This window comes from Daphnia pulicaria, chromosome 3 (genome assembly GCF_021234035.1).
Source record: "Daphnia pulicaria isolate SC F1-1A chromosome 3, SC_F0-13Bv2, whole genome shotgun sequence".
In the NCBI taxonomy this organism is placed as follows: Eukaryota; Metazoa; Arthropoda; class Branchiopoda; order Diplostraca; family Daphniidae; genus Daphnia; species Daphnia pulicaria.
The window spans coordinates 7,902,138-7,972,126 of NC_060915.1; the positions used below are offsets into that span (position 1 = coordinate 7,902,138).

The following is a 69,989-nucleotide window of genomic DNA, read 5'->3' on the forward strand; positions in this document are numbered from 1 at the left end:
AACGGATTTTTATCTCGCCGGGAGAATTCTATGGAAAGAAAGAAAACAAAAAAAGAGTAGCTTTATTTTAGCTGATTGGGAAAAGGCGTGAAGAAATAACGTGCGACTGAAAACCTTGGATAATATACGACCAAGGTTCCACAGTCCGTGGCGTATACACTATACATATACTGCTGGGCATTTGGGGGAGGGTTAACGGTTAGACATCATTGTCCATGATGAGGTCATATCGTAGAATAATTTTTTGGAAAAGAGGAAGAAAAAAAAGACAGAAAAAGCCTTTCTCTTATACATTTACTGGGGGGTAGGAGGAGGAATTGTAGGAATTTCAGTTTTTATTTTATTTTATTTTTTCTCTTTTTCCTGTGTATATACATGTCGACGTATTTTTTCAGGGAGATGAAAATATTAAAAAAATTTACATTTGACAGAAAGAAATAAGAAGATCGGAATGCTGCTGACGCGCGCCGCCGCCGCGATATGTTTTAGACACATCTCTCTCTCGTCGTTTTTCGGTCCCTTTTGGACGAAAAAATTCGAAATTTTGAAAGAAATGTTAGTTGATGATCTATAATAGAAGAAGTAGGATAATGCTACTTTGGGGGAACACTGCGCAGGTGGACACCGGCCCGGATTGTGCCGTCCAAAATGTGCATTAACAATGTCGTCGTCGCGCCGCCACCGACTGCTGCTGCCGGTGCTGCAATGCTGCTGCATCAGCAGTCAGCGCATTGTCCAAATACTTGGCTTGATATTTGATTTATACTGTCAAAGAAAGACGACGCACTATATTATTACCATGTGACGATTATTTAGCATACATTTGCCCGAATAAGGGCAGACAGCTCCTTGTATTTATAGGACAGTCGGGTTGGAAAAAAGATGGTCATTATCACCCGACAAGAAATGAAAAAACTCGACACGAAATGTGTCCACCGGATCAAAAAGAGAACAACGCAAAAGGTAAAAAAGATGAATTCATTCATTCCTTCTTGTGTGTGTCCTTTTCCATCCTTCGGCCTATACAATTTACGCGTGAGCGTGCATTGTGTGTCCTACGCACCTTCGGAATAGATGAAGAGATACAGCCTCTCTGTCTGCTGTGAACTTCTTATTTTTCTTTTTCCCCCTTTTGGGGGCCGGGCGACTGGACGAGGATGGAAGATGGCAGAAACAGATCGCTCCTCCGGATAAATAAGACATCACCATAGGGTCTAGTCTCTCCAGTGCTACTTTAACACAGGAGAGATGAGGGAGACTATTTATAAATAAGAGGTGGATTTACCTTGGTATATATAGTAGTGCGCTAAAGCGATGTTGCAAGCACAGGGGCCGGATTGTATGGAAAGAAGAAGAAAAGAAAGAAAGAAAAGAAAAGAAAGGAAGAAAAACCTGAGTTGTTCACTTCTTATTTTTTGGGGGGAGGTTGTTGGTGGTGCTGCTGCTGTTGCAGGAGAAGTGCGATAATCACCGTGTTTGGATGTTTCAACAACCGTCCGGCCCCTTTAATAACACCCATGTCGTTGGACAGCAGCATCGGGGGCCCTGTGCTGCTGGCCGTGGTTATTGTCGTGTTGACGGGGCGATGTGGGCCCCACCATCCAGTCAGTCAAAAGTCGATGGGTGCCAATTTATCATTCATTTGGCTGCCAGCGCGCGGACGGGCGGACGGACGGACGGAGGACAACAAAGTTGGAAAGAAGAAAAGGCAATGAATAAAAGAAAAGGCGAGAAAGGAGACTGGACGCATCAGTGGCATCAGCAGCAACAGCAGTCAGAAAGAACACAAAAGAGAAAAGCCCTTGTGTCCCTTTTTTCTGTATTCAACATTTTCAATAGAAGAAGAACGTCGGGGGGAAGAAAAAAATAATGTTTTTTTTTATTTTTTATTTCAAAAGAATCAAAAATATAAATATACACAAGGTGTGTGTTGGTTTTGGCTGCCAAGAGACTGAGATGTTGAGGACCAGGATCTAACAGTCCAGCAGGGTCCCTCGGCAACTGGAGGATTGATAACATCTTTACTCAACAGCAACGCCGCCGCCTCTCTGCTCCCGCTTCTTCTTCTTCTTTTTCTTTTTCTTTTTTTAAATAGACGATATTATATTCAAATGTTTTCTTAGATTCTTTTTCGTAGGGGGGACTAAATAAAGAAAAGAACATGGGACAAGAGGAAGGAAATGATGGTGAATGATTTCGAAACACGCAACGGTCGCAACACGTTGACGGCCGAGAGCCAACACCTTCGACGTCACACGAAATTCAAGAAATTAGTCGTCAAAGGACGAAAACCAAATCAAAAATAAAAGAATCATTTTAAAAGAAAAGAACATGTTAATGCCTGAAATCAAACGATATCACAACAAATAAATGAGTTAAGTAGAAGAGACTGGGCCATCGTCAGCTCAGTGTCAACTTCTCTAATAAAGGCGGCGTAGATAGGGAATAGAAAATTCCTAGTTCTATATGGATCTACTGGACTGCTGCAGGGCTGTATATCTACTAGATTACCTCTGCGCTGCTGGATCCATCAGTGGCCATCACCACTATCCACACCGATGGACCATTTGACCAAACGGTCTTCAAATAAGTGACCAGGAGCTGGACCAGCTCGACAAATGACCACCATGGGAGACATGGCGACTAGCGCATGGGGGATTCTTGCACTTTTGGCACACAATATACAGCTAGGGGGAGGGCTCTATGGGCTAACCTCAGTGTCCACATAAGCACTCGTATGTATGGCTACTGGTTTAAAAAGGAAAAAAGGTAAAAAAAAAAATAAAGATGAAGCCAAGAGATTATTGATTTAAAAGGAAACTGAGAAGATGATGATATTCGTTTTTCTTTGGCTTCCCAGTAGCAGCTAAAATATATATTGGGCCAGCAGGAGGCTCTGATCTCACGCTGCTTTCGCGCCGACACAACAACGTCCCGCAGCTCTATGGCCCGTCATCAACCCGGGGTATATTAGTCTATTCGAGAGAAAACAGAAAAAAAAGGAATAAAATAATAAAAAGAACAAGGTAACAACCCACACAAAAGAAAAAAAGGGATAAAAACAAAATATATTTATACAAATTTCCAGAAAGAAAGAAAATACTGGTGAGCTGCCCATCTGAAAGAGAGAGAGAAAACCTGCTCCCGAACTGCCTTTTTTTTTTTTGGCTTCGTTTGATGGATTGATACATGACTTGTTACTTACAATTCTTGTTTCTTTTTTTTTCTTTTTTTATTTCTTTCTTGTGTGGGGCATTTCAATGGTTGCGCATACGAGACGCTATAGAGAAAAAAGGGACGGACTTTTTTGTTTTTGTTGGGTTTTTGTCTCCACGAAAAAAAGAAGAAAAAACTGAAATAAAAAATTCCTAAGACTCTATAAAGCTGAGGGGGACTTTTTCTGTGTCTGTGCAGACAGAGCTGGTCGTCCTTTTTTTTATTTTATTTTTTTTATTCTTTCGGACGAGCGATTGAATCGTCAGCATCGCGAGATTGACGGATGGCGTAATAATTCCGCTTTCGGGTAGGAGGAGTTAAATGCTCTTTTTCCATTTTTCTTCTTCTTTTTTTCTTTCGAAAGACATTTTACGGGTTTTTATTTTTATTTGGGATGTCCCTCTGAATTGAGTTGCTCCGCTCTCGACTCTTTTTTTTGTGTGTGTGTGTGTGCACCTTCATTACGATTGCCACTCCACTCTAGCGGCTAACTAGTTACGCCCATAAATAGGTGTGTTACTCATTAGCCGTTACCGCCTTGTTCTCTCTTTGTTTTCACACCTCTCGGCGTAAAACTCCTTTTTGTAATTGCTAATGTATTCCACGGGAATAAAATGACGGCAGCAGCGCCACCGCTACTTCGATTCCCAATTTTTCGATCCCCAGTAGAATTTTTAAAATGCGAATTAAAAGAAAGAAGAGAAGAGGAACGCGCTTTTATACATCAAGATTCATAGTACGTTCAAATATTAGAATGATAATTTTTGTTTTTTGTCTACTCCTTTCGGCCATCCAATAACTCTGCCAGCCAGCGTCCTGTCATAACGAATGAATAACACCACTTTTCTGGAATACATCAACACTCGTGAGGAAAACCGATGAGAGTCATCCTCTTCTCTTTCCAGTTTTTCTTTTTGTTTTTTTTTTCTTTACTTTGTCTAAAAGACACTGCGCACATGGGAGAAGCTCGTGCCTGACCCGAACCAGAGATGAGAGACTCTGACAGGTTAAGTTAATACGCAAATGTTCCCTTAACACCGGTCCCGAGCTCTTCCTGCCTTGTGTGTGTGTGTGTGTGTGTGAACGCCTTGGCGTATGGCACGGAACCAAAAGAAAAAAAGAACAAAAATATTCGAGACCAAACCTTTCCGAAAAAGAGTTATGTTTCTTTAAATATAAATATATGTATATGCACAGGCCCACGAGCTAGCCAACCAAAAGCGAGCCTCCTCCTATAGATACCCACGCAGGTAAGGATCCAGGCGATTTATATGACGTGTTGAATTTATACGGCGTGTAGGTAGAGCCGAGCGTTATGCGTATTTGTTTTTTCTTCTTCTTCCCTTTAAGCTCAAATCAATTCCTCTCAACAAATATCTTGGCTATATACCCAACATTTCGTGTGGTTGTGTGTGTGTTTTGTGTTTATACACACAAACATCAATCAAAGACATCAAAATAATGCCCTAAACAAAAACAAAAACAAAAAATTGATTGCCGTTTTCCTTAAGGACTTAAAGAAGAAAAACAAAGTGATGGGTCGAAGAAATCCCAATAAGATACAAGACAGTTATAACGTCAGAATCATGTCATCGACATTTCGTTTGGGGATGAATAATGAATGATCGAAGGGGTTAAGGAAAGAAAAAAAAGGGAAAAATCTGGAAAAAAGTCTGAAAAAGGGGAAGAAGAAGAAGAAAATAAAACAGAAAAAAATCAAGGAGGCTGTAGGATATCATAACACACAGAAAATATAAACCGCAGCTCGAAATAAACTATGTAAACCAGTCTTGTTTCATTTCGGAGAAAATGTTGTGGGCGGAATATCATCTCCATTTCAAATATGGTTACAACACACAAAACAGAAAGAAAGAAAAAAGAACCACCAACATTTCGGTCGAAAAAAAAAGAAATAAGAAAGTGTGTGGTGGTGGTGGTAGTAGTATAGTAGTCGTCATATAGTCCGTATCTCTCCAGAGAGAGAGAGAGTGGGAGGAGCTTAATCAGGCAAAGGGGGAGGGGGCGCCACACACACAAGGGGCCCTATTCAACCAGCAGCAGCAGCAGCACCATCCATCCATCCAACCAGTCCAAGTAAAGAGAGAGAGCCCTTTGGGTTGGGGAGGGTTTATTTATCCGCGTAGTAGAGCCGGTGAGGCCGTCAGTACTGCCAAAGTGGAGGACCACCTCACACCACACGAACGCAGTCGTCCATCCGCCAGCACCAGTTGATTCAGCGAACTATTTTTCATCCATCACCCAAAAACACCATTTAGCTAAAAACATTTTATTTCAACAATCAACGTCGTGTTTGCCGCATCGCAGTTTCTTCACATTTTGTTGGCAAATTTCCCAATTTTTTGGGGGGTTTTGTTGGGTTTGCGCTTGCGCCGAGTGACGGGAGTGAACGACCAGCTCACCAACCGGGAGAGTTGTTTGTTTTGTTTTGTGGGGCAGCACGAAGAAAGAAAAAAGAAAAAAAACAAGAAAAGAATTTTCCTTTTTGTAAATTCTTCTCGTTGTAACTTCCGCGCCGTCAATGCGGAAGAACCAGAACATCACGGCCAAGTTTTGAAAGAAGAAGAAGAAAACAAATTCAAAACGGGACGAGTTTTTTGACGAGACTTTCACCCACGCAGGGACACAGACGAATCGTCCTCAATTTTTCCATCACTCGACTTATCGTTTTGACTGGACACTTATCATTTGCAAGAAAAGAGAAACTTCATAGTTTCTTCTTTCTTTTCAAATTCAACCGGAAAATCAAATCATCAACCCGACCGCAAGTTCAATGGGAATTCTTCAAGGCGATTCACCTACACCGGGGCCTGCTATGTACTGGGTAAGTTCTAGACTTTAATTCATTGTCATTCCAACAGCGAACACGATCATGTGTCTTAGTTTTTTTTTTTTTGGGGGGGGGGTTTATTGTCGTCACCATAATCGAACGACTTTCCCATATTCGGTGGTCTCGGAAAAGAACCCCCAAACCGTAGAGTCCACACTATATCAAAGTCCTGACTATGTATCTAATAAGAGACAGCGGAAATCCCCGGGTATTTTTATTCCGAAATTTTGAATGATGATTCAATTAGATGTGGCGTGCGTTACACGACCGATAATTGACGAAGCGCGAGACAATAGTTTTTTTTATTATTTCCCCATCATATCATGTGTGTACACAATGAAACGGGACTTTTTACCATGCATGTAGGTAGAGTGTTAGTAGGGAGAAAAAAGAGGGGTTGTATTAGGGTTTGGTGGGTTTGGTACGGTACTGGTCTAATAATATTTCCAACCCTATTTTTGTATACACTTGTGTGGAGAGGGACTACCGTAGTCCATGCAGTCAGTGTTAGGGGAGTTGGTTGGTTAGGGGGGGGAGTGAAAATAAAAGATGATAATAATAGAGTAGACCGGTGTTGATGATGATGATGGAGGAGGTGGGGTAAGGGTTGCCACTGCCAACAACTCCCACTCCTACCACCAGCCAGTTCTCTTACTGCTGCTGCTGGCTCTCTACGGCTCGTGTAAACCAGTAGGGACGGATGGAGTCCCAAGTCGAGAGAGAGTAAAAGAAGAGGGGGGTGAGATCGAGTCATCATTTGCAGTTAAGAGGAGGAAAAACTGTGCGCCATCATCGCGCCAGGATGACCAGGTGTGTTACACGTCCGCGCGCGCACTCGCCGATGTCTAACATTTCCCGTTTTTCACGTCCGTCCGTCACAATGAAAAACTTGTAGCGTCAAATAAGCGAAACTTCTCCCCTAATTTCTATCCCCCCCCCTTCACTATCCTCATCCTGCCCGTTATGTGTGGGACCTTGTGAAAATGATGATTGACGTCACATTGAGATATTTCGATTTTCGCGGTTCAGTTGGCCAATGGCGAACATATGAACTTTTATTCAAATAAACACACAAATAGTGAGGAGGCTGGTCAGGCGAAAAAAATGTCGGAATCGTTTCACGGCTAAACGGTGGCGGCGCATCTCTTTGTGGCTAGTCGGGAAAAGTGAACTTTGTGTGTTTAAAAAGGAAATTGCTGTAGTTTTGATCACCAATCTTGAATTGAAAAAAAAAAAACCTCGAAAGATATAGGGCCGAACAATAGTTGATGCTAAACAAAGACCCGTAAAAACAAGTATAGATGTGTGGGTATACATGCATGCGAAGACGGGAAACCAAATTGATTGACAAGCCGAGTACAGGAATTTAAAACAATACCATTTGCAGCTAAATAAGAAAGAAACGGTCAACGCCGCCGGATGCTCATCCGGATGAGCTCCAACTCGACTGTCGCCTTCTATATCTCCGCTCAAGTCTTCTTGTCCTTTTTTTTTTCATTTTCTTCGACCTCCCTCAATGTTTTTAATCCGATTTTTCGGATCCCCTTGTAAAAAAAAAAAAAAAAATGTCTTGACCATTTTTGTGTCTTTATTTGTATGAGAGTGGTGGTGCCATCCTCTTGTTGAAATCGACAAGAAAACGCGAAGGAGAGAGAAACAAGACAAAAAGACTATCCGCCTCTTGCCGTCTCGCACAATCGGTCGTGGCGCAAATCTCTTCCGGTTCGAAGGAAAAATCGTCGAACTTTTTTTTTATTATTTCAGTAAAACAAAAAATTTTCTCAGAAAATTTCACAAAAAAAACAAAAAATTCCCCCCACATCCAAAAAAGGAGCGCCCTTTTTCTTTCCACGGAATTCAAAAAAATATGGTTCGTCTTGATATTGCCAAACGGCCGATTCAATACGCCCCGCGATTGCGGACGACGCAAATGGCGTTCTTGTATCATCACGTTCCGAATCATAAAAACCGAATAGGTACGGGCTCAACAGGGGAATAACATTATTCAGAAATTCAGCTTACAAAAAAAAAAAAAAAATAGAAACGAATTCTTTCGAGTCAGGTATATATATAACTAGTGACGCTGCGTAACTTTCCGCGTGGATGAGCCAGCGCCATCCACCCGACTCCTTAACCGTCCACAAACGAGGCATTTCTGACACTCTGACAATAAATAAAATAAATAAATAAAAAACCATCCGAGTAATGAAAATGGTGGCACGGCCATTCCAAGAATTGACGGTGGGCTCTTCTTGATGCCAAACGATATGATGGCCAAATACCAAAAAAATACGCGGACGTCGTTTCACGCGCCCCTTGCAGTTCCCCCCCCCCCCCTTTTTTCTGTGTTGTTGTTGGTTGTCAGTCGAGGCTCTTAACTTTGTTGACTACCCAAAGACGATATTAGCCGCAACATATTTATAACTCTTCGAAGATTTTTGTTTTCTTCTTCTTCTTCTTCCCGACGCCCACTAAAATTCCCGGGTTCGTGTTCTCTCTAACCGACCCGAAAGTTATTTCTTTTTTTTTCCGAAAACACAAACTGCTTGAGCTATGAAACAAAACCAACAAGAATAAAAACAACTCTCTACTTCTTCTTCTTCTTCTTGTTTGACCGTTTGAAAACAAAGAAAAAAGGCGCAAGTCGTTGAATAATCTTGTTTGAAAAGTCTGTCACGGTTAACCGCTCGCTGGTGTTTCCCTTCTGATTATCATATTGACGCGGGGTATAGCACCAACAAGACAATTGGTTAGGTTATACAGTGAAACAGAGAGACTTTGACTCTCTTTAGACAGTGGCCGTTTATTGTTCTTCGCTCCTGTTGTGAAAAAAGCCACACACAAAAAAAAGATTTTATTTTATTTTTGGGTGAATAAAGAAAAATAGTAGCCGTAAAACATTTCTGAGATCAATCTGCGCTGCTGTTGGTGGCGATGTAGATTTAGAGACAAGAACAGTTCAGTTATATCCTTCTTCCTGCTAGTCAAGCCGTCGCCAGCTCAGCAGCAGCAGCAGCAGCAGCAGCTTCCAGTTGTGTGTGTATGTCTTGGGCGACGACGTGTTGTGCATAACACGCACGCAATCAAAGCGCAGCAGTGACCAGCCAGCCAGCAGCTCCCCGAGTCCATAGCAGAGAGTCTCTGGCTCTGCAGCGTTTTTATCTCGATGTATATCTCTATCTTCTCTGCGTTGTTGTTGTTGTTGTTGTGCGTGCATGCGTGTTTGTGTGAGAGACTTGTGGGCCGAGCGCGATGAGATCGGATTTCTTTCGCTTCCCTGGCTCGAGGATCTGTAGGATCTCGGGGGTTCAGCAGCTAGCAGCAGCAGCAGCTACTACTACCCCGGCGTGTACGGGTTATGGGAGTGATCGTGTTGACGACATTTCCCATCAAATTGGAACATCAGGAGAACAAAAACGAAAGAGAAACAAAACAAAACACAAAAAAAAAAATCATGTGAACAAGACGGGTGAGCGGAGAATTCGTGATTCGATTCCCCACTTGATTACGGTGAAAAAATGAACAGCAAAAACAAACAAAGAAAACAAACCGAAAAAACTGACGGAGTTGCTCCTGCTGGCCAGATTCCAAGAGAACATGTTTTGTTTTTTTCTTTAAAATAAAACAAAACAACAAAAAATCGAGTCCCGCCCCTTTAAAAGTGAATAATCCATGAAAAATCACAACAATAACTTGTTCGTTTTGTTATTTTCTTCGATTTTTATTTCGAGAGAAAAAACCCGGCAGCTTCGAACAACCGAGTGATGCATCGATCCCCACATATTTCTCTCTCCCTGGCGATGTGTAATCACATTGCATTGACATGGGGGACAAAAAAGGCTTATATGTATATATATACACATATATATGTGCTGATGGAGTAGATAGATCACACAAACAAGAATACGGGTGTATATAGGCAGAAAGAATAGAATAGAATAGAAAAAAAAAAAGAGAGATGAAGACTTTTTTGTTTTATTTTTAGTTTTTGTCCAAATGGGAAATCAAAAGAGAATCAGATGAGATTAGACTCTCCGGACTACTTGGCATATCGTGAAAAGGAGCTTGTGTGTGTGTGTGTGTATTTATACAATATACAACTGGAGATGTCTTTTTTCTCTTGCTTTTGACTTTTAGTGGCAGTTGGTATAAGGGGATGTGAAAGAGAGACGAGAGGAGACAGATCAAGTCGTCGGGGGAGGTGCTGGGCTTTCTTATAGCTCCTGGGACAGGGCGTAATCCGTGTGGTCGCTATATAGCCACACACTGCTGACACTGCTGCTGCATACCATAGGAGAGAGAGAGAGAGAGAGTCCATGCCCAAGATGTGTATAATCTGACGTGTTGAGAGACAGAGAAAGAGCTAAAAAAGTAGAAGAAGAAGAGGACTCTGTTGCTCCTGCTGCTGGGGCGCAACCACTTCTCGGGGTCTCTCCTTGACAATAAATAAGCCTCTTGTGACATCCTCCACCTTTTCTTTCTTCTTGATACAGTCTCTATTGTTATTACTCCTCTTCTCTGGCTGCTATAGCTACTACTACCACTGACGACTGTATTCTATACACTCAACAACCGGACTTAATGTTCTTCTTTGGGGGCTTTCATCGGGCCAGACTAAGAGAACAATAATAGCTGTCATTGCTTATGTCTATATACACTTGACCTGTCCACCTGACCTGTCCCTTTTTCTTTTCTTATTCCTCTCTCTCTCTCTCTTTCTATCTCTTTTTCGGTTGCATCTTGTGTGTGTGGAAAACTGCCCATAAAATCCGAACCAAAACTTCTTGACAAAATAACCCCCCCCCACCAAACAAAAGAAGCGTTTATAACTTCTTCTTCTTCTCGACAAGAGTTTGACGTTGGCTTTTATTTTTCTGCTTTCCGATTTCCATCTGACAAGAGTCTTACCAAACAACCAAAGTTGACGCGGCGTTAAACGGCCGTAAAAGGAGCTAGGGGACGAGATTATATAAGAGCGAGATGATGACCTTATAGGCCTAAGACCGTCATTCGTTTCATATCGATTAACCGATGAATCATTTGGCTGTCTCGTTTCGTTTAGCAACCATATCACAACGAGGAGACGGCCATGAGGGTACGCCCGTCGGCTGTGACGGGAGCCTCGCTGGGAGACGACTTGTCCGTCCACAACAACAACAACAACAACAACAACAACGAGTTGACCGACACTAAAATGATCCAGCATCATCAATCAACCCTTGGCAACACCATGCTGGAACCCAATTTCTACCACCACCACCACCTCCAACAGCAGCAGCAGCAGCCACGCCATCAGGCCGTCCAGCACTTGGTGAAAGAAGAGCGGGAAGAAGTGGCCAACGACGAGGACTCATCGGCCTCAATCTGCCCATCCAAGAGACTAGCGACAGTTCAAGAGCTTCCTCATGAAACCGGGTCTGCAACTGTTGAGCAACAGCCAAGTGGAGTAACGGCCAGCAACAACAACAACAGCACCAACAACAACAACAACACAACAGCAGCGGTCATTTGCGCCGGCTGCGGGTTCAAGATCGTCGATCGCTACTACCTGGTAGCCGTTGACAAAGCCTGGCACAGCGAGTGTCTCAGGTGCGACGAGTGCCGACGGCCACTCGACACGGCCTTGTCCTGTTTCGCCCGCCAGTCGCGCATCTACTGCCGCGAAGACTACAACAGGTAAACAACCCGAAACCATTTCCATTCTACTACTTATAGGCCTATAGAGATAGCGAGAGATAGTATCTCTTTTAATTTCCGAGCAACAACACATCTGAAATGTTTCTTATTGTTGCTGTTGTTCAGGTTGTTTGGCGGTCGCAAACAATGCGCCAAATGCTGCGAAACGCTCCAGCCGGACGAGCTGGTGATGCGCGGACGTGAGCATTTGTTCCACACTCGCTGCTTCAGCTGTCACGTCTGTCAGACTCACTTGATCAAAGGCTCCACTTTCGGAATGGTTGGCGCTCTCATCTTTTGCCAGCAGCATTACCAGCCAGGATCGTCGGCTCCGTCCGGATTCAACGGCCAGCCGTTCGCCGCAACGTCACAGCAGCCACCGGTTGAGACTTACATGGGCCATCATCAAGAGCCTTTCGGCAGTCCTCATCCGTTCGAGCATCACGCCCTCCACCAGCAACAGCATTACCACGGCCAAATGGTCCACTCGACGAGCCTGGTCGATGTTCCCATGATGGAATCCAACAAACTCTACCACCACCAAAGCTCTCCGGCTTCCGGCTCTCCGGCCTCATCGCTCAAGAACCAGCGGGTGCGCACCAAGCGGCGGATGCCGAGCATCAAGTCGTCGGCCGACATGCAGGTCAGCCTGATGAACGAGCGGGAGGACGATTCGTACATGAGCGTCGACGGCGGCGGGATGATGGACACGTCGTCGTCGTCGCCGTGTTCCTCCATGCTGATGGGCTCGATGGGAGGCGCCAACGGCGTCCACGGCAACCAGCAGCAACAGCAGGTCTCGTCCCAGCAGCAGCAGAAGACCAAGCGATTGCGGACGTCTTTCAAGCACCACCAATTGCGCATGCTCAAGTCCTACTTCGCCACCAATCACAACCCGGATGCCAAAGACTTGAAGCAGCTCTCGCAAAAGACCACCCTCTCCAAGCGCGTCCTCCAGGTAAGACAAAAAGAATTTCTCAGCCAAATACTTAATATTCTTATCTCGCTATTGTGTATTCGTTTTTTTTTTTTCTTCTTTCTTTTGGTGTAACAACAACAAAAATTCACAAGGGGGAAAAAGAAAATGGTCAGCAACTCAGCACTCATCACGCTGTTTTTTTTTTTTTTTTTTTTGGCGACAGTACGGACACGCAGACGAAAGTTTTGCAGCTCAGGTGATAGGGTCAAACGGGTTTTTATTTTTTTTATTTTTTTTCTTGCGTGATGTCGTCACATTCCTTCGAATCGACTTTTTTGTTCTCCAGAGTCATTCCTTCGAGCTTCTTTTTTTTTTTTTAATTTATTAATTCCTTCGTAGTTCTTTTCAACACCAGCAAAGGGGGGTGTGTATACAGATAGATATATAGGCCCATACGGGCACAGTAGAAGAGATGGTAGTAAAATACAAAAGCCCATAGTGTTCTGCGCTGCTGTGCTGGGTTAATAACAGCTCCTCTCCTGAGAGAGAGGATCACCATTTTGGCTTTAATATACTCCATATAGGCTGTGGGGGTAGCTCAGGGAGAAGAAAAGAAAAAAAACAACAAAAAGACGGTTAAATATACCAAGAAAATAAGAGAGAGAGAGAGAGAAATAGAGACAGGCACCATGGGGTTTTTGTTTGGTATAGCGAACGTCCGGGGGCGTCGGTTTCTCGTTAGCCCAAAAAAGAAACTCTCGCCGCTGACAGGCGCTGAAAGAAACACCCCATGAGGCCCCTCCTGTTTCACGAGCTGCCTAGTCTAACACATAAACATACGCAACCGCTTACACGTATATCTCCGCTGCTCTTCTATACAAGCTCACATCTAACCGATGAAAATTGAAAATTCTGTGTGTTCCGTCAGGTTTGGTTCCAGAACGCCCGCGCCAAATGGCGTCGTCTCGTGCAGAAAACGGAAGGCGGCGCCGGGGTCAACAGCAGCGGCGTCAGCGGAGGCAACGGCGGACACAACATGAGCAGCAGCAGCAGCAGCAGCGGTGGCAGCAACTGTAGCGGCAGCGGCAACGAAACCGGTTCGCCCGTTCCGTCCTCTTCCGCCTCGCCGTCTCACGTCCGTCAACTCAACGGCCAGCATCATCAACAGCCAGCGGCTTCGATGATGATGATGACCTCCTTCATGGAGCACCAGCAGCACCAGCACCAGCACCAGCAGCAACACCCCAAAATGCATCAACAACATCAACAACAGCACCACATGATGACAACGTCGAGCCGAATGAGCCTCTACGACGAGATCTCGCTCAGTGGCAGCTCAAGTGTCGCCTCGGTCGGTTTCCCTTCACCACTTTGAAATTTTGAATGAATGTCTCCTGTTTTTCTCTTTTTCCTTTAATAAAATGAAAAAAAAAGCCCGATCACCTTTTGACACGATCAAAAAATGACTACAACAACCCGAAAATATAAATATTGATATAATATTATTATTAAAAGAAAGAAAGAAGAAAATAAAGCAAGAAAACATGGCGCGTAGTAGAGTTTTATATATTATGTGTGTTGTCCTCAACTGAAAAATGTTTGTGTGTCTACTTCTTCGTCTTTGCTTTCCTCATTATTCCAGTTGTTTCCTGATTTCTTCCGTTTTGTGCATTGTATAACGTCCTTTTTTAACTAGATCGTATTCATTTATATTTGATATACTATGTTGTGTCTCTCATCAACGAAAAAGACAAAAAGATGATGTACATAGATTATTATTATTACAAAATACAACTTTTTTTTTGTCCCCTTAACATCATTTCAAGGAGAACAGGAAATTCGATTTCGCCTTATAGCTGGCTTTAACAGAAAGAAAGTGTTCCACGACTTTAGCCCTTTGAAGAGAACGAGTCAAACAAGATGGATGAGCAGGAAGCTCTTGTCTTTTCCCAGAGTCAAAGTGAGAACGGGACCAGGAAAGAGAAGCTATAGCTCGGCTCAAATTCAGAGAAATTCACAATGCTGAGCTGCTGATGCTGCTGCTGCTGGTCATCGAACGCGGAAAAAGACGATGGACTCTGCGCTAGTTTTTTCGAACAAAAAAGTCTCCGTGTAACGCCAGCGCACCGCATATGTGTGTAGGCCTATATAGGGTCCCTAGTTTGGTACACAACTTGTGATACTGTGTGCGGTCTCATCAGGGACTGACTTTTGAGGGTGAAATGCACATGCTGACCACATGTTTGACAAGTGTTTTGGCCGCAATATTATTCCGGATTCTTTTTTTGTTTCTTTCTCCCCGTTGCGGTCCCCTTGAGGAAGGAGGTCCTGATGATCTCGGCTGGCGGTCCTTATTCTAGTTTCTCCCAAAAGTCCAACTATTATAGTAACGCTTAAAAGAAAGAGGGAGAGAAGGCAGACAGAAAGAGACTCTTTGAAATCAGAGCTGAGACGCAGTTCATACGGAATGAGAGTCGGAAAAAGGCGCCATCTAGTCTGACTCGAAGCGAAACCAGAAACGGAAAAGAAGAAGAAGAAGAAGACGAAGAAAAAAGGGCAACGCGTGATGTACGATCACTTTGGGAATAACTCTCGCTCGATACTCACCCAAAAGGCGTTCTCGGTATATGTAAAGTCGTGAACCGTCAACGATGACCTCTTGGTTCCGTCGAAAAAGACGAGTCGAGAGAAAGAGAGTTCGAGAAGCAGAAAAAAAGGATTGGATAACACGAGTGAGAACAACTCTACGCGTGTATAGTATACACGCATTTATATACGCAGGCTAGAACTTTGTATGGGCCCAGTTGTCTTCGCTCCAGTCAACAACTCGACACAAAAAAAAGAAAAACAAAATCGGGAAATTTTCAAAAGAAAAAGCTGGAAAATAAAATCTAAAAAAAAAGGGAAACTTGTTATCGCGTCAACACAGTTTCTTTCAACTCTCAATTCTGTCTGGCTGATATCAAACGAGCGTCCCCGTATATATAAAAACCAAAGGCGAGAGAGGAGAGAGCCTTCGCCTTTTTTTCCCCTCTCAGACCTCTCTCAGTCGCGAGGCGGACCCGGCGGACGATAGGAGAATTGCGTTCAAGTGAAAAACGATGTCGTTTCCAGCTTTTGCGTTCGATACATTTAACTGACAAGAGAATAAGCTTTTCGGGACACGAACGAAAATGAACGGCGGGGCGACTGGGAGACGGCGGGAATATTACAACGTTGCCGCTGTCGTAACTTGACGTTCCGCTTTTCATCCAGCCAACTCGTCAAAGATTTCCGATGCTCTCGACGAGTAATGAGACAATTTCCATCCCTTCTTTTTCCTTCCTGGAACACAAAAATATGAGAAGCCTCTTTTTTTTTTTTTTTTTTTCATTTTTCGGTTTGCCTTTTTTGACACTGACGGATAGAGTCGCAGATTCGGGAGACGACACGGCGGTGGGAAAAGCGGAAGTATATTGTCTACAGTGAGCACGTATCTGCGCAGATCCTTTTTGGTCGTTTAACCCGCGGGAATGCGCGTGACGTGCCATCACTGAGTGAGAAATATCAAAACACTCGGGACGTGAGAAAGAGACGAGATCCTGTACACAGCACCCAGCACCCAGCAGCACAGAGTCCGGAAGGAGTTAGGAGAAAAACAAACTAAATTTGGGATGCAATGAGCTCCCACCCGGACATTCCGGGCGGACTAGAGTGAAGATGCGGCAGAGGAAAAAAAAAATAAAATAGACGGCGGGAAAGTATGAAAAATGAATGGGTTGCACTCGAAAGATGACAAAACGGCGTCGGGAAATAGCGGCGCGTGAGGAATGCGATTCCCTTTTTCTCCCCCTTTTTTTTTTTGTTTGTCACGTCCTCCAAAAAAGAGGTGATTTACAGAGGAAATGGCTCGTAACATATCACTTATAAATCATTGAGTCGTTTTCACGACAAGTCACCGAACGAACATCTTTCTCGTGTCTTCCTCACTTAAACAAGGAGTCGAGTAATAACAGTCGTGAGGGAACCAAAACCTAAACCACTTCCACATGTCATTTCCACTTCCGATTTCGACTGGATCTGCCGATCTAGAGATCCGCAGTGGTTGATGTTGGTCAGGAATATGACAAGATAAATTCAATCTGGCTGTTTATTAAAAAAAAAAAAAATTGGATTGCACCAAAATCGAGAGTGTGTGGTGTGGTCACGCCATCGACGAAAAGGTCGTCTAGGCTCGAATTCAAAGAAGAAGAAGAGCCAAAAAGGTCAGGCCCACATATGTGTCAAATAGGGAAACGTGTGTTCGAATGGAGAGGATAGAGCTCTGGCGGTTGGGACATGGGAGTTGACGTCAAAGTGAACGGGAGATCGCGGAGCCCGGGGTATAATGTGGATGAATACATGGGGGGTCGCGAGACCACACGGCAGCGAAATGGTTTAAAATTTATTAAAATAGGAAAAGAAGAAAAGAGAGTACAGCGGCAAACTGTCAATGATGTTCGCCGAATGACGCGAGACTTATTGGCATTATGCAAATGGCATAGTTCACTCCCAAGACATCTGTTACACTTTGGAGAGGTTGACACGCAAACAAAAGAGGAGCCCGAACGGATCATTAATTATGCGCAACGGAACAAGAAATAATAAAAATCTCTTTCAAATTTGTGGCGGGGACCGTTTTAAGCCTTTTGTCATTTGATTGTAGCCTATACATAGAAAAAGCGAACCTATATAATTATCTATTTATGATTTCCACTTCTTGATGATCGGCGCGTTCATCTGTTACACTGTGTATAATCCCTTGATTCTCTATTGGCTTCCAAGAGGGTCCTGGGGGTGTTATGAGGACCGTTTTTTCGGACAATTTGCGGGTTTCGTGCGAATTTTTACTCTGATGTTGTCCGTGGGCTTGATGAAATTTGTCGAGACAAAAAATTTGACATGAAAATAATCCCGATCTGTCTAGCAGATCTTGAGCGCTGGCGATCAAACCGCTTTTATCGTTTTTTGCGGTTTGGTTTTAGGGAAGGGGTTAATTTTCTTTTGAATTTGGCGGGTGGTGAGGGCGGGGAGGGCGAATTTTGAATATCGATATCTTAATAATCGTGGTTAATTAAAATATTTGTGTCGTCTGCTTTGAGGCTTTCGGTTTTCACAGTTTCGAAAAAGCAAAACGAGAGGAAAGAACGAGACGAAGTTTCAGTTTTCAATATTTTGTATCATAAAAAACTGAACAGATCACTGGTTTGATGGAAACGTGTAGTGCGTGGCTGCAAGAGAAATAGCAGAACAAATAAAATGTGGTCGTCGTGTGAACTTTTTCGGGTGTCGTGAGCCAGTGAGTCCCAGCCATGCTCTCCACTCCATGCTATTTCTCAATTGAATAAAACTAAGAATACCATTGGAATGATTTTGGGAGCTTACACAGAAGAGTTGAACCTGTTCCAAATATGTGAAATGTTGGTGCCCGACTACAGTGAATAGCATTTATCATGTATGCTTGTTATTGGTAGAGTTTGTTTGCTCTATGTAACCTTTACCTTTGTGTAGATTTCAGGTCCACTTTTGCCAGCCATTGTAACCACAAGATGTGCAAGTTTTGATACTGACCGTCATCACCAGCAATCAAAGCATCATCAATTGGGTAATGATTTTTGTTACTTTTATGACCTGATGTGTATTCCAATGGTGCCTGAAACTTGATAAAAGGGTATATTACAAATGGCAACTGATATAAAATTTTCATTTTCGAGGATGATGATTTGAAAGTTTTGGCACATGATCGCAGCAAACTCGTCTGCGTACCTCTCGTATCGCATTCCTCCCTGGAAACTCTTTTTTTACATTCTTCGGCTTGATCTTCCACTCTGTTAACATGTATAACTTTTAAAGAGGGGGCGAGCTATAGGGCGGAGATATACAACGGGGTATATATACAACATTCAAAATAATTGATGCATATTAGGCTAGAGCACTATATAGCATGCAGTCAGTGTCTCGCCAAAACAAAAAAAAAAAAAAAGAGAATAGAATTAGGACTTTTCTTTTTTTCCCAAAAAGTTGAAGGGGGAAGAAAAAGGGAGTCACGTGACCTGGACGGATGCATTTCCGAGTGAAGTTGCCACCCCCTGCTGTGCTCTTCTTCTTCTTCTTCTTTTACTTTTCTACAAGAAGAAAACTGCCGGTAACTCAACACCAGACTCCATTGACAACACAAATCACGATTCCGACGAGATTTATTTATACATCCAGTCTCTCTCTCTCTGGCTCATGATTGCTTCCATAATGCGCTTTCGCGTACCCGTTGCTCCTTTCCCCCAAAAAAGTTTTCACTCTCGTTTCTACCCTTTTAAATCTTTCTGGCCTATAATGGAAATTTCGCTTTGCGATGAATTATTAAAAGGAAGAAAGAAAAAACATTTACATTTTAGCCTACGTCTATTTTTTTTTGTGAAATGTCATTTGTCTTAAAAGGTTTTTCGTTCTGGGAGTTATGCAAAGTGTCATCTCCCTGACTGCTCTTGTTCTATCTCGAGTCTTGACCTTTTCATGAATCACTGATTTGAATACAAAAGGACGAAGGAGAAGAGAAGCAAGAAATCGATGAAATCATAAAAGGAGCGGTCCAGTGTCCTTCCTCTGTACACTGCGCAGTGCATGGAATAAATGTCTGGAGGATAGAAGAAGAAGGAGAAGAAAAAAAAAAAGAACAGAACATCGGTCAGTATACATGTACCGGTTTCACTTCTTTGTCGTCATGACTTTCTTTTTTCTTTTTCTTTTGGGAAATTTTGTCTTTCGGTTCGGCGAGCTTCCTTTTTTTTTTTTCGTCTGGCCAGAGTCCCGAATAATCTTGTCAAAAAATGAGAAGAAAAAGTGGAAGAAAAAAGTAAAGAGGACGGAGGGGGAAAAAAAAATGGGAAAACAACAAATCTAATACGACTAGATATCTCATTCGAAAGCGGAGAGTGAGTGAGTGGAGAGAAGATCCGGATCCATTAATCACCGATGGAACTAGCCGTGATTCCCTGGGAAACTTGACTCACCTATTCTTCTTCTTCTTCTTTTCCTTCCAGGTTTTTTTTTTTTTTTACCTTTTTTTTTTAATTTCTCTACTCTCTCGAAATCTATACAGATACCAGTATATATACCGTCTACACACGTATAATACAAATGTAAGGCTTCTCCGTGCTGGTGCCGTGCTCCATTGATTTCCTTGTAAATAAATAGAAGAAGAATTCTGTAAGCCGCATTCCACAGCAGCAGCAGCAGCTCTTTTCTTCTTCTTCTTCTTCTTCTTCTCCTCTTGTATGATTCTCAGAGAATCGGGGCCCAGGACTTGTATCTCGCATTTCTATTTGAAAAACGCGCATAACTTGCGCATAATAGCAGACGCGGAATCAAAGTGTTGCCGAGCTTGTGAAAAGAGACGCTGGTTGAATCGAGCAAATTATGCCGAATCATCAGACGAATCGTTGGCCGTCATCAGTTATATACATCAAAATCATCATCATAATAATTCAATTCATGGAGGTAAAAAAAAAAAGTAAAGTCCCTTTTTTATTCCAGCCAGGCCCATCCACTCCCCCCTTGGAGGAATATTTACTATTTTTCGATAAAAGCGGGGAGTTTGATATAGGGAAGAGAGTCTGAATGATGATATAGAGGGGGGTAAGTTGTGCTTTTGAATTGAGTCAAGTGAACATTTTATACGGGCTGTTATTAAAGAGATTGGGTGAGCGTTACCTGACTCCTCTATACACTGTATAATATGTTGTATATATCACAGACTCTAACACTGAGCTGTGGGGAAAAGAGTTATATATACTAGGAGATATAGACTGTGAGAGAAGGGGGTGAAAATGATACCCTTGGCATCTCTTTTTTTTCCCTCCCGTCTATTATATTCGCTCGCCCTTTTCTTTCCTGATTCTATTTGATCTTTCGCGTATCTACGATCGAGTTGTATATAGTAGTATAGTACCACAATTAGCCGATATGATTGTTGGAACCACGGCAGCTCTATACATGGTCTTTATGTATAATCCACCCTTTTATTTCTTTTGGCGTTGTTCTCGCTCTCCATTTCTTTCCCACCGTGATTGCATCGCCAAATTTGCCGTCACGGATCAGAAACCATTGGAAAGGAAATGACGGGGAACGCAGCAGAGTGTAGACGGTAGATATGTATTAAGAAATATGGAAATATATGACGGGCAGACTCTATGACCTCCAGACGAATCACGCCATTCATTCCGATTTGATGTTATTCGCTTGTCTACAAAAATATTTTCGGAATACGCCTCGATTTGTATTCAAAAGTCTCACCAACTTGTTTTGTTTTTTCCAGATTTCCAGAAAAATGGAATGCGCAATAGTGTCAGAAATGAATTTTTTTTGGCGTGTGTGTATGTGTGTGTCTATATGGTGTCTACTTCTAAAGTCTTATAAGGTGTCGAGAGTGTATCAAGCGTCTGGGTCGAGTGAGCAAGTGACACTTGATACTGCAGGCCGACGTGGTTTCGGTGTGAAGGACAGCTACAAGCCTCGTTCTATACACTCAACTCCGCCACCATCACCACCAGCATCCACCGAGTAAAATGTGTAAAAAAGTACACAGCATAATAATCCCTCGTTCTTCTTCACTTTTCTTTTTTTCTTCAGCCGCCTTCTCATTTTCACACAGGCAATGTTATTTTTATCCTCTTCTGGTGTTTTTCCGGGGGTGTAAGTTAACCAAAATTTTTCCCTTCAAAAAAGAGAGATGACGTTGAAAACGGGTGTGAGTGCGCACTGTATATTTATTATTATTCTTATGTTACACATATTTTTTTTCTTTTTTTTTTTAAAAAAGAGAATTTTTTTAAAACGCTCTATTCAACCGCCTACGGCACGGAAAAGTTCCAAACACACGCTGCTGCTGGACGGCATTTTTTAAGTTTTTATTTTTTTCATTCGGTTGCCGCACTTCTGCAGTTGACTCGAGCGGATGATATTGCACGGCTGTTGTTGATATGTGACGAACCAGAAACATCAGGGAGGGACGTGGCGGCAGCTTTGACCGCGGGACTCACGCTGGGACTCGACCGCTTAGCCCCCAGAAGGGGGCCGGCCCATGGCAGCAGTGTGCGCTCTCTCTCTCTCTCTTTCAATGTTGTCTCGACTTTCTGTCTCTCTTTTTTCTTTCCTTATTCTCTGCGTTCTACCGCTGTACAGTCGGCGGGCTGCTGCTGCTCCTTGTTCGAGCTGTCACGGACACGCACTCTGTACCCGCAAACCACCGCCTCCCTTGAACAACGTCGACAGTTTCTCTCTCTCCCGTTTTCTTCTTTCTTTTGATTGCCCTCCTATTTTTGAATGCCCACTCTGTTGGGTGTGCAGTGGGACCATCTATGACGCAATAACGCTTATTGTCGTCCCCCGTTCGATTTTTGATAGGGCCGCCCCATCTCTTTGATCGACTTTGGCGTCTGGGCTGCTCTAATGTATAGAGTTATTACGACAGTTTTTATTTTTGCGCTTTTATGTTCAATGTAATCTTTCTCATTAGTATACTATTTCGGGACGCGGAATAATATTGAATTACCTCATAAACACTCTGCGTCCGGCGAGGGACGTTTCATGTATATAAATAGTGTTTCGCGCTTCTGTTTGCATTTGCGCGTAAAAACGGTGGTCGGCCAATTATGATTAGTGGACGCGACGTCAATACGCGATACCATCACCCGACCGTAACGGCAACCATCTAAAGAGCGTTACATTTTGACGCAGCTTTATTTGCTTTTGGATCATCAAGGACTCGTCGCCGTTGCGTAATTCACCTGCTGCAATGTATAAATACAGTTGAGTGCAAATCTTTTTGATTTGCCTTCATCATATAAAAAGGAAAAGAAAAATAAGCCAGGGCCATTCATATGAAAAATAAATCAAAAGGGTACTCGACTAGAAGGGAAAAAAAGGGAAAGTTGAGGGTTGATCTGATCGTTTTATTTTTAAATTTACCTATACCGTATAAATAGTTTCATATATAAAAAAGAAACACAAAATTATTTCTTTCCCTTATAGGAGCGAACGGACTGGTTTTTCAACTTCCCGGGCGGTCTTCAAACTGTAGCCCATCGTCGTCCGAGACAAGCAATAACATCTTTAGGCCTGTACAGCAGCAGCATGCCAGGGCCTGTGCATGCTGGCCTACTGATACGCACCTAATAGTGTTGGGCTCTTTTAAAAAAAACCAACGAGCTGGGCACTCCTATTAGTTAATGATGCCGTTGATGAGGTTCCTCCTTTGCCTATCCTAACTATAGACTACACATATATATTCATTTGTGTTGTTTCTATGTGTATAAACACACACGCATCTACACAAGCCGACGGCGGTTTTGTTCTTCATTAGCCGCCGGACCCTTCTCTCATCTCCAAAACAATAAATAATCCTAAATTCGCTTGATGGGGGTTGGACCGAGGGGAAAACAAAGAAAGAAAACAAATCCATTAAGAAAGAATATTTGAATAAGTTGAGATTTCTGGCACAACATGAAAATGTCGTTTTTGATTCAAATGCACTTACGTAATAAAATAACGTTTCAATAGATTTAAAGTAGACACTGAAATGAGAGGAAGCGGCTCGCGTTCATACATAAAACTGGGTCGACCCTTCTTTTTGACAGGTTAATTGTTCTGTCGGACGCAAAGACATGTCCGATTTTTCTTCATTTGGATTTATTCCAGTTCTGTCCATCGTCCAGTTTGACTTTTTTTTTTCTTTTGAATAAAACGTGTGACGTCGTCCGTCATTTGTCGAGACAAGGCCTTTCGCCTGTCTTGAGACCATTTGTCCTCCAAGATGATCTCCTTCGATAAAAGACCGCCGAGAAATTTAAAAAAAAACCTATCGGGAAAAAAAATTGCGGGAGTATATTTTCGGTCATTGAGTCACTAACCGTTTTTGACATATTCCGCGCGGCGGCACGATCGGCACAAATTCCAGCCGTTCTGCGTCAATCGCAAATCGACTCTGACGTTTGTCTTGGAATTGCTCAAAAAGTAACGTTTGCCATCTGTACAATTGAAATGTCTAAAAGAAAATTAATCAAAAGAGAGCACAAGACAGACACAAAAGACGCATCAAATAGTTTGAGAATGACGTCAGCCGGACACTGTATCGAATTACAATTTGCATACGTCAATCGAATCGTCGAAGGGGCACTGTCAAAACGGAGCAATTCTATAATACGCTGCTGCTGGCCTTTATCGAATAGGTCACTTGGGTCTGAAAGACTAAAAGGACCGTAAGAAATCATTCTAGCTTCTAGCTCTCTTTAACGTGAATCGGAGGATTATATAAGTGAAACGGGCGGGTCGAGCGCTGACGAGAAGTTGACGTGCCGGCGTCGCGGGACCGTGTGAGGCACCGGACGGGAAAGCGAACCCGCTGCCTCTCTCCTGCCATGTGGACGACGCGGAAGCTTCAACTGTGACGTCACTGATGATGGGCGACCAATGAGCGGTAAGCTCCACCCTTCTTGCCCTAGACCCCGCCCTTTTGCTCGGCCATTTTACCTTACATCCAATGGCCTAGTCCGCCCTCTTTCTCCCTCTACTTCCTTCCTTCCTTCCTTCCTTCCTTCCTTCCTATTCCTTGGGAATGACTCGGAAGAATGGAGAGAAGGCAACAGCACGCTCTGGCGACATATTGGATGATGTACGCACGCGCGCACGCGTTCACGACCGCGGAAGAGCTACCAACTGTACAAACGAAACAACAAAAAAAGACAAGAAAAATACGGAACGAGTCGGATGATGGCGTCGCCGTCAAAGAGCTTGGGTTACACTCCTTGTGGACGGTCGTTGTGAGTTTGTTCCTCCCCCGCCAGCAGAGCTCTGCTGTATATAATATCAAAGTTCACCATCGAAATTTTACAAAAATTCACAGAAAATAAAGGGAACAACACTTTAGTATCAAGAAAAACAAAAACAAGATCGAATCGCTTATTCCCTTTCTGTACATTGGAGAGAGAGGAAAAAACTGATAGCCGGGCAGCAGCATCGTCGCTCTCTGCTGTTCATCGCCGCCTACTCGCGACCTTCCCTCGGCGCATTTCAACTTCGGCGCACAGGACAGAGAGCGGTCTCCTCCCCACCCACCCACCCACCATCCCGACTCTCTCTCTCATCCGCCCGCCTCGTTTCGAGAAAAACACGCACGCGGAGAAAAAAAAAAGTAAAAGGGAAAAAGGACAAGTGGTGAGCAACATCTTTGCTTTTTCGTGGGCTGGGCGTGTTGTGTGTGTGCGGTGGTGCTGGTGCTGTTGTCGAGACGCGATCCGGTAAACAACAATCGGGTCGGAGAGCAGGCGGAGAAGAAGGCGCGTTCCTGGACGACCCTCACAACGTTCTTCCTCCCCTCCTTCTCTCTCTCTCTTATGCAGCAGAGTCGGGCGTCGTAGGCGGAGTTTCGGTCAACCGACAGGAGCAGTGCAGTGGCACAACACGCAGTGAGCGGAGGGCAAAAAGGAAAAAAAAGGTGAAGGAGCAGAGAGATCCGAAGCGGGATCTTCATTCTTCGACAGCAGTCGGCTGATGTGGTATAGGCTTAATAGACGCGTCGCCAGCAGCAGCATCTTCGTTGGCTTCGGCTGGGCGTCGTGACTCACGCCAGCACACGCAAACGGGCCCCTTGTGTCTTCAGATCCTATCTCGTTTAGAGAGAGACGGGCAGGAAGAAGAAGAAGAAAAGTGAGTGCGCCAGATCGTCGTTGGGTGTGAATAGAAACACTCGAGATAGGAATCGCGGGATTCAAGGTGAGAGGCGCCGGGAGTCGTCCGTTTGATTATTGGGCGGTGAAAAAAGTGAGTGAGGGGGGAAATCGAGCGTGATTTATCGGCGGGCCGGCCACCATGCCGGTGATGTCAACTGAGACGGCCGGCGACGATCAACAGGCCACGGCAGTGACAATCAAACACGAATCCTCTTCGGGCAGCAGCATGCATCAGTTGCTCTCCAATTCAGTGGCGGCCGCCACGGCCTCGTCCGGCGGCGGCGGAATGGGCGGCGGAACCATGGGCGGCATCGTCGGCAGCGAGCATCACTCGCCGTCGCCGACGACTCTGTGCGGCGGCTGCGGATTCAAAATCACCGACCGCTACTATTTGGTGGCCGTCGAACGGGCCTGGCACAGCGAGTGCCTCAGGTGCGGAGAGTGCCGACGGCCGCTGGACACGGCCCTGTCCTGCTTCTCCCGCCAGTCACGAATCTACTGCCGTGACGATTACTACAGGTATATACATAAGCGTGTGTGCTGTGTCATATGTGTTATCCCAGCCTCCTCGTCTAAACCCTCCTTCTCCTCCCTCACGCCGCATGCTGAAATTAGACTTTCACTTTTTGCTCGTAACACGACATCATCACAGCAGTCTACAGCGTCTAAAATTCCCTCGGGACATGTTTATAGGACGTGTGTATCAGAGCAGCAGCAGCAGGAGCAGAATTGAACTTTAGACTCACGTCACCCAAGTTACAAAGTTCAATGGTTTCCTTTTCGTCGTGGAAATAACGAGCGAGCGCAGAAAAGTCATGGGACGAAATTTTCATTTGCCACTAATATACATACGTTAACCCAGATTTGAATCGTCAATTTGTTTAGACTATACATCTGTGTTAGCAGCAGCAGCGATCTGAATTCGTTAGCATTATTATTATTATTTTTTTTTTTTTTGGGGGGGGGGGGGTGATTGATTGATGGCTCTTAACGATGTGAGAGGATCAAATTATAGCCAAATAAAAGGATCGATTCAGGCCTATGCCGGGAACAGCGTAATCTTTTTAATGTCTAATTTAGACGGACGGATATATACTACTGGAACAACAACCGGCTGCTGCCCAGTGTAAAAAAAGGGGGAAGAAAACAAGAGTAACCACCCATGACCCACACCATAAACAATATTTTTGCTGTAATTCAGTTATCGTGGGTCATCAGTTCGTGTCGTTGGCTTATCATCCGTACAAGAAAAGAAGAAGCTCTCTCGCGGGAGGGGAATAAATCATTCGTAAAACCATCCGAGAGTATCGTGTTGGAGGTCACGTTCTCCATCATGCAGCTGATGTTAAAAATAAAATCAAATGCAATTCATAAACAAACTCACCAACAGCACAAAAAAATAATAAAATAAAACGGGGTGATATTCGATCCGTCCTTATTCCAAATTGACCTTGAAAAGAAATTATTTTTTCGTTCGTCGTGTGCATTTCGAAATTTGGGTCGGAATAGGGAAGGAGCCATGGCTGGTAAAAAAAGAGGCCTAGCCGCGTTATTGCGTCATACTAATAATAATATAGTAAGCTGCGTAGTGTTTAAAGGCATCGCCACCGATGAAGATTGTTACCAGGTTGTCTCTCCACGCCACATTTCCCATGTGGCTTTGTAGCTGATGTGGGAAATAGACCAAATGCTGGGCGGGTTGCGTGTTGCACTTTGCAGGGGATGCTCGCCCCTCACGGCCAGCAGCAGCAGTCTCTGTCCGCTGCTGTTTATTGTTTTTGTGTCCAATGGTCGAGCTGTCAGTTGCGTCAGAAAACGGGATAACAGTGCGGGATGTCGAGCGTAGGGAATTCGTAATGAGCGTGTCACCTTGTTGTCACCTGATTCTTTCCATATTTTTTTCTGGTCGTGGCCCGTCAGACGTCCAGTTCAGGTGTGTGGTGTTCCAGTAGCCGCCCCAATTCCCATTCTCCCACTCATGATTTATTCATATAGGGGGGACTGGGGGGAGGGGAAGAATTTGGCCCCGGCAGTCACGTTGATATTTGCACAGCTATCGCCAAAAAGACAACAAAGAAATTCCAACAATCCATCAAAAACTATCTGCATGGCTCATGACTTTCTTCTTAACTTCTTTTGTCTTTTTTCTATTCGTAACGGCAGATTGTTTGGCGTGAGACGTTGCAATCGCTGCTGTCTGCCGCTAGGATCCAACGAACTGGTCATGAGAGCCCGCGACGCCGTCTTCCACCTGGCCTGCTTCACTTGCGCTGCCTGCAACCAGGTTTAAACAATATGCAATATTGCGCAATCAAATTGTATTTCAACATTCTTTTTTTGGATTTCTGAATGGGCAGCCGCTGGCCAAAGGTGACATTTTCGGGATGCGGGACGGAATCGTCTACTGTCGACTTCACTACGAGATGCTCCAGAATCCGGCGACGCTGACGTCATCTCACCAATCGCATCAGCACGGCCTCCTCATGTCTCACCCGATGCAAGGCAACAACAACGGACTGATGGGCACTCCCGACGGCCCGTGCGATCTCTCGTCTTGCGGTCCACACCACGGGCTTTTGCCGCCGTCCGGCTTCCATCACCCGCATTTGATGCCGCCGGAATCGGTCAGCCCCAGCCAGCACATGATCAACATCCTCTCCTCATCGGGCGTTGATCCGGTCAACGATTCGTCCTATCCGTCCGGATTGCGTCCCAGCATCTTTGGCGGAAGCGTGGCCGCTGGCGGACAGGACTACCTCCACAATCCGTCGGCCAACGATTTCCAGCGCTGTCTGGGTGGAAGCGGATCGGCCGTTTCGAGTTTCTTCCCGTCGCTGTCGTCGAGCGGAGGACTGGGCAACGGCGGCTTGGGTGGCAATTCACCCGGCTCCGGCTCGTTGGGCCATCATCACAGTGTTCAGAAAGGACGGCCCCGGAAGCGAAAGATTCCTCCGGCGGCGGCAGCAGTTGCGGCAGCGGCGGCTCTCGTCCATTCCAGCAACAACAATAACAACAACAACAACAACAACAACGGCGGTGGTGGTGGTGGCGGCGGCGGGTCGACGGGCAATCATTCAGATTCGACCATCCTGGGCCAGCAACAACACCTGAACGCGGCCAACCTCAGGCAACTCACTGCCGGAATCGGTTAGTTTCAAATTTCAAATTTTATTCGCGGGCTTTTATTCCATGCGTTTCGTAAGCGACGGCCAACGGGCAACTGCCAATGTTTATCAAACGCGTACATGGGGACATGCGTGACAGCTCGGTGGAGGCAATCGTGAGGGGAGGAGGGCCTATGTCACGACGACATCCAACGCAGGTGGAATTCATTTCCATATTCCAACATGAGAGTTGGAAACTGGTTTGACGATGCCGAAACCAAAACGCAGGGTTCGTTACTGGCCATCCATTTCAATGATCGGCTCATCAATCAGCTGACGCAAAATATGCGTGTGGATCCGAAAGAGAAATTTAAAGAAAAAGAAAGGGGCATATAACAATAAGAAAGAAAGAAATCAAACGAACGAATATTAACGAACAGTGTCAACGATCTTATCGACGATTAATTGCGCCCATTTCCCCTCCCCCCCTTTTTGTGAGTGGTTTCGAGGGGGAATTACTTCGGCGCATTATGCATCGCCTGGTTATGATTTATATCAGCGGACGTCTTTTCACGTAGCCCTTTCGCAATCGGCCACTTAAAAAAAAAGCAAAAAAAAATCGGCGAGTGGACCGTAGTCAAAGGATGTTGGATAAGAACCCAGCCCGAAGCTCTTAGAAACACGTACGCATCACTCCACAGTCCACCTTTTCTCTCTGTGTGGATATCTATCCTTCAAATAATTGAACGGGGATGCCATGCTGATAGATTTCTAAAGGTAGATGAGGTCGACACGCTGTCACAGCAGCACCTGTGCCCGCTTGTCGCGCGCCCGGCCGTGTCGACGACAAACAGAACTAATAAATACGCAACCCCAAGCCATCCATCCATCCACGACTTGGAACCGAAATTTTTATACTGGTTCAAGATTGAAAATAGCTCCGATATCCTACATGGTTTTCTATCCCCTATGTATTTATATATTTGACTATCAATTATCGTTTCTTCTCATTTATTTTTCGAGTTTTTATTGACTTATCGCCACTTTCAATCGGGAATGACCCAATGTCGATTCATTTGCCTTGAAACAGCATTCGATCTTTATGGTCCGCTCGAATAGAATTGATTGAATTTCCCGTCATTCAATATTGACTTTTAGTTATCATTGCGATATACTACTCTTGAAATCGAAACATCAAAAGTCACGACCGTTCTGATGGGTCGTCGTGGTCATTAAGACCCCCAAGTACAATTTTCTAGGAACGATTTCAGCGGGTGTATAGCGCTCGCCATATATTGAGTTGTAAAGCGTAGAAACCGGGCGCGTTGACTCATTGGTCGAGCCAGCCTTTTGCTCCTAAGCGCGCATTATTATTATGCAAGTTGAAGCCAAACTAAGAAATCAGGAGGGTGGAAGAAAAAAAGAAATGTATCCTTCAGAGAGTTGTCGCAAGTGATGACAGTTTGACAGGTCGAGTCAAAACGCGTACTTTTCTTAACGACCTCCCTCCTCCTCCCCGCCCCTCCTTTACCATGCTTTGGTGATGTGCCCCCCATCTCTAACCTTGTGCTGTGCCATTCTCTTTTGAGAGAATGCCAATGTACATACGGCTGGCCCTGTTTAGTCTGCAAGTTCACAAGAAAGAAGAGTCTGAAAATGAAGAAGAAGAACTGTGGGGAACTTGGTGCGCTTTAGTGGAAGCTGGAAGAGGGGGGCTGTATATAGACCTTGTATATTGCATGACGCAGTGAGTGAATGTTGAGACAAGAAGTGTAGGCTCTGACCTTTAAGGACTGTCAAGGGGGCCCCCAGAAAAACACGACGCTCAGGTCATTCATCCATCCATCCATCAGCGCCCAACTGGCGAGGTCTCTGCGGTCCAACATGAGGCGCTCGCGCTCCTCTCACCCAAAAGGCGTCCAGCACCAGCAGTTATTCTCTCCCTCATTTCAAGTCACTTAAAATAGTAACCGAGACTCAAAAAGCCACTACTTTCTTATTTGGGAAGAAGTCTAAAATGTTGAGACTTTTTTCGGGATGTCATTGCCCAGTAATGTCGACTCCTCTCGCTCTAGACGCGTATAGCGCCGTATATAATTGGGAGCGCGTGTGGCTCGTTCGTCCTGCCGCACTCCCGTGGCCTTCTGACTGTGTTGTGCTGACGTCCGTCCAAGGCAACGCGCTGATGCGCTCGTTTCCCAATCAAATATCCCGGCCAACCCTCAGCCGAGGGATCGATGGTCTATGACGTTGATTACATGTTCTCCCGCATTTGCAGTTCAGCAACAGGCAAACATGGGTGAGAATAGGACACCGCTGCTTTTGGCGTCCTTGGATGTCATTAGCCCATCGATCAATGACTCGCCCAAGGCCGAACGGATTTGATTCAATCAAAACCCCAACCTGTTAATTGAAAGGTTATCACCTCTCTATTTCACTTTCTCTATCCCGTCCCGTCTGTTTATCACAGTGCGGGTTCCGCGCTTTTTGGCCAGCCCCTCTCCGATATCCACACCATGGCGTCTCTCTTCCGCTTTACATTATGTCCACTCCGCGTTAGCAGATAGAGACACAGTCGAGGGATAGTATATGGAAAATAAAAAGAAACCTTCATCTCTCGCTGGACTGTGTGACTGCTGGGAGAGAAAAAGAGAGTTGTGCTGCTGAGAGTTTCACAGTTGAAAAGAGGTCGCGTGTTCGGGGTCAGCCGGGCTTCGAATATCTGGCGCCTCTCCGGCTCATTTCTCCCCTTTCACACGTGAACCATATAGTACACACAAAGTCTCTGTCCAGCATATAGTATATACGTACTTTTTGACCAACATCAAATCAAATAGCCCTTATTTGTTTGTTTTTCCTAAGAAATATTTGACTTGATTCGATAAACTCAGGCCTATACCTAATGTTGTCTAAAATTCCCAAACAACTAGGGGGCTGAGATTAAAGAAAAAGCTTAGTCTTCGAATAGCGACTTTCAAATGTCTTATTGGCGTATGTATGTGCTTATGGCTTATGTACATGTTGGGTGCGTCTAGCAATGACCATCAGACTTTGGCAACCGACTTCTAATTGGCCTGTCGGATTTCCCTGTGAAAAGAGAAACGAGCTTCAGCTAATATAGGCGGATTGCGAGTTGCAAGAAATCAGGAGCCGTTGCCGACGTGTGTAGTGTACTCTCATCTTTCACGGATTCAGCGCGCTCACACGGGACTCAAAAAGAAAACAGGCAAGACCCTTTGGTGCTGTCCGATGGCGTCGGTGTGTACCCAGCAGAAGACTCTCTAATCCTCACGAGCGTATATTTTATAATCCGCCACGCCATTGCGCGTCGCTCCGAAATAAGAGCAACGATATACAAATTGATAGAAAAAAGGCAGGGACAATTCTCGACAGTGTATGCTATACTGTACAAATTGATTCTAATCGCCGGCAACTGTTTCTTATATATAGTCGATGCGCAACGCGCGCGGGGGGAACCGGGGGGAATAGATACCGGCACGCGACCCCATTATGGGCCGCGTCCGTCATCCTCGGGATTTTCTTCAGGATCAACGCAATTTGCTACCGAAAAATGGCCATCGGTTAAATCAACAAAATGAAAATCTAGGGCGAAAAAAGAGGAAAAAGAATACAAAAATAATGTCTGAGCAGACTACAGCAGGGAAATCTCCTTTGCGTGGCGCATCATCTTTCACTGGCGGAACCTCAACCGCTGCTGCGTATATATCCACCGTAGTAGTACACACATATAGTATAGTAGTCAAATTATATAACGATTCTAACGTGAGACTGCCAGCCTCCTTCTCGTCTATACTACGTGTGTGTAGCCAAGCGATGGCGCGGGGTGAAGAGGAGGAGAATTTCCCACCCGTCCTTATTCCACCAGGAGCGAGCAGCAGCAGACGTATCGCATTACACGCCGTTTTGACTCTCTTGCGTCGATCGATCCACAACGAGTGCTGCACGGTGCATAGAAGCGAACGGGAAAATAGACGCCAGAGAGTGAACTCCTCTCTCTCTCTCTCGCTCAGACTCGGCTGCTGATGTGAAAAACCACCAAAATGGGGAGGTTGAGGAGAAGAAGAAGAAGAAGGATGTGGAGAGGGCGAGGCCCATTCTCTGCTTATGACGATGAAAATCGATAATGCATCTCTCGGGCTCCGACGCTATAACACACGAAAAGGGATGTAAAAACATACACAAAAGTAATTTTATTTTTCTTAGCTGATGTTACAGGAAATGGGTACCCCGTTAATCCGTTATTCAAAACGACATTTGAACTGCGCCCTATGTTTACTAGAGGAGGATGTATAGACGCATTTGATTGGCTAAATGTAATCGGATGTGTATTAAGTTATAGATGATGGATCCTATTATACGAAACAATAGCGCGGAGGGGTGCAGCAGGCCTAGAAAGTATACGTACAAATCATCCAAGGCTGTCTGTTGTATAGAGATTAATCTGTCAAATCTCTTTTGCCTTTTATTTTTCTGGTTATTTTGTTCGTCTCCCTCTGAGCGAACAACCTCCCCATCGGTAGATCGCGACGGGGTGCTCTGCAGGTGAGCAACACCTGCTTTGACTATCGACAGCTCTAAATCCATCCATCCGTATACTACATACATCCATGCTGGAGAGCCCACCCTATAATGTAGAGTCACTGATGACGGGGTTTTGCTGGGCGAAACGCAATCATTAACCGTCGCCTTTTCTCTGTCTGCCAATCCGGCCAGCATCTATACACACACAATAGATGATCACCTCGCCCAGTATGTCGGGGTGGAACATAGCGACTCTTCGATAATGAGGAGCCGAGGTAGAATAATATAAGGAGGCGTTTCGTGGAATTGGGCAACCTGGAGATAGATAATACAGCAGAGGGGGGGTCATATTATATCTAGAATATAAACGAACTGCTGAGACCCCCCTCGGAGACTTGGACCCTTTCCAGTTTCCATCGCTGGATTGTTCCGTTTCTCTGACGTGTTCGTCGTGGCGGACGGGCGGCGGCAACTCGATCGGTCATCACCACCGACGCATTGACGAACTGCTGCGGTTATCTTTACGACACGTGGCTTTTCTTTCTCCTCTTTCCGGATGGCCGGTCGAGAGTGTCCATGTCACCTAGGTAACGCCGTCCTATACAGTAGTAGAATATATGCACGGCGCTCTTTTCCAAACTTTGGCTTTAGTTGTAATAATCCCACCAACTTGGATATCCATTCGGCTTAAAAATTGCCAGTTGGCCCGTTGTGTGTTCAGGTGAAAGGGGTCCAAATTTTCTGCGTGGACCTCACAGGGCGATCTGAACGATTCAGGTGTCATTGGCTCCGTGTTTCCTCCCTTTTAAAATTTCCTTTTTGTAAATGGAGAAACAAAAGTAAAGCAAGGGAAATCCGTTTAAGCTCTAAACGGTGCATAGCCCCCACGGGCTTATATGCGCGTAGTATCTCCAGTCTGGGATCAATTCCGTTTTGCCAGCATGTTGGAATGATGGGATTATAACGATACACGGACAGCGTATACACGTATACCCGTTGTCCGATTAGAAAAATCCATTAAAAGAAGGAGGAGAGGCCAGTGGCGAATTTGCGATTCTGTGTTGATATGTATTCGTCGGAATAAGAAAACTTGTGCGGTCCACCGATGGATGGCATACACACAGGTGATGCCGATCCTTTCAAGTTCCCAGCTGATAAGAACCCCCCTTTTTGTGAGTGTGCATCTCTATCGTATCCTCTCTTTTTAAAGTGGCTCCTGTTTGTGACCTTTTCGGTCCAACCTCCGTCAAAAAGTCCCCACAATATGCATCGTCGATAGGCAACTCCTTTTCTGACCATGTTCTCCAACTGCATTGATCGGCAGTCGCAACATAAAAGAAATCGAAACTATAATACATCCACTCGTCGAATCTGTGCAGTCTCGATTAAATCGTGATATAATCAGTGCATGCAACAACGTCATTCATCATATGCGCCGTCAGATCAATTGAAGCGCGTGTGCGTGTATAGGATTCGATTCCTGTTTACACTCCTTGCGTCCACTTGAAATCGATGACTTTTTGAATTGAACAAATCAATGCCAATTACAGATAGCTGAACGATTTCATTCATTTCATTTCGTCTAAATGTTGACCACTTTGCTTTCGGTTGTGTGTGCGTTTCTCCCCATGAGCAGATATGCTGGGCTCCAGTGCGGATTTGTCGTCGATGGAGGGGATGGTGTACGACAGTTCGGGGACGAACGGAAGCGCCAGCGGAGGAGGCGGTGGGGGCGGATCTTCGTCTCAACAACAGCAGCAGCAACAGAGGACAAAGCGGATGCGGACGTCCTTCAAACACCACCAACTACGAACCATGAAGTCCTACTTCGCCATCAATCAGAATCCGGATGCCAAAGATCTCAAGCAGCTGGCCCAGAAGACTGGACTCTCGAAACGCGTACTCCAGGTGAAAACGACGATTGATTTCTTGATTTAAAAACTATAAAACAGAAAAATACCGTATATCTTTTTCCCTTTCGTTTGGGATCTCAACTATATGAAATAGAGAATAGCTTGAGCTTTTCTGTCTAACAAGAGCATCTTGAACAGTCTATTATTAGTTCCTATAGAAAAAAATTGGGAATCTCATAGTCCAATATATATATAAGCTCCATCTTTGCACAAGTCTCGGCTGTAACAAAAGCTCTAGATTCTGCTGGATAACATCAAGAACATCGTATTATTGTTGCGTTGTAAAACTGATGCGCTACGTCTATACGCGGGTTGGGGGGGGGGGGAATTGATGTTCCTTGAATTTCTTTTTTTTCCTAACCGAATCTGATTCGTGAATGGTGGGCCCACCAGGTTTGGTTCCAGAACGCCCGAGCGAAATGGCGCCGCAACATAATGCGACAGCAAGATGGCGGCGGCAGTGGCGGAGGAGGCGGAGTGGGCGGAGGCGGAGGAGGGGCTGGCGGAACGTCTTCGATCAAAGATGGCGACCTCCTGACAGCGTCGGCGTCGTCGTCTTCGTCGCAGCTCGAACAACAACAACAGCAGCAGCAGCAGCAGCAGCAGCAGCACCCTCATCATCATCATCAGCACCAGCACCAGCAGCACCAGCAGCAGCACCAGCAGCCTCAACAGTCGCATCACCGCGTTTCGGCCTCTCTCGGTGAGTTGACTCCGCCGGGAAGCGCCGGCGGAATGACCCACTCGTCGGCCGTCTCCAACGAAGATGCCAGCTCCAATTTAGTCTTCAGTGATCTGTACTAGAAATAGCCACACACAACACAAACACTATACACACACTATCTACCTATTAGTAGAGTAGACTTTCTGCTCCCCCCCCTCTCTCAACCTATACACGACGATACCCGACGATACCTATAGACAGTTACTATATAGCGTACAACAAAAGTATACGTTTAACTATTACATACAGAGACCGCGATTTTTTAAACAAAAGTCGACTAGTGTCCCACATGTGTCTGTGTATAGACACTCTCTCAATTTGTTTGGTGCTGTTGCTGTTAGGTTTGATTGTCATTCGTCATTTTTATTTGATTTTATTTTTCATCTTTTTGGACATGTTCTTGTTTCAGTTTTTTGTTCAGCGTTAAATATAGGACCTGTGTTATAACATCGTCAACAACGCGCCGCTAATTCACTTCTTTATTTATCGACATAAAGACTTTTGTACTATAACGGCGTCAGTGTGTAATAGCGTTGATGTATTATTATTATTGTCATTCAGCAGCATAATCCGATCCCCCCTTTTAACCCATTTTTTTTTTTAAATATTATTATTTGAAATTTCAATTCACGTTTCGCTCGGATATGATGATGACGATACGCGAAATTGTTTTGGATTTTTTTTTCAATTCGTTTGTCATTCTAAAAGAATAACAATCGATCTGTTTTTTGTTTTTTTCTGTTTTTCACTTTAGTTTGGTTTGATTGTTTTCTATATTATACCCCCTCCAGTTTTTCATGTTTTTGAATGAAAAGTCCTTTTTGGTTGGAATTCTATGGAATTTGTGTTAAGGCGAGCTTACATTAATTTTTACACGAATTTCCTAACCACGATGGCTGCTGTTGCGATGTTTTCAGCATATCCTATAAAACTCGCCGTCGGGAAATCAACACATGTCATCATCATCGTCATTTTCAGGTGACGCTTTTTATGATGAAACAATAAACGTTCCTGTCTTTGCATTGAGTCCTTCTATATTTACGTCAATCATTTCCTTTTTTTTCCCCTTGTGCATCTCTCTACGTGTCTTCAACGTAATGACGTAATCTAGACAATAGGGCGTGTCACATCTTCAAGATCTCTTACAGAGACAGTCCGGCCGGACCTTCGGATCGTATTTACAGATCGTAACGTATATAGGCGTATACAATTATATACAAAACATGTTGATAGGGGGGAAAAAACAAAATATACTTTGCTCGGAGCAACATTAATACCGTCTGTTATATATTCCGGCCGGCTTCTATATATTCTCCCAACGGATGGATGGCCAGACTGTCGCTGGAGGGCCTCTATACGGAGAAGGGCAACTCCATCCTCACCAGAGTAGTCAGTCGCAATGTTACACGCATCATACGTGAAAAGGGAAGGAGGGGGGAGGACGGAAGAGAGCTCGAAAAGATGTAGGAAGGAGCGTGGACTGGCAACAGCACCAGTCTCGGTTTCAGAGCGTCATGCTCCACTCCTAATTAGACTAATATGTCCAAGCTGATGCTGTATGCTGCTGGCTCGTCAAGACCGGGAGAAGAGCTGCTGCTGCTGCTGCAGACTAGTGCCAAAGAACTTACCCAAGTGATGATGGGGTGCTGGGAATACACTGCGTTCTGTGCTTGTGGATATATTTTCGGCACTGTACTACTCTACAGTATATAGGGGGAGAGGGGCTATATACTATATATATGTAGAGTCTATTGAGGATGGATGCCGATAGCGGAGCGAAGGGTAGCACGTTCCGGTCGCGTGCCCGGGCGTCGTTCTCTTCTTCCACTACACTTGCTCCCCTCCAAGTTGTTTCACGCATCAATTCTCTTTGCTTTTTTTTATTTTGGCCCATTATGTATATACGAGACGGACAAATTCACAACTTTTATAGTGTGGACGTAGATGACGCTCTTTGTGTATTATACGCAATCATGTCACGCGGTAATTTATACGAAATCATTTATTCCGTGGCCTACACGGACGGATTTAAATTTTTTGGGTTTGAAATGAACATGAACAGTGTGAGACGTGTTCATTCAGAGCTGATGTTATCTATAGCCCATTTTTGTTTTTAATTAGAAGACTGAATCGACGAACTCTGCTGTGAGAGCAAAGCAGCTATCTAAAATTGTCCAACAAAAGGGAGTGACTGAATCCTAATGGACGGATTTGTTTTTAACAGGCGCATGACTTGAATCACCACATTGGACGATTTTTAAAAATAGATATTCCAAGTTCAACGTGATAATGGGTGGCATCCAATCACGTTCACATATATATGTCCGCGCTGTATATAAGGCGGAGAACGTTATTCCCTCTTGGCTTCCACCTGGGGGGTGTTATTAAGACCGGTTTTTCGAACGATTTGCGAACATAAAAAATAATCCCGTTCCGTTCAGCATCGAGCGCGGGAGAGAAAGTCAGAAAACTGTTTTTATCCTTTTTTGCCGTTTGGATTTAAGGGGGGGGGGGGCGATTTATAAATTCTAGTCGATATCTTAAGTATTCCAAATTTAGCGATTAGTGTCGTCTGCTATTCGTTATCGTTACAACACAAGTAGGCCTACTCAAGCATTCGAAACAAGTTTCGAAAAGGAGACTAATAATATAATATAAGATTTCATAGAAAAACGGAACGATCACTTTTTGAGATTTGGACATGGATGCTCAAAATAGAATTACAAAAAAGTGGTCATCGTTGTGTCATTTATGGTGTCGCAGCTCTCCAAGCTCCATTCTGTTTGGCAGGTAAATATATACTCAGAATAAAAATGGGATGACTGGGAGCTTACATAAAAGAATAAAACTTGTTCCAAGTTTGTGAATGGTTATTTCCTAGCAATTATTTATCCACTTGTCAATGCATGGCAGATTGTTTGCACTATATTGTAACTTTTTTCTCTGTGCAGATTTGGGGCCTGAGCCAGCCATCGTAACAGCAAAGTTTTGCTTGTGCTAGGACTCCAGTCATATGATTTGCCTGATGACCTCCTGACTCAATCACAGTGTCATCGCTTAGGTAATAATTTTCGTTACTTTTATTAACCTGCAAGTGACCTGTCAGATTTTGTAATGAGGCATGACTTGCATAAATGCAGTGTATTTCAGCATGGAAATCTTCAATTCTCCTGTTCATTAACAATTAGATTATTATACCCCTGGTTTACAACTGGTGTTTTATTTTCAACTTTTCCTTGCTTGTTATTGTTTCTGTAAATATTTGTTTTTGTAATCTATTGTTATTTTTCATTTAGATAAACAGCATCCCGTTTCATTGCAGAAACTTCCAGTGTCGACCGAGTTAAGGATTTCTTCAATTCCTATTCTTTAAATGTCCTCGTGTACGCCCATGCGAGTTTGGGTGTATTCACGAGGACTCCATTTTACCTATCCCTCCTGCCTGGTAGATTCAACTTTTCTGTGGATGGATGGAGCACCTGGATGTGGATACCTGGCTGTATTTCCCAGGCTTCAAGGTAGGACAAATTCATTTCTATCTTTCCTTTCTGACTATTGAGTGTCGTTGATTTGAAATAGTTGCGGAGTACGGAATACGAATATTCCCGGGCAGCAGGTGGTTTTCCTTTGCCCTGTTTGTTTTTCTGAGTCAGGGTTCAGGGTTCATTAAATAGCGTGTGTGAAGAACCACTGCAGAACAGGCCTGTTTTTATACCTCGCAACTTTGTCTGTGGGTAAACAATCAAGTTCAGAAACATTTGAACTTATAACACTTGAAGCAAAATGAAATTTGAACAATTTTTTTTTCACCAAGAGGGTCTTGCCACCACACCAACACTTTCTGGTTCTCCATGAAATAAATATGAGACAATTTTTGGATGAGGTACAAATCCGAGTAATAGTGCGCGTCACGGTTTTGAAATGGTGACCGACGTCACGGTGCCTTTGTGACTTGAAAATCGAGCGAGACGGTAACGCTTCACGTAGAGAGCCAAGTGGCGTGCAAAATTCGAACCGTGGGTGTGTATACGAATGGGTCGGCGTTCGGTCACGTGACCACCTTTCTTATTTTCTTTTGATGACATTTGACGCCGCGAGCGTTGACGGCGCGTGTAGGCGGACGCCACCATCCACCGCCGTCACTCCCAGCGTTCGGCGCACATCATTATTTCACCCTCGATCCTAAGTAGGCCTACTTATCATATGAATTCACGGCATTGAGGATGTTTTTCTTGTTTTTTTTTCTCATACCACTCCCACTGTTATACTGAATTTAGGAAATCAAAAAATAGATCTATCAATTATTCTTTTGGTGAATACGGAAATGAAATCATTTTGACGATTTAATCATTCCGGATCTTGGGAACGGAATAACAAATTCCATATATAACAGACAAAAATTGTTAGTGATACAAATACCCATTAGCGAGAAATATAACGAACGCGAGTTAAGAAAATGTGACAGAGCCCCTTTTATTGATTGCAATACCTGTTTTACAATGTGGTTTCTATACGATGAAATCGATGGGAAAAGAGCTCCGGGAAACAGTTGTGGTACGTTATGGTTTCAAGTTTCGCGAAAACAACCATGTTTATAGCTACGCATCTAATGCGTGAATGAATTTTCAAAGTAAAATGTTTAAGTGCGCTCTCTAGAAGAGTATTGATTATTCTTTCCTGGTAATGCTCTACATTTGGCAATGTGGAGCCAACAACTCGTAAACGAATAGACACTGTACACTATCTATTGTGGGAAACTCTTTTAAAAGGGACAAAGGAATAGAACTGTACAGCAAAACGAAAAAAACAAAAACAAAAAAAACATACGAAATATAAAAAAGCACACGCTCATAAACTCTCCGCTGGGAATCTATATGATAATAGAATCAGTTGAAGGGGTTCATTATTATTATGATGGCGTATTGGCCAAAAAAAAAGAGAAAAGGACGGAGTAAAAAAGAAAAAGAAAAAAATAGAATCAAAAACTAAAAACGACGCAACAGGGGGGCTAAGGGTTCTTTATTGGAGGGGATAGTTAGCGAAGGGGGGAGTGATGAGAGAAAGAGAGACCCACACAGTCCCGGGTCACGTGCTGGCTGTGCCGCTGGATGCCCGGTCCTGTTGGGATTCTCTCATCTATCCTGTATATTATAACGTCGGACATGTATATACATATATACAATGGGGAAACAGAAGAAGAAGAGAAGGAAAAAGAAAAAAGGAGAAGAAAATCCAGTGTACGTTTGGGGTTTATTTTTACAAGGGGAGGGTTACACACAGAGTCACGCGGCCTTATCATATTCAATCCACGGGAGGTCTTTCTCCCGTTTCATGGCGAAAGGGGCTGCTGCCGCTGGCCAGAGGGTGAGAGAGAGAGAGAGAGGGGGGTAGATTTTTTTTCTTCTTTTTAGGTGTTCCAGTCGTGTAGACACCAATGGGCTGCCCAGCATCAGGTCCGACAGTCGTATACGGCATTAAGTAGCACCGCAAAACGCGTGCCGTAAACACAGAAATGATCTGTCGGTCGTTCCGCTAGCCTGCCTTTCAATGGACGTAATAGATTTGTTTGCTCGCCACCAGAAATCAGCACCCAGTAGTACATGTCGCCGTAATCAGTGGACAATCAAAGCCAAGTTTCCAGTTAGATCGTGTGTCAAACAAGACAGACTCTAATATCGCTATTATTTTCCTGCGACAAGATAAAAGCCAAACAGATGAGCTGCTCCAGTTCATCGCTTTGATTTATGAGTTATTGGGAGGAAGAAATCTTAAATTAACCTTTTCCTTTACCCGACGGTTCCCATGTCGTTCCGTGTTCCTTCGCTTGGCGTTCAAGCCGAAAAGAAAGAAGCGGTGTTAGTATCTCCCTTTTTTTCCCCGAGAACCGTGATGGATATGACGTCGTAACGAGTGAACTACGACCAGTTCTCTTGTATCCGGTACTTAATGAACAGGCCCGCCGACAAATGAATGAACCCCTTTTCTCCCTTTTCTTTCTTTTTTATTATTGCAACTTATATTTTTACTAATATTTCCTTTCATTTCCAGCAGCCTCTCTCTCTTATTTACTTGTTTTTTAGGGAAAACTTTTTTTTTTCCCTATTGAATGGGTATAGGGCCAATTTATATCCGGAAATTCCCGCTGGGTTGCAGTTCTAGCCCAGAGGTTATAGAGAAAACGTTCCCTGAAATGCAAGTTCATGGACATGGACGAGATATATACGTAGAAGGAAAGAGAGTCTGCATGGAAATGGGAGCCCCATCAAATATGGTCTGAGCGACGAGATCTCCCTATTTTTCTGGTTTTCTCTCCCTTGAGCAGCAAAAAGGAAAAAAAGGAAAAAAAAAAAGAGAGGAGGTTTGAAAAAGGGCTGTCTCGTAAGTGGTGGCACGAGCAAGAGCTTTCTTAGACGCACCAGGCATCTTTACGACCCCTGACGTTGGGTTGGGGTGGTCGCCGTTTTTACCCAGTTTGCACCGACGTAGTATCTAATGCCCAAAGAAAGTTGCCCCGGAAGTTCCAAATCTTGCGGTTAATAGAATCAATACTTTAATGAGCTGCACAACTAAATGATCCGGAGCTCATTAAGGTAAACGAAACAAACCATCAGCAGCTTCGACTGATTGGAAATATTCATAGAATTTGTTTTTCCAAGTTTTTTCACCATTCGACCGCAGCATCGATCGAACCCCTGCGATTTTTCATCCGTCCCGTTTTTACCTGGACGCAGGAAAAAGGAAATTGGGTTTTTATTTATTTTTTTTAATTATGTGATTTTGCTCGGAAAATGTAAAAGTTGATTGCAGTCTGCCCAATATGTCGAAGGATTGAACAGAAAACAGAAGCGGAAGAGCTTGTCTCTCTCGTAATCTATAAATAATTTGAAATGCTGGGAGAAAAGCTGACGTTTCTCGGTAAGAAAAAGACAACCGGGAACTTTGACGGCTGCGTCGCTGCTGCACTGCTGCGGAGTGTCACTCGCTCTGCTCTCTGTCTCCCAACTAGCAGCTCGTAAAAGGCGAGAAACGTCTACCGAGCCTCTATTACCATCATGCTGAAGTATTGGAGCACTACATCATATCTCGAATTTCAGGAATTAAAAAGAAAATAAAAAAAATTCCAACGTTTTCCCGATGTCGTCAATAATTCAATCAGAATAAATATTTTTCCTCTCAAAAATAGAACGCGACTCTTGTCTCTGTTAGACTCGAGAAATATTTCGTCTTTCCCGAATCTTCCCCATTTTTTTTAAAACTTCTTCTCACAGGAGATTTGCGAAACTGCTGACATCGACATGCAGTGACATCATATCATTGTAATGACGTCAACCGACTTCGCTTGTAATTCGACTTCATTTTATTTAATTTTTTCAACTGTCAATAAATAATGCATACACTGATAAGTTGGGAAAAGGTTAAAACTTCACTAGCGAGTCGACCCGCTGCACATATATACAGTAGTCCCTCAAAGGATATCTTTGTGTATGTACAAGTGATTTTCTTTTCAATTCAAAGTTGCTTTCCGGGAACTTGAAGCTGGCATAAGTTAGTTGAGTTCAAATAGTAATTCCTGGAATATCCAGCACTGATCTATACAGCATGATGTCGCTAGCCTCATGCTGAATATTTACACAACAAAAAAATTAATTTCCGAGAATTTGGCAATTGATAAAACAAGTAAGCGATACTTTCTTTATGTTTAGATTATTCAAGTTTTCCTTATTTGGCACAGACTATATAAGAAAGTAACGTGTTGCTGCGGTACGTTCGATGTGTACAACAATCTCGAAATTTTCCGACTAAAGCTGACCTCACGAGGATGAGTGAAATGTTTGTGAAACTATAGATTCAACTATATTTTGACTCGGCTCCCAAGGACTTGGGGTCTTATCAAACACGGTATCATTGACTATATGGCCAATAGATTTTTTTTTTTTTCATTCTATTTTCTCTCTCTCTCTTTCTGTCTCTTTAAATAAGGGCAAATGAGCATCAGTGGGGGCCTAGACTTGTGTGTTGATTACAGTTATTCCCCTTTTTCCGTGCTGCTGCGGAAGGGCGCCCAGCCAAGATGGCGGACATTGATACGATCCGTATACATCTAGTGTATAGGCAGTGTAGGCTACGTGCAGTATATGTGTGTCCATTTCCAGTGGCTGCGAATCAAGAAGGTATGAGCGACATCCAGCCGAACCCACCCATATATGTCCAAACCGTCTCGTCTGTACGTTAATGGCCATCAACACCTATATTGGATTCGTTGGCGGGGAGAATCGATGGCCGGCATCGCGGCCCGGCCCATCCAGCCCAGTCAGAAACGGGGAGAGGTGCCCCCGAGAAACCTATACACAGCTCCTCCACCCAGACTTAGCCAGCAGTCAGCCTCATTATTATTGTTATGACGATGTAATGGCCAAAGTTTTCTGTCGGAGTGTATTTGTTTGTACACAGAGGCAAAGAATGCCACTGATTGGTTTTGGCGATCTGATGGGTGACAATTTCCAAGAAAATGAAAACAAGACCTTGCGTGCTTGTCTCGGGCGGAGAAAAATATAATTTGGTTTTCCTTTTTTCCTCGCTCTCTTTGGGCTCTCCAAATTGGCTTCTTCTTGATCGACCCCCCAGCCAATGTCTGCGTGTCAATTGTCTGAAAGTGCCGTTTCATTTATCATTGTCATTAACTGCGTTCCGACAAGTTCATTCCGACTAGTTCACTCCGTCTTCTGTGAATAGAATTAAGTCTAATGATGATCGATCGTCCGCACTTTGGTCGTATCGTTGCATCGTCCAAACTTGTCGCATATCACCCCAATTTCCGTATTGCGTAATTCAGAAGAAGCCAAGTTCTGGGAAGGTTCGCTGGCACACAGAAAGCATATATATATATCAATGGCGTTCTAGGCCATAGAGGATCAATCTAATAAAGCCCTTGAACTTGAATTACCCCAGTTAAAATCGGAGAAATCTCTCAAAAGATGAAGGGAATCACGGGGAGAAGAACAGAGAAAACAGATCCAACATTTTCCACGTCCGGTGTTGAACGCGTGTTGTAGTACGAATGCCCCTATGATGTTTCCATCATTAAAAAAATATCAGCGAAAAAGAGACAGAGAGAGAGAGAGACGGAAGAAGTCGATGCTGCAGCAGCAGCAGTCGTAGTGTACATCCTCTTTAATGATCACGCGTAGGTTGATCTCTCTTTATATAAAAGGGGAGTTGGAAGCTGGAGAGGAAAGACCAAAGCAGCAATAGGGAGACTCTATAAAAAAAAAAAAATAAAATAAAAAAGAAGAAGAAGAAGGAAAAGAAAAAGAGAAAAAAATGTTAGCTCTCGGGAGAGCCGTCAAGAGGAAGCGTCGTCGTCGACGACTTTGTCTGACGTTGCCATGGCAACTCGCTTCTAATGAGGCGGCTTTTCCTACACAGCAGGGCAGGGCCACCCCACCCATATTCCCGAAAGAAGAAAAAAAAAGAATAGAAGAAAGCGACAGAATGAAGAAATACAGAGAAAGAAGAGAGGGGAACACATTTAATATAAGGCCACTCTCTCTCTAGTATTACAGCCCTTGCTCTTATATACGTTGGTATATAATGCTACTAGGAGTAACATAATTTTAAAAGTATAGATATATATACTGCCGTATTATGTCGGATAATATCCAGCAGATATAAATCTAACAATCCTCCAGCTTCAAACGCCGCCCAACTCAACCTATACCATCTCAAGTTTCTTATTTTCCTTTGCACCGTCTAGTACGTAACTGATCATTTCGTTTGTTGTTATTGTTACACTCTTCGTGTTTTTCTACTGCGCACAAAAGTTTCCCTTCCTAGAGAGATAGACGAGAAATAGAATTTTGTATTAAAATATACAGGTGATGTTGTTAAAGAAACATGTGCGGGCCGGGTATAGTATAGAATAGGGGGATTGGCTCGAGTGGCTGTCATTTCTGATCATCGTCGATCCAGTCACGTAGTCTGATCTTAACACGACATCCGGCCACGTTAATCAAAGATGCGCGAAGAGGCACGCGGATCCTAATAATACACTCGATCATCTTGTACATAGTAAAACGCAAGTCGCTCTCTTTGATTCTATTTCCAACTCCGCCAACTATTGAAACAGATAGTGGATAATAAAATAAGAATTAAAATGAATAAATATTGATTAGAAGAAAAACCAAAATAAAACGAGAATAAAGAAACTCGACCGAAAGTGCGAGAGTCTAAATGAAACGAGGACATGCGAATGGTAGTACACCGTCAAAAGAGACGTCGAGAGATGGTCACGTGACCTTTGTCGGGACGACGAGCGCCGGTTCTATTCTGTGCGGATGTGAATGGGTTTTTTTTACGAAGGGGGGGTTTGCTGCGGATGCAATTCAATCGTACATACTGCAGTACTGTACATGTCAAGTGCAGCTCTCTGCTCCGCACGCAGAGAGAGAGAGAGAGAGGCACGGCTGCCAATTCAGTTTTCCATAACTTGCACGGACACTTGTGTATATTTTCTGACGAGAATTCGTTCATCAAATCTACGCGATGTGCCACTAAATATACTCTCTGCGCCGTAGAGCGTAACCGTTGTTTCCTCTCTCCTTATTTTGCCACTTGGACAACTCGAGTACATAAAGAGAAGAGAGACTTGGCAGAGAGCAGCAGCAGCAGCAAAAAATCCGTTGCTGCCTATTTTACCGAAAAGAATAATATAGGTACGCGCGATGCTGTAGGAGTCAAAATGTGTATGTTGCCTACACTGTATAGCAGTATGGTTGAGAACAAATATGCGTATTTGTCTAATCGTTATCGAGAATTTCTTATTCTTCTTCAATCATTATCTCCAAAAGAGGTGGATATGGGGCGTGGGAAAAAGGGGTCTGCTGAATAGAGCGGGAGATGATGGAAGGGAAATATAAGGAGTTCCGCTTGATTTGCATAGGCCCTTCATCAACAGGTAAACATCTTCAATATTTTCGATATCGTAATGAGGCCGATAACTTTTTGGGCCCGATAGTTTACGACATCCGCGCGGTGAAAATCAATCGACCGGTAAAAAAAGAAAGAAAAAGAAACAGAAAAACCAAACGCGCATAGACACACAGAAATAGAGGAACGAATGAAATGATGACCTGCGCGGCTGTTTGATACTTATTTGTAGTGGATTAAGCGAACGATCCATCACTCGGCTCATTATAAACGCCGGCGCGCGAGCCCTCATAAATGTTAATGTATCGTGGTCAATAAAAATACAAAACAAACAGACACACACACACACAGGACACGCTGAATAGATATACCCATTCTATAGCGAGCCTATGCGTTTAATGAAGCAATAGATTTTCTTTTTCTCTTTTCATCGTCCTTAAAACAAAATAGAAAACCAAAATGTAAAAAGATTTCCGATTCAAAAAGGAGAGAGATGATGCGGATGATGAACAAGCCTGTCACTCATTAATTAGCTAATAAACCGGGCCGTAGAAAAAAAAACACACACAAACAAAATCGAATCACAATATGAATCCAAGAGAGCCGTGTGACTATTTAATATCGTGAGAAAAAACCATCGACAAAACTGACTTGCCTTTATGTTCTCATGCGCATTGCAACAAGACAATACATATAAATCTGAATGTTGATTGAATCTCAAAAGATTTTTCTTTATCGTCTTTTGAAATATACTACGAAATAACCTAGGCTTTATTTTTCTTCTCCGCCTTCGCCTAAAATAAAACTTTTTTTTTGTTTTGTTTTTTTTTGTTTAACAACGAACAAAATAAAACTAAAATAAAGTTCGTTATTTGCTGGGCTGCCCTTTGAAGTCAGATAGAGCGCGCACACTCGCTCTTCTCGTCGTCTCTTTCTCTCTCTCCTCATTAAAAGACAAAAAGAAAAGTAACTTGGCTTTATTATCAAATATGATCTGTGCCCGCGGAGAGATAAGGAGGAATTGAAGCGAACACAGGGAGACCTCGTCGGATACAATCCGGATTTCTCTCGTTTCCCCTGGCACTCCTGTTGCAGCGTTTTCTTCATGACCAACTTGGTGGCGTCCTTCATCTTTTTTCAACATCGGTTGTTATAATCTCCACCGAAAAAAAATAAAAGAAAAAGAAAAACTTATTATTGCTCTGTGTGACCAGCCGCATTCTTGTTACGCCATTTGACCAGAAGTTTCAACGACGAGGAAAGGGGAAAAGATATCGAGAGACAAATAAATGATTGTGCTGATTATTGGAAACTAGATTTTTTTGGTGTTTCGGTTTTATTTGATTTGTTTTTCTCTCTCTCTCAGTCAAGCAATCATCATCCATTATATGCGTTTGATATCTGTGAATATTTAAGAACGTACAAACTGGTCCGAGACCGGATTACACGATTTCCTGTAACAGATATCGAGTCACACAGGTGTAGACATCGAAATTTACAAGTCAACTCTTCATCACTCCTTACCGAAATTGAATAAGAATTTTTATGGACGGAAGCGGGTTCTGTATAATAATTTAACAAAACAAAAAAAACATACAGAGGGAGGAAAAAAAACAGGAAAGAAGAAAAAGAATGTTTGACTCGAGTTGCTCTTGGAAACAAATGGTACTAACGATGAAAAACCAGTGACGGTGACGAGGAGACGCTTGACGTTACCGGGAAAATGTATCCACACACAAATAAAAACGTACAATGTCCCAGGCTTGTGTACGTATGAGGTTTTTGGGTCTTTTTTCCGTTTCTTTTTGGAGGGCTAACTGATGTTGTTGTTGTTGTCGCATTTCCATTCCGTTTGAAGAGAGAGACAAGATACGTGCGATACCTACACAAAGCGGGTCTTTTGTTTAAAAAAATCCACGTTTATTCTGTTTCTTTTTTTCTCTCATGTAGCCACCCATCTACGACCGCAGAGCAGCACGAAAAACTGTGCTAATTAACACGGTTCCATGTCAGCGTCCAGTCCGCCTCCTTATGGCTGTTCAGCCGACCACTTATTATTGATGAACAACTCGCAACTCCACCCATAGTGCTGCACAAGCCGCCCCATTATACTTTTTGGTTTCCCCCCTTCGAACACACAGAGCAGACAAAAAGAAGGAAATTAATGAACGGAAGAAAAACTTGGGAAGAAGAACAAGAAGAAAGGCAAAGGCATCATGAAGAAGGAATGGAATTAAGAATGAAGACGAAAAAGAAGAAAAATAACAACGATTCTGCCGGTCGCCGGAACAGACCTGATTAGAGTTGTAAACTAAATGCGGTTGTCGGTTTCTTCTTCTTCAAGTTTTAATGAGACCGCCTCTTCGGTTTTCTTGCCAAAGATTTCGAATTGATTGGGAGCTCATTCACTTTCAGTTGAATCCGGAAACGAAAAGCGATTCTCTGGAATTAAAAAAAAACAACAAAAACAACAAAAACAACAAGGGCGAGTCTATTAACTAAATACCAAAGAGTTAACTCATTGTCTATAATAAAGATACACAGGCCTATACCAGTATATATAATGTAATTGGGGTTATTTTTTAAAAATACGGCTTCTTTAGATTACTTATTTCTTGTAAACTTCTTGATGATCCTTATAATATTTCTGTTATTATTCCCCAGCAGTTCATGGAAATAAATAACACAATCCATTTTTTTTCTCTCTCGGACGATTCGGCGTCCAATTATTCTTTTTCCCTGTGGCTCGTCGGCTGCGCGTTGTGCGTTGTCGTGGAAACGAGAGCCAAACACAACACAGCCGTCATTTTATACCCGCCCTGCTTTCATTTGGCGACGTATATAATAATCCGACGTTGCAGCTATAGTATCCTGTGCTTATTTCGAGTTTCCTTTTCGCTTCTTATAATTGATACACCGAATCAGTGACTGGAGCCAGCAAGGGCTATGAACAACTGCTATTTGTGGATGAGAGAGCAGCAGCAGCAGCATGCTGAGGAGGAGCCGAATGTCGAAGAAGAACAAGATCGATCGTTGCACGTCGTTGAAGTCTGTCTACCCACCGTCCGCCAGCCGTTTCAACAATTCGATCAGGTATAATTCGTAATAGAAATGCTATCTGTTTTTTGTTTCGATCCACTTATTATTCCAAAGAAAGAAAGAAGGAACAGAACTAGTCTGATTGGACGTGATCCGTCAGTCGAAAAATAACGGAAAATGATTGAGCTTGGCAGCGGTTGCACATGTATTCTGCAGTAGTATAGGAACTCGTGTGAAACTCGTGTTTTTCTTTTGATTTTGAAAGATGAAAACATTGTCTAGTATCAGACAGATTTAAGTTTCATGTGTTAAAATTTTTGGAACGCGACAGATGTTGGATGACGAAGAACTACCGGAATTGAGCTTAAGCGAGCCGGATTCCAATTCCAGGAACAATGATCCACCGAGCTCCACTGAGAGATCCTCCAGCAGCAGCAGCACCAGTCAGAATGAATGCGTATGTTAACACGGATTTCATCTCATTATCCTTTATGCTTATGAGTAGCATTTTTTTCAAAATTTCATTTTGACTGGGCGTTTGCCAGGCTCAGAGGGATGTGCGGAATGCTGCCGGAATTCCGGCGTCGTCGGTTGCCAGCAGCAGCCAATCACTAATGCGAACGTCCCATCGCAAGAAATTCCTGTCTAGAAGCCACAACTCGCTTGTATTCCAACCTCCAGATTATTCGAAAGTCGAGAGCAAAGTCAAGAAATACATCGACTCCATGAGAGAGCAGCAACAGCAGCGCCGACAGGGCCCTAAAAATCAGTTTGATCCAGAGCCAGTCCCGGCCCTTGAGCTGGAACAGCATTCGTCCGTCGTGCCGGAAGATGTGACCAATTTGAAACGGCAATTGGTCGATCAAGAAGCGATGGTCGAAGTCCTCCAAGAAGGCCACGACAGACTGTTGTTGCACAACGCTAGACTTCAAAACATGATGGAAGATATGCGCACCAAGATACGTATTCTGCACGCACAGCAACAGCGCCAGGAGCGTCAGCCGCAACGGCAGGAACGTCGTACGAATAGTCCTCCTCAACCGGATGTCGATAAGGATCTTTCCGCAAGCCAAGGAAGTTTTGTATCGTCCAGCACTGAAAGTGCTGGTGTTGACCCCCTAGTAGCCATCCAACTGGGTCTGACTCATCATCAGCATGAATCTCTCAGCATCACGCCATCCTCTTACCTGGACCTCCCTCCATTCGGTCAGTTCAACAGGAAAGCGGAAGACGATGAAACCAGTAGCTGTGATTCAAGTTGGAATTCCAGCAAACTTCATCAACAGCATCAGCCAACGACGACTAAAATTGCAGCTCCTGTCTGGTACACAATTTGAATTCCTACAACCAAATCCAGATGTATCTAGTACTCAAAATTACCATTCATTTTTTTCCAATATTTGTCCTAATAAAACAGGCTGCAAGGCAAAGAACACATAATAAAACCGACACTCCCGGAAGAGTCTTTGTTGCCAGAAAATGATGCCAAGCCAGATCTACTGCTGTTAAAACAATTAAAAGAGATAACTATTACAGCTTTAGAAGTCAGGGACCAGACCCGCACAATAATTCGCCAAATAAATCTTATTCAACCTCATGGATTATGAAAATCGATGTATGTCTATTGACTTATTAAGGTAAATAACAATATAAATTTCTTTGAAGGACGAGTTTAATGTTCGCATTTTAAAAATTCAACCTATAAAATCATCTTTTAAAAATGACATTGAATAATATCAGTTTGTTCAAAATGAAAGTCAATGGATATATTTTTCAATCGAAGCGGGAAGATTTAAACTGATGAATGATGAACCGTCTTGCTGGTCGAAATGAAAGGGAATTCCAATCAACTGTTCATTAAAGTTGGAAGAGTCCCACATTCTGCCGCGTGTGGTTATAGTGATGGTGATGCTGGTGAGTTTTCGTTTGTAACACAGCGACCATAAATCGCCACGGGGATCTATCAGGCGATAGGTAAATATATAATATACACCCAAAGCCGATGCCTAATAAAGACTGGCCGGCCGGCCGGCTGGCAGCAACCAGCGAAGCTCCTTGGCCTCCTTCCCATGTTCCCAGCATGTTCCCAGCGGTTCCCGGCATCTTTAGCGCGCAGATGACTGATACCTGCTGCTCGGACTCGATGGGGGCCCTAGCGCGCATCTTCTCGATTTTCAATCACACGCGCATTTCTCATCATCGACAGGACCTGGTTGGGTTCATTATGTATTCGGTCGAGATTAAATCTGTTGTTCAAGGGAAAAGCTATAAATAACATAAAAACCGTTGGATCTTTAATCCGACGAACTATATTGAATCTGTGACTTCATTTTAAGTCCATCACACTGTTTGCTTAACTTTCCCCAAGTTCCATTATCTATTTATGGCATTTAGAAAAACACTTTATTAAGTTTATTTCTTTTGAATTGAATTGAAAATAACTTCCCAATGAAGCTACATAAAATTTAACAAGACAATTGTCAGGACAATTACGGTACAGGTCACACAGAGGCGATGTTAAATTTTAGCACAAGCTAAAATTCTCTATCACTTCTTGTTCACCATGAGCTTCCTAAAATCTGCTTGGTATAAAAAAAAACAGCTTTTTTGTCGAAAAAATGAAAATTGAAAACATGACTGATTAATGTGAAACTTTAATCGAAAAATTCGCCACTATCGCGCGGTCTAATATTTGGGTTTGATTCAGAAATCCGAGTCCCGATTACAAACTTGATTGCATGATCAGTTCAAATAAATTATGGGCTCATTTATTTACCGCCCAAACGCCATCTAGTAATAAAAGGTAAAACCTTTTAAAAAATCTCTCGTTGGAGTGTTGTGTAATGTTTATCTCGGTGCGCCGCACCATCAGGAAACTTATTTCAAATTGTGCTAAGCGACTTGCGTCTGAACCTGTGAGAGGAGAGCTTAAAACCGGAGGTTTTTAGATTGGGTCTTGGCGACTTCACAGTTCACACCAAGGTTTCATCATGCACATTACACATACATTCACTTCCAGTGCCTACTTGTACTTGTTACTTGGTTTATTTCTCATTTATCCCCAAAGGAATCAATAATCGGACGATGCTGAGTTGTTTTGAAACTGAAAGCAATCTAGCCGTTCAGTTCATTTGTTCGTGAATCTGAATACTAAGGAATCTGTCGCCACTGCCTGATGTCAGCCTGTCACTAGGTGGCTAAAATTATATCCACCAGGTGGCGGAGTATCAAGTCAAAACATTTCGCATGTCATCAGTTTCCGACTCCAACATATGAGCCGGAGCGAGGATGTGACTGATGATAAGGCTCTAATGAAAGAATGCTGGCCAGCTGGCACTGGCTGGCTCACTTGGCTGTGTAATAGTGTAATGGTGTATTTCAACATTTGTCATTATGAGGTAATTTTTATTTGGATTGATTAAGGATACTGAATTATTAAATATTGATGTGTGTTCCACACAGGTAACCAGCTTATGATTTTCACTTTCACGACCAAATGACCCAAATCCACTGATGACGTGGAGTCGTGGACCTGAAACAGCTGTCCATTTTGCCAAAATGTTGTCTGAGGCTACCTGTTTGGGCTTTAAGTCTCATCCCAACCAGAAACACTGCAAAACAGAAGTACAGTAACAATGTTTTCAATTTTCTTGCAATTAAGGCTTTACATTCATTGATAGACCCTTTGCTTCACTGATTGTAGAATGTTCCGTAAAGTCAACTAGGTGGAAACTGGAAATGTTTGCATTTGACCAGTTTTTTATTATAATACTTAGGAATTATTTCCTAACTGAACATTGTTTTGTAAAATTTGAACATCAAAGTCAATGTACTCAAAATCTATTTTGAGAGACTGTGTTGAGATATCTGTTCATCTAACATAATTTAAAATTGTCAAATAGGCTTCCGTTTCACAGCCAGATGAAGTCTGAGCTTCTGCAGGGCTGTCTAATGTGCTCATGATGTTGTTTCAGCTAGCTGGGTGAATGGTGTGGTGAGCTGCTGCTTGCAGTCTGTTGTGGTGGTGTTTTACCCTGCAATGTGTATGTGTTGATAGTCTTGACCAATATTGCAAGATATTGGATATGCCTGCGATGTAGGCAAACCTTAACAACCATTGCTTGGCAGTATCAGACAGTATGGTCACTGTGAAGAACTGCTGACTTTTCTAGTCCAGTTGAATACTCTCAAAAGTATCTTTCACGCCAACTCAGCTGCGTTATTTAATTATTCGTTGGGAAAACAGCTCATTTTTCAGAATTGCGAAAACCCGATCCATATTATCAATAGGCAGGTTTCTTCTTTCGCTTTCAAATTTAGTTCCTAGCTTGGTAAATCTTAATCTGACGTCCAAATGAACCTGCTTTTCGTGATCCTTCTGTTTTACTTTCTGTATGTTTTTACTACGCAAAGCAATCTGTTATTTTTTGCTTTTCAGACGGTCGTCAACGTAGAGAAAGAGGAAGAATCTGAACCTAAAGTAGAGCCAGAAGAACCATCTACTACCGGTATACCAAAAACCAACGGAACTTACTCCATACGCTCCAAGACTAGCATTATTGTGGCTTTCCATTGTTGACTTAACGAATAATGGTTCTGGCGGAGTCATCAGGGAAGAAAGCAGTGGTACTGGTACCTCCACCAAATCAAAATGTTCTTTACAAACCGACGTAATTTTCAAGTTTGGCATTGGACGGCCGGCACCAGATCTTTGTTAATCAGTACATGAGCAATCCACTATTTGCCATTAAGAACCATCCATCGGGGGAGAGACACTCCAAATGTTGCTTGTCGCTCAAGTTCTCCGTTACCAAACCTTTATCACCTCCATCATATCAAAGGATTAAAGCATCAGGTAATAGGAAACATTTTTATTCCTTTTCGAATCCATAGCTAATGAGCACTTTATTCCTTCTAACTGATCCGGAAACACAAAGGTGATGAAATTCGTCTTTGCGATCAATTCGACCGTATCACGAATTGAAGCATCAATCCTGGTGTCGTTCAAGATTTCTATTGTGACCGCAAGAATAGCTCACCGGCTTGGATATACTCATTGGTCAGACCTCTGTTCAAGAATGTCACGTTTTCCCGCATAGACGGCCTCTAATCTTCAGCGAATTCGCTTTGTAAGGTCGAACCCTCTGTGCATGTTCCCTTGAGAAAAAATGGCGACCAAAGCCGGCAACATGGGTATGGATTGTAAAACGGTCAGGGAAGTCGTCCCATCTCCTCCCTGATTATGTAAACGCAAGAAAGTGGAAGCACCCAAACCGTCGCAACCGACCGTCACATAAGAATGAAGATGACTTGCAACTTTAGGGTGCTAATAACTAAGCATTACCGCAAAGAGGTTCGAAAAAACTGCTGCTAGTACTACCACCTAATTTTTTCCGACTTAAGTGCACGTTAGAGACTTGGGATCTGGAGGTAAACATCTGGAGTAAAAATCAGATTGAAGTGTTGAGAAAATCTGGTCACTTGATCCATTCCCAGTCAATGCATCAAATTGTCCTAGTAAACTGAAGTCCTGATGAATTTGGTCGTCGAATTTTTTTTCCTATCGATCTGGAGGATTTTTGAATTTTACGACTTGGTCACCAGCATAAAATCATGCGGGCCATCAAGCGAGTGAAAGACATTTTGGCCGTCAAGTACGTTCCGTTGCAGATGTAGCAGGGCGACGTAATGGTTTCGTCAGGAGGTGAAATGCACGAAATGTCGTCTCTCTCGACGTTCAGTACCGCAACGGATCCACAAAATCGTCTTCATCTCACTACGCTATTCCGCCTTCCATCATGCGGCCTGTTCTTTATGTCACGATCGGTCGCAATAACAGACTAAACCACATTATCAGCAGCAGCAAAAACAACCTATTTACTATCACTATCAACAGCCAACATACCGCCCGGATGTCGTGGCGATTCAGGTGCGTCATTCAACAATTGAATTTGCATGGAGAAAAAATGCATAATTGACTTTCTTGTAATTGTAGTTTCACCGGAAAAGGTCATCGGAAGACGTTTGACCTTGCCGGCCTGGCCCTGTTGCAAACGCTGAGCTAGCTGCTCTCCAGCAGACGTTTTACAAGCCTGGATGGTGTCAGAGGAGCTACGAGGATGGTTACGTGACGCCGGTGAGCGTGCACAGTAATCATCTTTTGCCGCAAGGGTAGAATGTGCCGGGCGGCGGCACTTTACCACACCCGAGAGAAACAGTCAAACCTCGTCCAGTGACCAAATACAGCGCCAAGACGAAAACCGATTGTTGCCCCTATCCATCTGCACACCTCCTGCCCCGCCCAACGCCAAACGTGCCAGCAGTAGCTCCACCTCAGCGGAGAGCGAGGCGGCCTAGCCCATTTACGGACGGAGTGCCAAGTCTAGTCTCTTGCCGCTACCGCCTCCATCAGCGCCGATTACAGCATCCGACTCGTACCTCCAGCACGGGCAGCACGCCTCCTCGGCTGCCACCTCTGTCCGCGAACGACTCGACAACATCCTCTAGCGCACGGGTGCTGGGCATCGGCCAGCTCGCCCCCATTCGCAGCAGTCTCATTATGGAGTCCCCCAACGCTACAACTAGCCGCCCCAAGTAAAATCAACTGAATACATTTCAATATGTATGGAAATGAATGGAAATTGTTAACTGTTAATGTTTTTTGTCTGTTTTATTTTATTTATGTAGCAGCACCATGTCCTCCATGAAGATGGTCTCGACCAGAGAATGCAGTCCAAGCGAAAGCATTGAAACTTCAGATACTGAACCGGGAAGCCCGGCCATGGAATTCCGTCAACACCGGAATGGATCCGATGCCAGTTTCAAGGTAACAATGCAAATGATTCCGTTCGAAATTGGTTTGACGAATTCAAACAACTCTTTTCTATTATCTGTGGTGAAAGCAGTCGACGTCCAGCACGGAATGGGATTCAATGCCGTTTGCCAACGACAACGCCAGTTACCAGTACCATCAAACAAGGAAGTGAGCGGGCTCACCCGGCCCTTGCGGCACTGACTTACTCTTCTTCCTCTGTCGCCGCCGTTCTGTCAGCAACGCCAACACCAAAATAAGTCTCGGTCAGCATTTGCACCCCTGTCTCTTAAGTACATTCTCTCACTCGTCCTATTTGCCTCGCTTTGAAACTCCTTAGCGTTTGCATTTAGTTTAGCTTTTGCTGCCAAATTCAACGCTTGTTTGTCAATGCCACTTTTGTTTACGATTAACAGGAACTAGCGAGCGACGAATTGGGCTCTATGTTCATGGAAGAGGAAAGCAGTAACCAGCCCATAAGGCAGAAATCCTAAATTGGGGGTCGCAAAAAACGTTCTTAATATATATCTTAACCTGGATTTTTTAACGTTTGCTGAACCCCTAGACCAACCCCCTCCCTTCCCTTGGAATAAGAAAAACGTTCCGAGCCCCACTTTTTGTTTAATCCCAGCCAGCTGCGTCAAAGTGCCTAGTTCACAAGCATGCCTCGTAAAGCAAGCATGATCCATCTGGATTGATGAAATAGTTTGTGAAAAAATGTAGGAAATTCCTATATTTTTATTTATCCCTTTTTCTTCTTCAATTTAACACTGGTCCATCACGTTACGTGACGATTTTAACAGTTGGGATATTTTTTTTTGTTAAATTCACCGTCCTTTTGTTATGTTGCCCGCCCAGCCAACTGATGTACCTATATAATAATGTGTGACTGCACGGGGGTTTTTTTTATGCAAAGAAACAAGCTCTTCTCAATATTGACGACTGGTTTGTAACCCCTGTATTTTTCATCAAATCTACACGTTTTGACTACTCCTTTGATTTATGCTAGCTTTTGATCTATAAAAATATTTTTTCATTTGATCTCTGCAAAAGTTTGTCTATTATCATTTGATATTGTTGCCTCTATTCTCTTTCTTGTATATTCAGATAAAATCAATCTAGAATGTAAATCTAGACAAGTTTCAATTTGTCTGAACATCAACTCTGTGATGTAGATCTAGACCAGTTTCAATTTGTCTGAACATCAACTCTGTGATTAAAGATACCAGAAAATAAAATTTAGAGAGCAAAACAAAAAATGCAAGTGATATTTATCTTTAGCTTACAATCGTATAATAAATGTTTCAAACGCTTAGTAATTAAGGCAAAGATTTTCTTCAAATTTACATTGAACAAGAGAAAAATAAATCAAGAACATGACTAAATAAGATTTCATTTTAATATTTTAAGAATGAAGGGAATTTCTGTTCTGTTTGATCAAAAAATTTACAATTCTTCACAAGCTTATGTTCTTTTCATAAAAGCTGTCTTATTTAGAAGCAGGAAGTAGTCAAATTTAATCTAAATCAAATGATAAACTTAAGTAAATTCTAAACCAAGAAGAAAAGCATAGGTACCACACACACGTAGACAAAAGTTTAAGCAAAATGCTAACCCACTTGATCTATCTTATAAGTAAATCATTACCATTTCAGATTTCCTGTTTTCTTCACATTTCTGTTCTGCAACCTCATCAAAGAGACATCTTGTTGACACGGCACCGCACGTTGAGAAAGGCAAGATCTCCGCCATGCTTGTCACAAAATTAAAGTAGATTAGTAAAAATGTATCTCTCAACTGTAAAAAAAAAATAAAAAATTGCAAAGCAAAACACGAAAAATATTTGCATATATTGATATTTGACTTTAACTTGCAAATGTATCATAAATGGATGCAAAGTGTTTTAGTTAAGACAATGATATGCTTCAAATTTAGATTACTAGAGAAAAAAGTTATCACGAAGATGACCAAAGATCACATTGCGAAAATTTTCTTTAAACTTCCTGTTTGAAAAAAAAAAAATAATGCAAAGGACGACAATAAACTCATGTAAAACCACACGACCAGACTTCACTGAAAGTTACAATACTGAAGCAAAGAAATCTACTCTCTAGTCTACCATATCCCATTACTTAATCTAAATATTTCTTTAAAAGAAATAAATGAACATAGTTACCTTATCATTTCTGGTTTCTGCATGGAATGCCTCAGTCATAAACTGATTGCAACAGCTAACATCTTCACAACTTCCGCCAACTGGCTGCATCTCATACTCAGAAGCCGTTTAAACAATTGAAAAAATGTTAAATTAATATTGAGAATGAAATGTCTCGTCGTATGTAATATAATGAAAAGCATAAAGTTAAACTAAACAGTCTCTCGAAACTACAAGAATACACTTTTTTATTGGAATTTTGCTCACTTTAGCTTGCAACTGTATCATAAGTGGTTGTGCAACATGTTGTTAAGGCAATGATATACTTAAAATTTAGATTAATAAAGAAATCATGAAGATTACCAAAGATCACTTTGTGAAAATTTTCTTTTAAAGTTTTTCAAGTTGTAGGGGAATTTCTGTACTGATAGATTAGAAACTGACAACAAACTTTTCAGAAAAGCTTTCTTATTTGTAAGCAAAAAAAAGATGTCACTTGTTTTCAACATCAAGAACAAAATGCTAACCTACTTGATTTAACTTAAAAGTACATTATTACCATTTCAAATTTCCTGGTTTCATCACATTTTTATCTTGCAGTATAGTAGAGATCCTCTCAGAGACGCATCTTCATCACACGACAGCAATCACGTGGAAAAAAGCTAAAACTTCGACATGCATTTACAAAATAAATTGAAGTAGATTGGAAAATGAACTTTTCGATAAGTCAAAACTCACACAATGCACTTACTTGCTTTAGAATTATTCACTTTCGATTCAGCTTGGTCGAAAGGCGTAGAAAGATTTTTTAAAAATGTAAAAGCGAAGAACATCCTCATTAATCAGCAGCAGCAGCACATTCCCGTACACTGTCTCAACAGTCAACAGCAAATGGCGGCTTCGTCACTCACGAAAACACACTCCGCCATCTGGTGGACACAATTTTACACACCTGGACAAGCGACATATTCCATAAAATTTGCATAAAATTAGCAAGCAAGATGACAGGAGTAAAGACTGTAAAATTGAATCACAAAATTCCCTCAAAATTATTCTGATATCAGAAATTCTACAGAAAATGTATAATAAACAAGTTTTTCAATTAACAATTAATAAAAAAAAATAAAAAGGATGAAAATCAAATAATGTAAAACCACACATCCACAGACTTCACTGAAAGTTACAATACTGAAGCAAAGGGATCTGTTCTCTGGTCTTCCATTACTTAATCTAAAGCTTTCTAAAAGAGAAATAAATGAAAATAGTTACCTTTTTGTGAATCATTTCTTGTTTCTGCATTGGGATGCCTCGGCCTCACAAACTGAATACAACAGCTGACTACCTTCCACCAACTGGCTGCAGTTCATGCTCCTATGCTGTTAAAAAGAAATTGAAAAATATTAAATTACTATTAAGAAGGAAAAGTCCTGTGTGATGTAATATAATGAAATGCTAGAAGTTGAACTAAACAGTTCCTCGAAACTACAAGGATACTCTATTTTGGAATTTTTTCTCGTCACAATTCTAATATCAATATCATTAACTTTACCATAGAACCTACACTTGGCAAGACTTCCCAACTAACGATAGTAAGTCTAGTCCAACCCCATGGAAATTGAGTCATAAAACCACATGTCCTTTGAAGATGCAACACAGTCCATTCTACAACAAAATAGGATCTAGATCTACTCTGTCAACAATTAATTAAATTTGAATGGAAATCGGTTGACATAACACTTACTTTTGCCGTCAAGTGTTTCTTCATTGGTTGATACATTAACATACAACCGGTACAAGTAACAAGCAACGACATCAGTTTCAGGCCACGTGATAATTGATAAGGTGATTTGACAGATAGGAAATTACAGGCTAGATTTCCTGTAAATAAACGTGAAAAAATTTTACATTTAGCAACCATACAGTCTCGTAACGAAAAAAAAATCTTTTTGACGTAACTTTCATAATGGAAAATGCCGCAGTACCAGTACATTTCAGTACCTCGTATTCTCGTTGGATGCCGGCAACCATCTTGAAAGTAACGCGCATGGCGCAGCGTTGCAAATTTCAGTTTTGCAATTAAAAACGTCCGCATCTGGCATCTCTGCAATCGCAAAGAGCCAATCGGCCAAAGGCCAAAGCGGCAAAAGTCCGACTGTGAACTGTGATTAAAACATGTTCAGCTAAACGACTCTCTAGATTAAAATTTACGTTTTGCTGAAATTTTTCAAGAAACCATCCCTTTCTATTTTTTAGCATTTTTTAGCATTGTTCATAGGAGCCCTATCAGGCTATCACTAACTCATTAGCAGCGCGGCTTACTTAGTTTACATTTTGAGTGACACCTAGCGAGCCCTTTATTGATTCCCTGGAACGATTTATTTTCAGCCAGAAAATTATTTCACCTGGAAAAACCAAAAATTCCGTCTAGGTTTCGTACGGGACTGGGCGTGAATTATGCTTTCCCTATTCCCGTCGAAATATACTCGGTTGTTATAACTTGCGCGTCATAAGTAATATCGACTCCTTTTTCCAAGAAAAAACCGACTACTGGTACGAAAATGACACAACAGCTGCGCGTGTTGGAATCCCTAGTTTTTTTTATCACGTTATTCAACAGGCGGGAAGTAGCACTTGCCCATATAAACCAGCCAATTAAACACAAGCTATCGAGGACAATGCATTTTAAACTAGTTATGGAAACCAAGAACATTTGCTATTTAAAAAAGGAGGATAACGCGGACATTGTCGCAGTTCTCCAACCACTGAGTGGTGAAATGGCCAATAACTTAAAGCGAAATTATTCGGAAAAAAATACGGTGACTTTGTTTTCAATGGAGTCCGAATATTCGCGATTGCGCACTTCTTTCTAGAATTTTTCTCAGAAAAATCGTGAATGATTAAAACTAATTGCCGAGCCAGATGAGGGGGAGGAGGCCGATATCTCTAGCACGGTACGCGCATCATTACCAGACTGTGTCTACTTGTAAGAGTAAAGGTGTAGTAAAGTATATTTGATTAGTCTCATCCACAGTTCTCACGGTTTGCATGATAGTGTACATTTGCATCAACCACGGGCTTCGTTTCAACGGCTCGAAATACCTGGCACGCCGTATAATCGCCAAATATACAGGTATGCTACTACGACGCATGATGGCGAGGCTCACAGCTCGGTTACCTACACTCGGAAAAATGTGCGTAGCGTGACTAAATTATATCAATCAAGAGAAATAGCGAAGGGAAAGGTAAAAACGAACGCCACATATACATCGACCGGAGCACCCCTATTGCGGTGTGCAATTACACAGTGTGCAGCAACGCTGGAGTCAAATAACCACTTCAGAATCGCTCATGCTCGTAAATCGACTTAAATTATTATTATGTAGGTCAAACGACAGGACACACAAAAAGAGAGAGAGAGAAAATCATCACAGAATGAGCGAAATGCGAGGAAAGAGAAACGCGCATTTTCTTCGAAAATAAATAAAATGCCAGCCCGATAATTCCAGCAATTTTGAGTTTTTATTTTTCCTTCGTCTTTCGTTGGGTTAACTACGGAAACGTTTACACCGCAACGACCGCAGCAGTCCCCTAGCCATTGACCACACTCACTGCATAATGACTTACCAAGTAAACAATGCATTTCTTTCCAATCACCTTTATTGGCGGGACAATTTCAGCTGCATTCGGATTTTCTATCCGCTTTGTAACGAGCAAAGTCGTCCAAGGAGAGGAAATGCAGCGTGTAGAAAACTGGTTGTTGGGTAATTTTTCGCCCCTTTTGGTCATCGTCGTGACTACCATGCGCCTCGTGTACTTGAGTCGTTTTTGTTTTTACGACGTTTAGACCAAAAGTCCAGCTCGCCGGGGTGGCAAAAGACACGGCCTCCACCCCGGAATGGAAGGAGAGCTTTGTTACGCAATTGCAATTAAATTTTTCTTCTTTCATGTCCCATTTTTTTTAACGATTGTACTTCGATTTTGCCAGTTTTTCGCTGCTTGTCTGAAATGACCGTCCAGCACTCTTAAATTTCATTACCGGAGACTTTGAAACAAAAAAAACAAAGAAAATACAAAGAACGAAAACAACCGTTTCGTCAAATTTATGGCGAGGGGTGTGGCAGGGCCATCTTATGGATAGTTCCGAGGAACTCTTATGTCTTATGGTATACATAATATTCTCGCACGCCACACACTCTTAATGGATTTCACACACAACAGACAACTACAAATTTTGGAGTCGACCAAAAATTCCTGACGCCTTCACCGATGATGCAATGTGAGAGAATTCTCTCAGAGGTACAAAAAAAAAGTAGTTTTGCTCGTTTCGACTGTACCACCACCTCTCGTCCATGGGGGGTTCACGTTTTTTTTTGTGTGTTCTTTTCTGGCTCCGCTGAGTATCATAACACGGTGTCTTATTATGGCATGAGCATCAAAACAGAAGAAGTAAAACCAAAAATAAAATTGACGTTAGAATTTTTAAGAAGCAAAGTTCTGTTTCCATCTGTTGCCGAGTTGTTATTTTGTTTCTATCCATTTCGGAGAGCTGCCGTACGTGCCGGCGTACGCCACATGCTCGATAGCCAATTTAACAACGGGCGAAGGTATGTACAGTTGGACCGATTGTCCTTCACACAACCCGATAAGTCTTTCATTGATGTGTGTGGTATGGCTGGCATTCAATGGCGATATAATTTTTCTACTTTTTCTTTTCTATCTGTCTGTTCGCCTGTCTGTGATGTGGTTTATAGGTTTTTGGTCGACTAAGAAGTCTGAATAAAAACATGACACGACTGTTACACACAATCTCCCCAACCCAAGAACCGTTTTTCGAAGCCGAGACATTTCGAGCTTCCACAAAATTCGGGGGGAATGATATGTGACCGCGCCGCTGTTTTTCCCAGTTGGTCGGCATGAGTTTGCGGACGAAGGAGGAGGAGTAGCTTTGCAAGGAGTTTTACGTAAGCAATAGCTGCACGCGTGTACATATTGAATCGTATCGTACGTGTGGTCCGAGAGAAAACGGATTCTAACGACGCAAAAAGAAAAAGAAAAAAAGAAAAAAAGGAGAAAAACACGATCCGGTTCCTTGTTTTTTCCCCCTGCTATAATCCCACGAAATACTTGTAAAGATCATGGAAGAAAAGGAGACTTTACTCTTGGCATTTGGTGTTGGCAAGTTCTTTTGGTTCTCTCACGGAAAATAGGGAAGTAAAATACACATATATTTTTGTTTTGACGGAGGCCATCGAGGATTCCATATGGTCCAAAAATCAGAAGAGGCAAACGAGAACAGAATTATCGAAAAAACGGTCAAAGAGATGGAGAAAGAGATGAGAGCACTTTCGCAAGGTGACGACTAGATGTGTGAGTAGAAAGGCTTCTTATCGCCATGTTATGGTTTTCAAGCAAAACTTTTTGCGTCTAATCGAGCCTATTTGGAGCGAAAGAGATAAGTAGTCGACTAAATAAACTATTGCTGACAATACACGTTCTAATATTTTCTAAGACACTAAGAGTGAGGAATGAAAAATAAACATCAAAAAGCTTGAGTTTTCAAAGAGATTCAAGAGTAGAAAAAGAGATTTTACGACTCGGAATATTTGGATTTTAGCAAGCGATATGGCCAGTTGAATTTAACGAAGAAGAAGATGAAGAAGAGACAGTGCGATGGCTGACTGTCTTGTCCAAGAACCGGCGGGCGCCTTACACAGCTCGGATTGACTGATAATTGGATGGTTGGATCAATGACATTATTTTCAACCTTTTTTTTTTGTTTTGCTTTAATGAATACGGATCGAAGCGCATACTTGTGCCATGTCGATACCGGTGAGAGACTTGACCAGGTTCGGCACCTTGCCCATGATATCCAAAATTTCGCCAGTCAACTTGGCGGCGCCAATTTCTCCGTCACCGGATGAAATCATCGTGATTTTCCTGGCCTGTGCAATCGGAGCTGCCACCTCTGCCGCCATCTGAAATAATCATCGCAGAATGAAACCGTTCATTAAAATCAATTTCTAAAACAGGAGAAAGCCCCTCCCGTTGCTGTGCCACAGGAACTTTCTTGTGTACGGGGGCGGCGCGTCGGGTGGGCCCGTTATTATGCAGGCGATGATGTGATGGTGCCACGGAATAATTTTATTTTTTGTTTTTGTTAGAAAACAACGGCGTCAAAAGGCTATGACAGGTGGAAAGTGGGAGGAAGGAAACTCTACAACCGCAGTATTCACAGTCAAAATCTGAATGCCGACAGCTGGCTTGTCAAGTTTGTGAACGACTTCATTCCATCATTCATTTCTCTTTCCCTCAAGGGGTCTGCGAGAACCTCGATGAAACTACGGAATAACAACAACAACAACAGCATTGACTTGCTGTTTTGTTCTTTCTTGCATTCGTTTCCTTCGTCCCCTTTCCCTCATTTACCCGTTTGTGTGTGGCGCTGTCCTCGTTATGGCAACAAGAGAGCAACAGCGTCGACCACAAACTTTGAACTTGGCGCTCGGGTTGGCGCAGACAATCACTGAAATTCAACTGACGTTCACCTGCTTCACGTCTTGTTTTTTGTTTGGTTTGAAAACGATAAAAGAAAAGAGGAATACAGTATCATCGCTTCATTAAACTCACCTTGGGCAGCGTTTGGAGTAACATATCGACCATGGCTGCCTCGCGGTACTCCTTGAACGCAGCGGCTTTCTTGCTCATCTGTTCGGCTTCCGCTTTGGCCTTTGCTTCGATGGCGAACGCCTGAGCCTCTCCATTGAGGCGGATGGCCTCTGCTTCAGCCTCTGCTTCCAAAACAACGCGCTGGCGGTGGGCATCGGCCAGCTTCTCCAACCTTTTTATGATTTCATTTATTATTTCAATCAAAAGAGAAATTGAATGAAATGGGCAGCCAGCGTGTGCCGCTAGAGTGAACATTCGTTCAAGCCTGGTCAAATCAAATAATATTTACTTGAATTTCTCGGCTTCGGCCGGTCGACGGACTTTGGCGTCCAGCTCCTTTTCCTTCCGCAAGATTTCTTGCTCTTGAACGAGAATCTGCTGGGTTCGTTCCACCACCTGGATCTGCATCTCCTCCTCGCGCAATCGCTGCTTGGTCTTGGCCGCTTGCAATTCGTACGCCAGTTCTGCTTCTGCTTTCTGTCAATAGCCAAGAGATGGGCGAAAACAAATACCGGTAATTGAGACCCAATTCAGATTTCCAGCATCGAAATGAAAACAAACAAGAAGAGGATTTTGAAAAAAACCAAAACAAAGAAGAAAAAAAAAGAACAGCGGCAGCATCTGCAGCAGAGCGAGTCAAGTGTCGAATCTCTCACGTTTCGATCACGGTTTTTGTTTACCACTTCCGCCATGATTCGAGCAGTGGAAAACGATAGCCAAAGGCGGTAAATAATTCCCATGAAGTTAAAAAGAAAAGCAAAAATAAAGGCGAAGTAGAAGAAGTAAAGAACTCTTAAAAAGTCGAGACAAAACCCATACACGAGCAAAATACAAACACTCACTCTCTCTCTCAGATTATAACTTTTTTTTTAAACAAACAAAGTGATGAAAAGAATTCCCAGAGAAAACAGAAAAAAAAAAACTGAAATGAACCTCTTAAACATGGTTTTTTTCCCTCCGGAGGGAAGGCCCTCCGGAACTACAGATAACTTTTTGACGGGATTTGGAATGGATATTAGACATACTGTAAAATATATTACGTACTTTAGCTTGGACTTCTTGGTCGTACGCCGCTTTCTTCAGTTCAAAGTCACGCTGGGCTTTGGCTATCTCGATGTCGTTGACGAGGCGGGCGGCTAGCCGCTCTTCCTCGGCAATGGCCTCCTTGATTTGCGAGTCAGCTCGGGCCTCCGCCTCTCCGATGCGAGCGTCGCGCTTGACTTCCGCCGTCCGGGCCATTCCGAGCGCTTTCAAGTAGCCCTGCAACCGAACAAATAGAAGACAAAACGCAATGAGAACAAAACAAAACAGAAAAATGGAAAACTAGCCATGTGGTAAAAGAAAAAAAGTTGGAAACGAGTGAAAGTCTCCACAGGGGAAGGTCGAAAGCTAATAAATAATAAACGAGAAGACTTTTACGACGCCCATTATTGACAGTGGCCTTAGAAGCATGCATCATCCATGGGCTGCTGAAGCTCTCTGCACCTGTCGGTTCAGATCGAAGCGGAATTCGAAGAAAAAAAGACGAACGAAAATATTCAATCCATTTCCTCTTGGGTTTTCACATTCAAATAGAGCCATCCTATGATAGCTTCTCAGGATTATTAAATCTACTAAATCGTAAACGCTAAGGCGGAGATATCGGCGAAAGGACGGAACGACTTTCCGGTTATTCTTATGAGTCGAGTTTTTTTTTTAGTGATTACTTTTATTCTTTCTTTTTACAAAGCCACATGCCGATGGTTTCGGAACTCTTTTGAAATCATCCAAGATGATGGCATAACGTTAAAAGGGCTGAAGAGGTCCAGTCTAATAATTGGATGGGCGTGGAATTATGACTTTTTCCCCAAAATGCGATATCAACGACGGCGACGTTTGCCGGCCTCATTAAAATTCTACGTATGGCATACTGTATGTGTTGGATGCTACGCGGCACCGCGGACGGGCCAATGGTTCCTGGTGGCTGAATGCTGAATACCTGGGAATTTTTCCGTGCCGTTTTCTACGCATTCTGCTAAATAATAATAAATCGGGGGGAAAATAACCAAAATAAAAATAATAAAAAATTGGAAGGGAAAAAAAAAACACTTTAAAAATGAGGTGGCTGGATCTTCCTACTTCTTCGAGTCGCGCGGTGTTCGCTCGATATTCTAAGCGCATTTCTTTTTTAACGTCGAAACGATGTTCAACGCCGCTGCCCAAATACAAAAAAAGAAGAAAAAGAAAAAAGCGGCTCTGAAATCCGAGACTTTCTCCCGATGCGTTTTCTACGTCTTCACGAGCTCTGGCTCGGGCGCGCGCGCGCGCGCGCTCAAGAGTTCAATGCGCCGAAAGAGTAGTACACGGTTCCACTTATATGATTCCTTCATCTGGCTACGGCTGGCCGCCTCCATTGCAAAGGGCGTGCAATAGGGCTTCTTTTATCCATACGCTGAACGAACATAGCCGACCATAAAAATAAAATAAAAACTAGAGGGAAAAAAAGGAGAGAATGGCATACAACAAACAAATGATCTATTAACAAAAATAATAAATAAAAGCGAGAAGAAAGGAAAACGTTCAAGATTCATAGGGTGATGAATGAGTCTCGTAATCCATAAAAAAAAGTTGGACACACTCAACGAGCGGTACCAAACTACTACAAAAAGGACTCTTTCTTTGCATCTCTGACAAAGATGGAGAGACTACAGAGAACACTGACCGATGATATTATACGCATGTGTTTCGTGTTCATTCTTACCCGCCCACCAGCCACCTGACACTGGATTACGTGGATCTGACCAGGCCCATTACAAAATGTAAAGAGTTCTTTCATGCCTTTCCTTCGCTGCCTCTTCACATGTCCCGACTATGTAAATACCATTTTTGACACGAAGCCCAGATGCAAATCATTTCTCCTACATTTTTCACCCATAACATATACAGTTCACCGTACGGTCGACACATTCAGAACAGGATTCGTCCTGGTTACAACCGTTCTTTTTCTTTCTTTGCAGAGAAAGGAACACTTTCAAAGGTAACAAACTTGCAGGTGGATAATAAGAAAAAGGAATAAACTAACCATGTCGTCACGAACGTCTTTCAAAGTGTAGCTAACGACGGTGATTCCCATGTTGACCAGATCTGATGAGGCAACTTCAAAGACCTGGCGGCTGAACTTCTTTCGGTCCTTGTAGATTTCCTGCAGAATAAAAAAGAAAGGGAACGAGTTAAGGTACAATCAGCTGCGCGAATTGAGATTGTCGTGTAAGATGATCACGGGGGACGACTGCGACCTTCAAGGAATTCATTCATACCCATTTCACAGTTACCATAAAAAAGCAACAAATTAGACATGAAACGTTCCGCCTACTACTCCCTCCGAGGCGGGAGTGTGAGGGCACGGGACGTGAATGAAGATGAACGAGCTGGATGGATATTATAACTGTTCGTTGGCTTGACAAGAGTGGGAAAAAATCTTCTCAATCCAAAACTTGACTTGGATTCCTGAAAAGCGTTGGGCACTTAAAAACGAGGAAAAACTTTTACAAGTTACAAGTTACAAGTAACAAGTAAAAAGTAAAAAGTAACAGCAGCAGCCGCTATAGAGATAGAAAATAGACACATATATCTGTACACGCTCAGATGGTCGGCCCATTCCGCCGCCGGACCGGACCGCAAGTCCAAGATGCGGGAGCAGCCAAGCGGCGGGCCCAGCGCCCGAAGTGACGGCTGAATTTTCGACAACATTTTGAACATCTCGTCAATACGGAAGACGACGGGGTAAAAAAAAAACTAATCGGACGTGAGAAAACTCACGAAAAATTCTTTCGATGAGGTTACTGCTTTTTTCTTTTACTTTTTCCTAACAGACGGGACAGTAGGCCGTCATCCGCAAACGAGTAACGGGAATCGACCGGACTTCTCATTTCAACACCTCCGGTTCTTTTTGGTGGCCGCCGACTGTTGCAATCAATTAAGGGCCGAGCACCACCACAGTTACAACAGCAATGACAACACCAACAACACAGTTCTCGTCGCAAATGTTTTTTCACATTTCAAATTTTGAGAAAAATAACCGGCCACTGTGACCTCCGTACTCAATTTATGTCCTAACACGACGACCGCACGGAACATCCGCAACTAGTCCCCTTTTCCCGTCTCAAAGTATCTAATTAAATCGCGTAAAGTTAAACTTTCTCGAGAAACCAGAACGAAATTGGTGGAAAGCACAGGACGGAAAACATGACCACAGCGACCTCCCTACTAAACATATACTAAAAAAGGGGGGTAGAGACAAAATAACCTGTGGCAATTTCACATGCGAGGGTTCATTCAGTGTGGCCAGTACCAACACCCTATAGCTCATAACGTCCATCAATAATACAAAGGAGGACGATTACCAATTCAGACAAAACAATAGCGAGAGAAACAAAAATAACACAAACCCCAAAGTGAAATCCAGTGATTAGGGTCACCGGAACTAGTTACGCATTAAAAAGGATTTTCGATAGCCGCCAACAGCATTAAGAGACCCATGGCTATATCGTTAAGATGATCATTATTACAAGTATTCTTTTTCCCCTTTTTTTTTCTTTAAAATTTCTTCGTTTTTACGATGTGGTTCCTGGCAACTATAGTCATCAAAGAAACAAGAAAAAACAACATGGAAAAAAATAGCATTGTGTGTCTAATTAACCATCGGGGACCTTTAGGGGGGGAGTTGTTCCA

The 69,989-nt window shown here is 43.0% G+C and overlaps 5 protein-coding genes and 3 long non-coding RNA genes across 13 annotated transcripts in view; 6 read left to right on the forward strand and 2 right to left on the reverse strand.

Annotated features, from left to right (window-relative positions):
- The first annotated feature begins 5,304 nt into the window (after nucleotides 1–5,304).
- LOC124328278 (protein apterous-like) lies at nucleotides 5,305–14,183 on the forward strand. The gene is made up of 4 exons (XM_046786985.1): nucleotides 5,305–6,058; nucleotides 11,127–11,740; nucleotides 11,867–12,698; nucleotides 13,588–14,183. The coding sequence occupies exons 1-4, from the start codon at nucleotides 6,008–6,010 to the stop codon at nucleotides 14,032–14,034; spliced, it is 1,944 nt and encodes a 647-aa protein (XP_046642941.1). The 5' UTR covers nucleotides 5,305–6,007; the 3' UTR covers nucleotides 14,035–14,183.
- Nucleotides 14,184–17,778: 3,595 nt separating this feature from the next.
- Nucleotides 17,779–39,930, forward strand: LOC124328269. The gene is made up of 3 exons (XR_006916247.1): nucleotides 17,779–18,132; nucleotides 18,189–18,282; nucleotides 38,979–39,930. It is a non-coding gene; the product is annotated as an uncharacterized LOC124328269 (long non-coding RNA).
- LOC124328270 lies at nucleotides 20,728–24,413 on the forward strand. Its single transcript, XR_006916248.1, has 2 exons — nucleotides 20,728–21,250; nucleotides 22,704–24,413. It is a non-coding gene; the product is annotated as an uncharacterized LOC124328270 (long non-coding RNA).
- On the forward strand, nucleotides 24,859–36,139 carry LOC124328268 (homeotic protein female sterile-like). Its single transcript, XM_046786980.1, has 5 exons — nucleotides 24,859–25,918; nucleotides 27,563–27,683; nucleotides 27,757–28,546; nucleotides 34,682–34,953; nucleotides 35,352–36,139. Exons 1-5 carry the CDS (start codon nucleotides 25,539–25,541, stop codon nucleotides 35,760–35,762), a joined length of 1,974 nt encoding a protein of 657 aa, XP_046642936.1. The 5' UTR covers nucleotides 24,859–25,538; the 3' UTR covers nucleotides 35,763–36,139.
- A 9,297-nt stretch (nucleotides 39,931–49,227) lies between the features above and the next one.
- Nucleotides 49,228–51,306, forward strand: LOC124328262. Its single transcript, XM_046786971.1, has 4 exons — nucleotides 49,228–49,701; nucleotides 49,979–50,104; nucleotides 50,193–50,971; nucleotides 51,065–51,306. Exons 1-4 carry the CDS (start codon nucleotides 49,555–49,557, stop codon nucleotides 51,252–51,254), a joined length of 1,242 nt encoding a protein of 413 aa, XP_046642927.1. The 5' UTR covers nucleotides 49,228–49,554; the 3' UTR covers nucleotides 51,255–51,306.
- A 1,607-nt stretch (nucleotides 51,307–52,913) lies between these two features.
- Nucleotides 52,914–56,043, forward strand: LOC124329257. 2 transcript variants are annotated; one of them, XR_006916688.1, is made up of 6 exons: nucleotides 52,914–53,045; nucleotides 53,110–53,276; nucleotides 54,086–54,273; nucleotides 54,355–54,502; nucleotides 54,585–55,576; nucleotides 55,643–56,043. It is a non-coding gene; the product is annotated as an uncharacterized LOC124329257 (long non-coding RNA). The 2 variants fall into 2 exon arrangements; XR_006916687.1 differs by having other exon boundaries at nucleotides 53,110–53,271.
- A 1,195-nt stretch (nucleotides 56,044–57,238) lies between these two features.
- Nucleotides 57,239–60,889, reverse strand: LOC124329229. 5 transcript variants are annotated; one of them, XR_006916605.1, is made up of 6 exons: nucleotides 60,355–60,559; nucleotides 59,883–59,989; nucleotides 59,365–59,565; nucleotides 59,173–59,281; nucleotides 58,635–58,718; nucleotides 57,239–58,211 (listed from the first exon to the last, which is right to left on the reverse strand). XR_006916605.1 is itself a non-coding variant. In XM_046788292.1 (3 exons), exons 1-3 carry the CDS (start codon nucleotides 60,703–60,705, stop codon nucleotides 59,894–59,896), a joined length of 369 nt encoding a protein of 122 aa, XP_046644248.1. In that variant the 5' UTR covers nucleotides 60,706–60,889; the 3' UTR covers nucleotides 59,594–59,893. The 5 variants fall into 5 exon arrangements, 1 of the variants encoding a protein (XP_046644248.1); XR_006916604.1 differs by having other exon boundaries at nucleotides 58,635–58,730; XR_006916606.1 differs by lacking the exon at nucleotides 59,883–59,989 and having other exon boundaries at nucleotides 58,635–58,730.
- Nucleotides 60,890–63,778: 2,889 nt separating this feature from the next.
- LOC124329124 (flotillin-1-like) overlaps nucleotides 63,779–69,989 on the reverse strand; it is a 9,519-nt gene continuing 3,308 nt past the window's right edge. Inside the window, exons 6-11 of the mRNA XM_046788150.1 lie at nucleotides 68,341–68,460; nucleotides 66,324–66,539; nucleotides 65,569–65,756; nucleotides 65,241–65,451; nucleotides 64,424–64,588; nucleotides 63,779–64,337 (exon numbers count right to left, since the gene is read on the reverse strand). Coding sequence (XP_046644106.1) covers nucleotides 64,320–64,337; nucleotides 64,424–64,588; nucleotides 65,241–65,451; nucleotides 65,569–65,756; nucleotides 66,324–66,539; nucleotides 68,341–68,460 — 918 coding nt within the window. The 3' untranslated portion in view covers nucleotides 63,779–64,319. The remainder of the gene's footprint in view (nucleotides 64,338–64,423; nucleotides 64,589–65,240; nucleotides 65,452–65,568; nucleotides 65,757–66,323; nucleotides 66,540–68,340; nucleotides 68,461–69,989) is intronic.

Coding starts and splice junctions, on each gene's coding strand:
- LOC124328278 (XM_046786985.1), top strand. CDS start 6,008: ATGGGAATTCTTCAAGGCGATTCACCTACACCGGGGCCTGCTATGTAC. Junction 6,059..11,126: donor CGGGGCCTGCTATGTACTGG/GTAAGTTCTAGA, acceptor CGTTTCGTTTAG/CAACCATATCACAACGAGGA. Junction 11,741..11,866: donor TGCCGCGAAGACTACAACAG/GTAAACAACCCG, acceptor GCTGTTGTTCAG/GTTGTTTGGCGGTCGCAAAC.
- LOC124328268 (XM_046786980.1), top strand. CDS start 25,539: ATGCCGGTGATGTCAACTGAGACGGCCGGCGACGATCAACAGGCCACG. Junction 25,919..27,562: donor TGCCGTGACGATTACTACAG/GTATATACATAA, acceptor TCGTAACGGCAG/ATTGTTTGGCGTGAGACGTT. Junction 27,684..27,756: donor CTTGCGCTGCCTGCAACCAG/GTTTAAACAATA, acceptor CTGAATGGGCAG/CCGCTGGCCAAAGGTGACAT.
- LOC124328262 (XM_046786971.1), top strand. CDS start 49,555: ATGAACAACTGCTATTTGTGGATGAGAGAGCAGCAGCAGCAGCATGCT. Junction 49,702..49,978: donor CGTTTCAACAATTCGATCAG/GTATAATTCGTA, acceptor GGAACGCGACAG/ATGTTGGATGACGAAGAACT. Junction 50,105..50,192: donor GCACCAGTCAGAATGAATGC/GTATGTTAACAC, acceptor GGCGTTTGCCAG/GCTCAGAGGGATGTGCGGAA.
- LOC124329229 (XM_046788292.1), bottom strand. CDS start 60,705: ATGCGGACGTTTTTAATTGCAAAACTGAAATTTGCAACGCTGCGCCAT. Junction 60,492..60,569: donor CGGCATTTTCCATTATGAAA/GTTACGTCAAAA, acceptor GTTTATTTACAG/GAAATCTAGCCTGTAATTTC. Junction 59,990..60,354: donor AGAAACACTTGACGGCAAAA/GTAAGTGTTATG, acceptor TCTTTTTAACAG/CATAGGAGCATGAACTGCAG.